The sequence below is a fragment of the Acinonyx jubatus genome, chromosome X, assembly GCF_027475565.1.
Source record: "Acinonyx jubatus isolate Ajub_Pintada_27869175 chromosome X, VMU_Ajub_asm_v1.0, whole genome shotgun sequence".
NCBI lineage: Eukaryota > Metazoa > Chordata > Mammalia > Carnivora > Felidae > Acinonyx > Acinonyx jubatus.
Genome location: NC_069389.1, coordinates 23,050,994 through 23,123,082, shown reverse-complemented (window position 1 = coordinate 23,123,082; position 72,089 = coordinate 23,050,994). Strand labels below are relative to the sequence as shown.

Here is a 72,089-nt window from a genome sequence, read left to right as displayed (position 1 = left end):
GTTGTTCATAATTTGTGGATGACATATATCTGCACATATATAAGAAATTAAGCTACTCTCCTTAGCAATATGTGTATATATATATATATATATATATACATATGTGTATATATATATGTATATATATATGTATATATATATGTATACATATATGTATATATATATGTATATATATATATATATGTATATATATATGTATATATATATATATCCCCAGATATATATATCTGGGGATAAAGTACTTGGATTAAATGAAAAGAGCTAGATTTTACTTTTTTTAATGTTTATTTTTGAGAGAGAGACAGAGCACGAGTTGGGGAGGGGCAGAGAGAGAGGGAGACACAGAATCTGAAGCAGGCTCCAGGCTCTCAGCTGTCAGCACAGAGCCCGATGCAGGGCTCGAACCCACGAACTGTGAGATCATGACCTGAGCCGAAATTGGATGCTTAACCGACTGAGCCATCCAGGTTCCCCACAAAGCTAGATTTCACCTTACAGTGTCTTGTTACTTTCTATATAACCTTGAAGAAGGCCTTTTTTTCCTTCTATGTCTCAGTTTCCTCATTTCCCCTTGTATCCTTCTGGTCTCTGCTACAGTGATGCTGCAAAGCAATGACTAAATCAACCACTAAATCTCACTAAATCTCTTAAAACAACAAACATTTTTCTTGCTGACAGATTTGCAGGTCAGTCAGGGTGGCTTGGTTTCAGGCTGTGGGTTGGATCTAGGTCTTGTCTCCACATCTTTCATTTGGTGAGGATCAGTTACTTTTGTGACACCTGCCCAGAAAGACAAGAGGCTGAGCCAAACCACACCAACACGGTTAAAACCCTCCACTCACGCCACATCTGCTAACTCTTCATCATCCAAAGTTAATTATGTGGTGAAGCTCAAGGTCAATGGGGCAGAGATGTTAAATCCAACTAATCTAGCAACAAACAGTACTAAGTTGCACAGCAAAGGGAATGTGTGCAGAATGAAACTGTCCCAACCAACTTTATTTTAAGGCACTGCATATTTGCATATTTACATGTAGCTTTAGAAATGATGTGCATATGTGAGGATCCTTTAGTAGAGCTATGGTATGTTATGTACAGGCTAATGAAAAAAATTCCCATTAGAAAAATATATTTGTGGAGCGCCTGGGTGGCTCAGTCGGTTGAATGTCTGCCTTCCGCTCAGGTCATGATCTCATGTTTTGTGGGTTTGAGCCCCACATTGGGCTCTCTGCTCTCAGAGCAGAGCCTTCTTTGATCCTCTGTCTCCCTCTCTCTGTGCCCCTGTCCTACTCACACACACACACACACACACACACACACACTCTCTCTCTCTCTCTCTCTCTCTCTCTCTCCTACACATAAATAAACTTTAAAAAAAGAAAAGAAAAATATGTTTGCATTAAGAAGATTAAGTTTTACATATTTTGAGGCTCTGATAGCGTTAATCATTTCTTCAACATTATCAGATTATTGAATTTCATGAAACAGAAATCTTACAGAAACCAAGGGATTGTATGAATATACATACGATTTTTAATTTAGTTTTACATATTTCCTTTGCTAAATAGGGCATGCAGTTTACTGGACAGTGCATAAAGCAAAGCTCTCCCTATTGGTACCAAGTTGGCAGGCAATTTGGTTTTAATCCTATCTAGAGATTGCTCGTGCATTCCCGTACATTTCAACTCTGATCCTCTAATGGTCATCTGTTATGCTGTGATTACATGGATGAACTGTGAAGAGATCATCTGACTAAATTGTCAAGTTAAGGGCAAGTATCTGCACAAAGGAAAAATACTACAAATCAGTATAAAAGAGGCTGTGATTTACAATGAAGTTTGATGCTTTAAAAATAATAGAAATACTCCACTTTAAAAATTCTCCCCATGAAAGTGTTTTAAGAAGTAATTCTCTACATTGTTGACAATCTCAACAGCATGGTTATATTCTAGATGGATTTTGAGACAAATATCTTTTGTTCCTATAGTTATACTAAAGCTAGAAAGTGCTAAGAGGTCACATCACACCTTCTATAGCAACTCATGGAGTTCAGTTTTGTGTACCATTCTTTTGTATTCTATTATCATAAAAACAACTGTCTATGACAAGCTTTTCCCAAGAATATTATATTTCTTGGTTCAAACACCATCACTTTCTTCAGTGTTTCTTTCTATGTAATAACAATAGAAGATAAATTTTGAGAGAGTCTCATTGGTTCTTCAGTAAAAGACACAAGAGATTGAGGGCATCTGAGTGGTTCAATCATTTAAGCGCCTGACTCTTAATTTTGGCTCAGGTCATAGTCTTATGATTCATGAGTTCAGCCCCACATCTGGCTCTGTCCTGGGTATGGAGCCTGCTTGAGATCCCCTCTCTCTCTCCCTCAGTCCCTCCTCCTCTCAAAGAAATAAGATCTTTATTTTTTCTTCAGTTTATTTATTTATTTAGAGAGAGAGAGTGAGAGATGTGGGACGGGAAGAGAGAGAGGGACAGAGAGAATCCCAAGCAGTCTTCTCACCTTCAGCACAGAGCCTGATGTGGGGCTCAGACTCACAAACCATGAGATCATGACCTGAGCCAAAATCAAGAATGAGATGCTTAACCAACTGATCCATTCAGGTGCCCCTAAAATAAAATCTTTAAAAGATACAAGAGTATGAGCCAAATCCAAGGTGGGCAATATTCTCTCTATTGGTATATAGGACCTGCAACCCCACTCCCTTCTGATAGCTTTGTGGAAGAATGAAATACCTTTTCCACTCATGCTTTATCCAGAATGTAAACAAAGTTGCATGCTTCTAAGCATTACCTTACTTTTGATATCCCAGCATTCAGTTCCCATGTGTAAGATCTCACGGACAAAACCTGAATTTCTCTCAGAATCTTACGGGCAGTTAATTCCACTGTGCCTCTCATCCTATTCTCATTCTTAGCTAACATTTAGTGAGAGTTTTTAGATTAGCTAAGTGCTTTCCATGCATCATGCCATGTGTACTGTCTACTAATTAACTGACCTCTGCTTAATTGTCTTTAGCTGAAAATTGGAAATCATCATAGTACCCATCTCCTGCGGTTATTTTAAAAATTGAATAAACTGATGAATGTAAAGTGCTTAGAAAAAAGGTGCCTAGAATATAGTAGGCAATCAGGAAATAAAAGTATTTTCATTTACTTATTGAAAAGGTATATAATAAGCATCTAATGCATGCCAAGCACTGTTCTAGGGACTGGGAATTTAAAAAATTTTGGAACTAGCATTTTTTATGTCTACACAAAACTTCAAAAATCTAACAGCTTTATGCCTGTGTTGTTAGCCACATCCCTGAAACAAAAGAGTCAAATGTGGCCATAGGATTCTCAGAAAAGAGAGCTGAGAGTCAAGACTCAGGTTTAAGTTTCTAGGCTTCTTCTCGTTTTGTGATACTGGGCAAGTGACTTCATCTTTCTGTTTCTCCACTTGTAAAATGAAAAGACTGTGTTCTCAGCTTTGTTCATTCATTCCATAAACAATTACTGACCACATACCATGTGTCATGTCCCTTTGTTATGTGTACTCAAGAGGAGGGCACAGGGATAGTATATGAAAGTGAGATATTTGTACTGCCCTGGGGGCAGGAGGAATCAGGAAGGCTTCACTTTTTTGTTGTTGTTAGTAGTAGCTTTTTTTTTAACTGAGCTCAATGTGTATTTTTTTTTTTATTTTTTAGACTCTTTGTTTTTAATTTAAATTTTAGTCAGTTAACATACAGTGCAATATGGTATCAGAAGTAGAATTCAGTGATTCATCACTTACATACAACACCCAGGTAGGTGTGTGGGTGTGTGTGTGTGTGTGTGTGTGTGTGTTTGTGTATGGCACCTCTTCTATATCCATTCATCAGTCAATAGATATTTGGGCTCTGTCCATAGTTTAGCTATTGTTGATAATGCTGCTATAAAGGGTGCATGTAGGCCTTTGAATCTGTATTTTTGTTTCCTTTGGGTAAATACCTAATAGTGCAATTGCTGGATCATAGGGCAGATCTATTTTTAGTTTCTTGAGGAACCTCCATACTGTTCTCTAGAATGGCTACACCAGCTTGCATTCCTACCAACAGTGCAAGAGGGTTCCCCTTACTGTGTATCCTAGCCAACACCTGTTGTTTCTTGTATTTTTATTTTAGCCATTCTGACAGGTGTGAGGTGATATCTCATTGTTTTGATTTGTATTGCCTTGATGATGAGTGATGTTGAGCATCTTTCCATGTGTTGGCCATCTGGATGTCTTGGGAATTTAATTTTGAGCAAGAGAGACAAGAATCCTATTCTCATGGAATTGACATTTCAATGAAAGATGACCAACAATAAGCAGAGAAGCAAAAGATAGGTACTAGCAATAAAACTCTTTTATAAATGAGGAAATTAAAATTGAATTGAATTTATGTTGCCCAGGATTACAAAGCTAAAAGGTGATAGAGCCTGGATTAGGATCCAGGATTATGGTACCCCAAAGCCCAAACTTTAAACCTGCCATCATCTCCATGCTGTTATACTTGTTATGATCGCTGAAACATTTTCTCCCTGCAGGCTTCCTCTTTTACCCTTTTCTACTCCATCCTTTGAAATCAGTATACCACATCTTTTCCTTTAGTGTAACTTGATTCTCCTTGGAAGTGAATATATCAGTTACTACAGTGATTCTAAAACTTAACTACATTTTGGAATCATGTGGAGATCATTCATACAATACAAATATCTTCATTGCCCCACAGAGATTCTAATTGAATTATTCTGGGTTGTGGACCAAGTGATGCAGCTTTTTAGAATGATGGCTGCTAGTGCTCTAAAAAGGTTATCATCAAGTTGCCTACTCTTTCACTTTAATTTCTCTCTTTGGACAATTTCCTAAGTTCTTTGGAAATTTCGATTATTAAGGATCCCTTGAACCAAGTGGATTTTTCTGTCTTCCAGGTTATCACTTGCAACTCTTTCTAAACACCTAGGTATCCAAAGTACATGCGGGTACTTGATGATGGTGTTGGCTTCCCTCTAGATGGCTATATTGGATAGTCTCTTGATCTCTTTATTTTACTCAAATCTCTTCGTTACATTAAAAAACTTCTCCTAGCATTTTCCTCCAGTGAGCACCTATTATTCTGGCCCTCTTGAACCTAGTTTCTGAGAAGTGTCTCTGCCTTGTGTCCACACTTATCTGTGAGTCATCTTCAATAATTGCATTTCTACTCAATTTGTATCTGCATGTGCTACCAGAAAAAAGAATGCACACCTCGGGGGATGTTGTCACAATGCAATTTTATTTTGGTCTCACCTTTACCATTTTATTCAGTGGAATAATATAATACTGCCTCTCAGTAGTATTCAACACAAATTCATGTTGGCTCTTTCTTATACCTAGTCCACAGGACACATTTATACTTTTTGTGCTTCCAAAGGTTGTAGGCTGATCCTACTGCAACTGTCTAAATCCTGTGGTTACTTTAAGCTTTCTCAAGCAGGAGTCAAGCACAAATTCTCCATATCTGAGCATCACAGACATAGACTGAGGGTCCATATGGAACTTCCCATTACTAGAGGGGACAAAAGAGGGGAAGGTGATGAATAACAAATCTCCAAAGAAATCTCTTCCTTCTCTTTTATTTGACTCACTTTAATAATGGAATGGAATACATTCCACATTTATAATGAAATACATTATCACATTAGTTCCTTCATTGCTTCACCTGAATCCACTAAGATCATTCTTAGCATCACTGTAAGTGATACAACCAGACATCATGTGCTTTATGATGTGATGTAATGAGGTATCCCTGCTTAAAAAAATTGACCCTAAATCAAATCAACCTCTAGATTTAATTTAGAGTTTATAGCTCATACATGGCTTAAATGGTACTACTAGGAAGGATGGAACTAAAAAAAAAAATGTAAAAAGCCTTATGTGACAAATGACCTAATTTCTCCAGAAAATCAAGTGTAAGGGAAAAAAGAGGTGGGGATGTGCAGCTCTTAGAGAATAAAAGAAACTTAAAGGACAAAAGAACCAAACATGATAAGCAGATCTTGTATGGAACCTAATTAAAAAGAAAAAGCAAAACAAACAAACTGTAACAGTCATCTTTGAGAGAATGAGAGCATTTGAATATTGTCTGGTTATTAGATAGCATTAAGAAATCACTGTAAATTTTGACAGGTATGAAAAAAACATGTTAAAAATCAATATCTCTTTGTCATTTAGGCATGTATAATAAAGTTTTACATATAAAATGACAATGTCTAGTACTCATTTTAAAACTTCTACCTTCTAACATGCTGGAGATAAAAAAAAGTGGGCAATTACTATTCCGGGGACTGGGTTTAATATACTAGTTTATTTAACTTTGTGTATGTGTGAAAACTTTTGGAAATTTATATCATTTTTTCCATTTAATTTAGTTTTTCTGTTATTGTTGAATTTGTTTATTCTTTCACAGTTCACGGATCTGTGTATTTAAAACTGTCCCCAAGTGAATGTGCACATTGTTCAGATATAATTACTTCTGTGGGGAATGATTCCCAACTGAGTGTTTAGCATTATTTCTTTGCCAGTTCAGGTCTCACATATTTATCTGAAATTAGATATAAAATATTATAAATATTTAAATATTATAAAAAATTATATTAAATCTTCAGCATGGAAGGAAGATCTCTGTATGTGTGACTAGGAAAACTTCATTATCGTTGGGGTTACCCTGGTACTGTTGTTTTTCAGTATTAATTGATACCAATATTGCACAAACCATAAATATATACATAAACTTTTTAGTAGGGTTTAAACATGAAACACTTTGGTCTTTCTCTTTAGAATAAGTCCCCTAAAAGGAACTACTCATTTTCTGTTATTCCATCCCTGCAAAGATTTCTAAAGCCTAATCAGAATGTTACAGCCCACTTGGCTTTTGACTGTATATCTTAGCTTTACCTCACAAAGTTACCAGATTTTATGGAGAGTAGACGATGTCTATATTCCCATGGTAACAGGATAACTTCTTGGAAAGACAAGAGATATTGAAAGTTCAAGATCCTAATCTATAATAGTGTTCCTCTAAAGCAGTGTTTAGCAAATTTGCCTCACCATAAGATTTACCTTGGATATTATTATTAAAAATTATTTGAAATGTAAGGTCTGAGCTACTCTCCTGGAGATCCCTAAAGATTTTGGATCAGTAGGTTCTGGATGGGCCCCTAAACGTGTTTTTTTATTATGAAATTTATTGTCAAATTGGTTTCCATACAACACCCCGTGCTCATCCCAACAGGTGCCCTCCTCAATACCCATCACCCACCCACCCCTCCCTCCCACCCCCCATAAACCCTCAGTTTGTTCTCAGTTTTTAGGAGTCTCTTATGTTTTGGCTCCCTCCCTCTCTAACCTAAACGTGTTTTTAACAAGCTCCTCAGATGATTCTCATGAGAATCCACCTTTGAGAAACACTGCTCTAAATTAATGCATTTCAGTTTAACTAGTATGGAACATGCAGGCATCTTTTTACTGCCACCAGTGAGCTATGGTCCTGGGAGGTGGCTTGTGCACAAAGTCTACAAAATATCTAACTGCAAAGAAATAGCTAGAATCCTTATATCCCTGCTTAGGTTTGCACATCATGACAGACTCAGGTTTTAGTTTTCAACTCTTCATATTACAATCACCTGGGAAGCTTAAAAAATGCCAGTGCAGAAGGCCAAGCCCTAGAGGGCATGTAACAGGACCTAGGTTTTATTTTATTTTATTTTATTTTATTTTATTTTATTTTATTTTTTTATTATTTTATTTTATTTTATTATTTTATTGTTTTATTTTTATTTTATTTTATTTTACTTTATTTTATTTCATTTTTTAAGGCTTCCTCTGTGGTTCTAAAATGAAAACAGATTTGAGAAATACTAAGGTTGAGTTGTGTAACAGGCCGTTGCAATTTTAGCAAATATTACTCTTCTTAAAGAGAATGGGGTTAGCAGGATCTGTCTGTCCCATAAGATCTGAAAGAGAATAGATCAGATTTCTGTGAACCTTTGTAAAACCTTTGAGCATTAAGAGACTCCATTTTATGACTGAGATAACATCCCGTTTTAAAACAGGAATGGCAATGAATCATTGAACTAAGTAAGGACATACAATTGAGCACCTGACTTCTATGTGCATTTTAAACAAAAGTTGGACAGTCTGCAAAAAAGACTCTCCTAGCAACTAACATGATATACCTAGAAAACCAATGAACTGTAATTTGTACTATTATCTCCCAATCATAATTCTTAGTAGACAACTGATGTGAGGGATCTTATACTTTTTCTTTTTTCCGACAAAAACCCCTAACGTTTTTCCTCTGACAGGACATAGTTTGGGTTGCCTCCCGAATCTGTGCTACCCCAATTGCAATTCTAAGACCCCAAATGAATGCTTATGTTTTCAGTTCTCTTTTCTCAGTTGACATTTCAATCCCATCCTTCTCTCGATGTTATGTACATTTTTATTTGTGTTGCATGGGAGTGGATGGGGTGGTTCGGACTTAATTTCTTCTTGGTCACCTTTGACTATAATTTTCCCTTTGCTAATATTTTTGTTCTCTATGCTCAGCCTTAAAATTTGCCTTTTTGTGTGTCTAGGCATCTAAATTAAATGTTCAGACTCATTCCTCACTTCTCTCAATAAAACTTTATTACACTGAAACAGACTATACTAAGAGGAGGTCAAAGGATTGGTCTGATGCCTAACGATATAGAAAAATCTTTAACTGAATGGTCTTAAAACAGCTATTCTCTAGCATTATTCAGGTATCTCAACTCTTCTTTGATCTTGAGAGTGGAAGACCAAGCAAGCATAGGAAACCAAATCTGGAATTTCCCTGTTCCTTTAAATATAATGAAGATTAACTCAAAACACCATTCCATAGTATGTAGAAAGTCTAACTTCTATTTCAGTGAAACAGCTCAAGTTCAGTGTTCTCATGTTCAGTTCTGACCCTAAACTCCATTTCCCTACATTGGTCCAGGTGATGATGATCTAAAGTCATACTAGATGCCCCCAAAGGGTACAGAAATACTGATTTGAAGGAGCCACATGAACCTTTATAGCAGCATTTATCAATAATAGCCAAATTATGGAAGGAGCCCAAATGTCCATCAACTGATGAATGGATAAAAAAGGTGTAGTATATATATACAATGGAATATTACTCAGTCATCAAAAAGAATGAAATCTTGCCATTTGCAATGATATGGATGGAGCAAGAGTGTATTATATTAAGTGAAATAAATCAGAGACAGACAAATACCATATTATTTTACTCATATGTGGGATTTAAGAAACCAAACAGATGAACATAGGAGAAGGGGAAAAATAGAGGGAAGCAATCCATGAGAGACTCTTAACTGTAGAGAAAAAACTGACGGTTGCTGGAGGGGAGGTGGGCAGAGAATGGGCTAAATGGGTGAATGGTATTAAGGAGGCACTTGCTATGTTAAGCACTGGGTGTTATATGTAAGTGATGAATCACTAAATTCTACTCCTGAAGCCAGTGTTACACTATATATTAACTAACTAGAATTACAGTAAAAATAAAAAAAAATAAAGTTATTCATGCTTTCCCTATTCTTCACCATGTTTGCTTAGATATAGAACCTAGTTTATTTCCTTCATCCACACAAAAGACTGTTATGTATCAAAATTTATTGAAATATGGGACATATAGGGGATTTCCAGAGATGCAATGTAAAAGTAAAAGCAAATAATGGAATATCTGTTCTTTAGAAAAGTCTCTCCATTATTTCTACAACTCAAGCTTCAGCCTCCCAACATTTTGTTTTCAATAGAATACTGTACACATTGGCCCTGTGGTGAATAAGTTGTAACCATATATACTTTATAAAATCTCTATCATCTGTCTATCTAAATTGAAAACATGTGCTCTGTAGAAAGTTTACTTTAAAATTTTAAAACTCTTAAGGAGGACACTTGTTATGATGAGCCCTGTATGTTAACTAACTAGAATTTAAATAAGAATTTTAAAAAATAAAAGAAACAAATTTTAAAACTCCAAACACTTTCTAAAATCTACAGATTCTAAAGACTAGAATGCCTTTTGTCTACTGAATACATGGGTGCATATATATATATATATATATATATATATATATATATATATGTATATATATATATAATTTGAGAATGTTATACAAAAATTCATGTATATGAACAATATGAAAACAAATTCTTCAGTGTTAAAAAATGTACAAAAATTGCATAGACAAAATTAACTACAGACCGCAAGATGGGAGAGTTCACATAGTAGAAACTCAAAGAGAGAATAAACATGAAAAGGTGTGCAAACTCACTAGTTACTGAGGAAATGTGAAATAAACCCCAATAAGATGAAAAAAGCACAGTGAAATACTATTTCAATGCCCATTATGCTTAGAAAAAAATAATATTACTAAGTTCCATCAAAGATGTGAAAAGCATAATTGAGTTGACATTAACTTCTCTTTAAACTGAGGACCTCAAAAATCTCTCCATTGATTAATTCCAAGTCAGAGTAAGGAGACTCCTGGATTCAGTAGGCTCTCTAAACTTTATTTACTACATAGAAATGATCATATTTCATAATTGTCTTGGGTTTTTGTCCTCTTCATTATTGTCAGTCTTCCTCTCAAGAATATAAACTCCCTGCAGTTAAGAATTGTATCTATTTTGATCACAAAGGTGTTCCTATCACTTAGCAGAGAAACTTTAGCAGACAAAACACTTATCAGAGAAAATGTTACTGATCAATAATATTTTTAATACATAAGTAATTTGTGTGTGTGTTCTTTTTTAAATTTTATTTGCTTAAATTCAACTTAGTTAAATAGTGTACTGTTGGTTTCAGGAGTAGAGCCCAGTGATTCATCTCTTACATATGACACTCAGTGCTCATCCCACCCATTGCCCTTCTTAATGCCCATCACCCATTTAGCCCATCCCCCACCCACTTCCCCTCTAGCAACCCTCATTTTGTTTTCTGTATTTAAGAGTCTCTTAAAGTTTTCCTGCCTCTCCATTTTTATCTTATTTTTCCTTCCCTTCCCCTATGTACATCTGTTTTGTTTGTTAAATTCTACATACGAATGAAATCATATGTTATTTGTCTTTCTCTGACTGACTTATTTCACTTTAGCATAATACACTCTAGTTCTATCCATGTTGCAAATGACAAGATTTCATTCTTTTTCATCCCCAAATAGTAATCCACTGTATCCGTATGTTTGTGTGTGTGTGTGTGTGTGTGTGTGTGTGTGTGTGTGTGTATGTGTATATATATGCCACATCTTCTTTATCCATTCATCAGTTGTTGGACCTTTGGGGTCTTTCCAAACTTTGGCTATTGTTCATAATGCTGCTATAAACATTGGGGTGCATATGCCCGTTCGAATCAGCATTTTTGTATCCTTAGGATATTTACCTAGTGGTACAATTGCTGGGTTGTAGGATAGTTCTATTTTTTATTTTTTAAGGAAACTCCACGTTGTTTTCTAGAGTGGCTATGCCAGTTTACACATTTTTAATACATAAATAATTAATAATTTTGACCTGAGTGTATTATTTGAAGGGAAAAGAGAATATGTTGAGGTCTGAGGAAATAGCATTACATTTATCTTTTAACAGGTAGACTACAGTTTTTAACCAACAATTTTGCTCAATACAGTTCAGTTCAGTTAGTCAAATCTCTGATTTTTTCAACACCATAACTTTTTAACTGTTTGAGTAACCACATATCTCACTCCTAAAAATTCTTTCTGACCTCATATAAGAAACCACCAACTTTAGGTCTCCCAGTAAAAATGTGTTTTGCATTCATTGGCAACCAGGAGTCTTCCCTCCACCCCCATGACTTGTTAGCCTCATTTGGAGACAAAATGAAAAAGAGTATCTAACACATGTACCTTGTATACATTACTCTTGCTAACTTGATTAGCTAATCTGGACACCCACTAAGTGTTGTATTCTTGGCCTTATTACCCTTGTGATCCCTTCAAGCTTTACTCCTGCACCATGCCTGAAAAGAAAAGATGAGTCTTCAGAAAGTATTCTCTTTAAGGCCTTTGCTATTAGCTGTGTTTTTACATCACTACATCCCAGGAGCAGTACCTGGGTCATTTCAAGTGTTTAATAAATGTTTTTTGAATGAATGAATGCATTAATTTAACACATCAAGAGCTGAGTAGTCTCTGAAGCATTCCAAGACCAAGTCATACTTGGATATAGTTGTTTCTCTAGCACCTTTCTTTTTATACTTAAAATAGCATATACCAATCCAAAGTCCCATCAGGGTCATGTCATGTCATTGTAAAATGACAATTTAATGTTTAATTTATAGTTTCTTTTTCTTAGAGTCGATTAACACCATTTAGAATACCTGGTTGTCTTTCATTAGGGCTTTGCAGCTTCCCTCTTGGAATTTGTTAAACTAATATTTTGAATGGTGAAATTTGATGGTTTTCTTTTCTCACAGGCGATTTATTCATGTTTTGCATTTGATTAGGAGTCTCATTTTGAATGATTTTTCCCCTTCTTTTTCTCTGTATCTTTCTAGAGTGTTTGCAGTTGCCATCTCAGAGCCTCATCAGCAAGCTTCCATTATATTGATGATTTCAATGTTCCTGCCTCAACAGAAATGGTGGGTAACACAGATCTAGTCACAGAACCAAAGAAAATGTTGCCACTTTCTAGTGTTAAATTTGTATACATATAACTTGAAGTTTTTATTTCAGTTTATTTTATTTTATTTTGAGAGAAAGAGAGTACTGGCGTGAGTGGGGGGGAGAGGGGCAGAGGGGGAGAGAGAGAATCTTAAGCAGGCACAGAGTTTGACATGGGGCTCAATCCCATGACCTGGGATCATGATCTGAGCTGAAATCAAGAGTCAGACATTCAACTGACTGAGCCACCCAGGCGACCCACATAAAACTTTCAAAGCCTTAGACTCACAGCTTACTACCTAACATAAAATATCTTCAGCATGCAGAAAATTGGAAAGAATTTTACAATGAGTATTTACATACCCAGTACCAACATTTGACAGTTACCATTTGCTACACTTGTTTTATCACACATCTCTTTATTCATACTTCTACCCATCCATCAAGTTATCTTATTTTTTGTAGGCATTTATATCATAAATTACACATATCAGTATACTTCAGTCCTAAACATTTTAGCATGCAAATTATAAGCTAGAGTTCACTATCTATTTACAGTTTTTTTTAAATTGAAGTAATATTTACTTACAATGATATATACACATTTTAAGCATGCAGTTTGATGAGTTTTAACAGATAACTTAAACTCCTATCACAATACAGCATTATCATCACCCGAGAAATGTTTCCATATGCCCCTTTCCAGTCATTCTCCACCTGTATCCCTCCTTTCATAGGTAACCACCATTGTGACTTTTTTCTACCATAAATTAGTTTGTATCTGCTTGTTCCAGCACTTCCTTTGAATTCTATCCTATGCTATGTACTCTTTTGTGTAAGGCTTCTTTCACTCAGCAGCATGTTTTTGACAGTTACCATGTTAGTCTGTGCAAGAAACTTAGTACTTTGTAATACTAAATAGTATTTCATTATATGATTTTACCATACTTTATTCGATCTCTTATTGATAGAACTTTGATCAGCACTTGAGCTATGTTTCTAGTTTTGGCTTTTATGAATAGAGCTCTCTATATATTCTTGTGTAAGGCTTTGTGTAAACATATATGCTTGCATATAACTTAGGTAAAAATCTAGGAGTATAGTTCTTGGTTGCAGCATAATATATCTTTAGTTTCATATAAAACTGCCTGACCTTTTAACCCAATGTACTAGTATAATTTTATGATTCTACCCAACAATATATGAGAGTTCTAATTCTTCCATATCTTTGACAAATTAGTTGTGATCAGTATTAATGTAAAGAGTCTGGTGGGTTTAGCGGTACCACATTGTCATGTTAATTTCATTTCCCAGATGACAAATGATTTTGAACTTTTTTCATTTGCTTTTTGGTCATTCCTGGGATAAATACCATTTGTTAGGAATTCTTTTTTTAAGGAGTTGATTTCAACTTGGTAATATATTTCTGATGATTCCCAAAACAATATTCATTAAGGATATACATATATACATATATATATATATATATATATATGTATATATGTATATATGGCCTTTGTTAGGTTATTCATCTAGGTAGAGCATATTTTGACACAATTATCTCATGAAATATGAATGCATAATCACCAGTGCTTGCCTCCAAGCCTATAGACTAGCAGGTACATGGCTTAAATATTTCTGTTTTGTCTTTGGTTCATGAAGATACTTATTTTAAGCCTGCTATTTTTTTCTTTCTATTATTGTATTATCTATTTTTCTATGCATTTGGAATATTGCAGATGCATTAAATATTTTCTTTCTGTGATGTCTTGACCAGAATTGACATCTTTACCATTGTATCATCAATTTTTCACCCTACTTTTTCTTGATCTGTTTCTTATAAGATTTAAGGGTTCTTTTAATGGCAGGGCACAGCACAAAGACACTTGGATAATTCTAATCGGCAGAACTTTTTGTTACTTAGAGTTGTAAATGAGAGAAGACTGTCAGGCAGGGCTACACAGAGCGTTGCCCCAAGGGACAGGGTAACAACAGCAAAGTGGAGCTATAGGGGGTAGTTTATGTCTAGCAAGAGGGTGAGGTTAGTGAGATTTCTCAGGCTCCCTATGGATTGGCTAATTTGAATAATTTCACAGTTTCTGGGGTATAGGGGCTTCCCCTAGTTGTCTGGTACCTTGGCTATAAGGTGACTGGGGCTTGTACATAGTGATCTAAAGTTCGAGAACCAAAAAGAGAAGTGGTTGGTGTGTGGCTTTAGTCAGCTGCTCAGGAAGGAAGGAGAACTAACTGGCCTCTAGCCAGGGCCCCAAAACTGACTATAGTTACCATTAAAAAACAAAACCAAACCTGTATTAACAGGCAAATTAGATATGCATATGCCAGTACACCATTCTTGGTTGATTTCCTAAACCCTTTTATGACATAATTTGAAGACTAAGTATGCAAGTCACTGAACTTAGATTTGAGATATAAAATAAAAACTGAAAGTAGGCAAATTGGACTCCCTCAATTTTTAAAACTTCTGTCCATCAAAGGACACAATCAGCACAGTGAAAAGTCAACCTGCAGAAGAGGAGAAAATATTTGCAAATTATGTCTGCTAAGGGGTTAATACTCAGAATGTATAATGAGCTGTAAGTCAAAAACAAAAAACAAACAACCTGATTAAAAATGGCAAAGGAGTTGAATAAACATTTCTCTAAAAGAAGGTATGCAAATAGCCAACAAACACATGAAACCGTGCTCAACATCACTAATTATTAGGCAAATACAAAACAAAATCACAATGAGATACCATTTCATACCTATAAGTAAATAAATAAGTAAGTAAGTAAATAAATAAATAAATAAGTAAAAATTGTTGAGGATGTGGAGAAATTATAATCTTTGTACACTGTTGGTAGGAATATAAAATGGTGTATCTGCTATGGAAAGTAGTATGGTAGTTCCTCAAAGAAATAAAAATAATACTGTTATATGATAAGCAGTCCTACTTCTGGGTATATACCCCAAATAATTGAAAGGTATATCTCAATACCCATGTTCATAGAGACACAGTAGCCAAAAGGTAAAAGCAACTCAAATGTCCCTTGATGGATGAATGGATAAACAATGGAATATTATTAAGACTTAAAAAGTAAGGAAATTCTGATACATGCTATAATGTGGAAGAATTTTGAGGAATTATGATAAGTGAAGTAAGCCAGTCCAAAAAGACAAATACTGTATGATTTTATTTATATAAATATCTAGTATAGTCAAATTTATAGAGACAAAAAGTAGAATGGGAGTCGCTGGGGTAAGGGGTAAATTGTTATTTACTGTGTATGTAGTTTCACTTTTTCAAGATGAAAAGAGGCCTGGAGGTCTGTTGCACAGCAATGTACATATAGTTAACACTGCTGTAGAGTATACTTAAGATGGTTAAGATGATACATTTTATTTTACCAGAATTTAAAAATTATTTAAAACCTGGCATCATCTTTATTGTCAGGAATGAATTATCATTAAGATAGTTATATGGTGACTATTACATATTATATACAACTATACCATTACTGGTTATACAACATACTATAAAAGAATGAATTTGATAAAACGTTAATAGTTGTATTAAATATTTGTGCTCCTGTTATTGGGAGTTATTAAGGAAAAATCTTAATTAAAGGTTAAATAATTTTAAAGCATAATGTAAAGATAAAATTAGCTGTTCCTTTACTGTAAGCATTCTCTGATACCAGTGATTCTGAAAAAAAAAATCCTCGTAAAAAATTATCCAGTGAAACAGCTCTGAAGACTGTTGCCAATTAAATGTTAAATGTCTTCCTAAATTTATTTTGTTTAGGATTGGAATAATCTTTGGGAAGGAAGTGAGATATTTATTATTTTTAGAAAGTTCTAATGTGAAAATGCATGCTTGTTATATTGCAGAAAAAGCATACTCCCTGGTAAAAGGCTTGTTTTACTAAAAGCCTTCTGTCATCAGTAAGAAATGACAATATGTATATGGGAAATTAAAAGAAAGCAGAAGAGAAATGTTAAGGTGATATTCATAAATCTCAGTCTTAAAAAGAAGTCCAACATTTCCTCTCAGCCATAAAAAAGAATGAAATCTTGCCACTTGCAACAATATGGATGGATCCAGAGAGTATAATGCTAAGCAAAATAAGTCAGTCAGAGAAAGACAGATACCATATGATTTCACTCATATGTGGAATTTAAGAAATAAAACAAATGAACAAAGAAATAAAGAGACAAACAAAAAAACAGACTGAACTATAGAGAACAAACTGAATGTTACCAGAGGGGAGGTGGGTGGGAATGCATGAAATACGTGAAGGAGATTCAGAGTACACTTACCATGATAAACACTGAGTGATGTGTAGAATTGTTGAATCATTACATTACACAACTGAAACTAATATAGCACTGTATGTTAATTATACTGGAATTAAATGTTTTAAAAAATACCAACATTCCTAAAAGGTTAACTAGTTTTCAAAATCACATTGAAATTGGTAAATTTTAAATGGCTTTTGTTCTACCTCAGTTTAAATTGTGATGGTTGCATATGTAATAACACAATTTCTTTACACATGGCCAGTGCTGTTACCTTGGTCCTACTCCGTTTGCTTATATCTTCCTCTCGAGACAAGGGGGTTTTGATTAAATTTGGTATCCATGGAATTCTTACTTACATTTTTGCCAAATTGGGATAAAGAATTATTATGTAAATAGAGAATAAAAACATTTGTAAATATCAATATTATAAAATATATTAGGTAATTTAAAGAATGAGTTGATTCAGTGAAAAAAAGAAAACATAGTCATTCGAATATATTTACCAATAAAATTCTAGAACAGTGGTTCCCACCTGGGATCAATTTTGCTCCCAGAGGACGTTTAGAAATGTCTGGAGACATTTTTGGCTGTCATAACTGGCATCTAGTAGGCAGAAACTAGGTTGTTGCTAAACATCCTACAGTGCACAAGACAGTCTCCCAACAACAAATAATTATCCAGCCCAAATAGTGCCTTGTTCTAGAGGAGCTTCCTATTACCATGTTAAAAGACCAACATTTGTAGTTCACATTAAAGCTACTATAACATAACTTGGAAACTAACTTCGGAGCCTATGGAGCTGCTTGTGGATGAGTTCAACCTGTAGACTCAAAATAAGAAATAATGTACAATTTCTTTCACTGGCCAAATCACAAGGAGGCCCAGTTTGTGATCTGGACCATTACCAACACAGTGGACCTGCCAGAATAAGTCATTATGAACCCATGTTTAGCTCACTGGGTCTTCCAGAGATGTCCTTCCAATGTCATACTCAACAGCCAAATGCAGCAGATTTCAGAGAACTGACTCAAATATTTAAAAGCCTTTGAAGATGGTGCCATCTGCTTGGTAGCCAGCAAGATAAGTATTTCTCTCTGGAGATCCATGATGGCTGCCTGGGTATTTATAGGCTTGCCATAAAGATCTGTGGGTTTTCCCTCCAGAAGACCAAGTCTCCTAGCCTGGTCATTATAGCCAGTGGAAACTGTGGATGAGATATTTTCATCTTCATACATCATTGCTATTAAAAAAAAAGCCCTTGGTTCTGGAACAGGGCTTACTCATGACTATTCTCACAGTGTTCTGTGGATCAGGCCTGGGGGTAGCAACATTTCAACAGATATACAGTCAACCTGTGACTCTATGCAGAATGGAGGGACTGTTTTATGCTACCATGTCAAGACCATGGCAGTGTGCTCATCCTGGGCTTCGGTCACCTCCCCCTTGTGAAGTCTAGCAGGAACAACCTACTTTGTTGGGTGCAGCCCAGCATCAGCCAGGATGCAGCTCAGCATCAGCTGTATGCACTGAAAGAAAAGTGAGGGGCTTTGACATGGAAAGACAGTGACCTGTGATTTTTAAAGTTTTTTGTTTGTTTTGTTTTGTTTTTTGAGAGAGAAAGAGAGAGGTGGGGAGGACCAGAGAGAAAGGGAGAGAGAGAATCCCAAGCAGGTTCAGCACTGTCAGCACAGAGCCTGACATGGAACTCAATCTCACAAACCAGGAGATGATGACCTGAGCTGAAATTAAGACTTGGACGTTTAACTGACTGAGCCACCCAGGTGCCCTAGTGACCTGTAGTTTTTAAAGAGCTTGACTTCCATTTACTAAGCATGTGGAATTATTGTAGCAAGATATATAGAATGGAAATGAATGTGTCATGTGTTTTGAATCTTCCATTAAATAATATGTCTTTTCCAGGAAAGAGCAATTAAATTATTTCTCTATGTCAACATGCACCTCTTTGGCACATAGTTAATCCTGAGACTATCTCCTAAACCTGAATTTTTAGACCCTAAAACATTCATTTGTTCACCAAAGAACTGTATATTTAAACACGAACCATTTCCATGATCTTGGGAAGGTCAAGATCAGCTCTCTGGGTTTCAGTTTTATCATGTCTAAAGTGGGGAAAAGGAAGGAAGATAAGAATCCTGTGCTCTTATTATGTATTTTTTTTTACTTATCTCACTGTAATTCCCATAGCAAATGATAGTGATTTTTAAGCATATTTTATTATGTAGATTATAAGCTCTCAAAGAATTGGGATTGACATCTGGTAATTTTTGCTTTCTTCAACATCTGTCACAGTGTCTGGCAAAAATATGGCAAAGCCAAGTAAACAACATCACCTCACAATGAGACTTCCAGGATATTTGCATAATTATCAAAAGCTTTAAAAAAACCAAAGAATGAATGAAATGAAAAGTGGAATTTCCATCTTAGCCAAGTGTTGGTTTAAGAGTAGGCAGAGCAGGACATAGGAGAGCTAGCCTGGAATGACTGCACGTTGCTGCAAATGTTTTGTTTCCTCATTTCAGTGATTTACTTCCTTGGGTCTGTGACTCCAATATTGATTCCTATTCTTCTTCCATTGCTTCTCCAGTTCTGGATATGTCTGTTAAACACTGAACATTTTTAATAATCGTCCCTGCACCCACTGTTCTACGTATGACATCCTATTCAGTCGTTGTTTCATCTTTGCCATTATGCTGTCTGGATCTGTCCTGGAGCTACACACCAAATCCAGCTATCTGCAGGCACCTTAAATATAACATATATGAATACTGTACTGTTCTCTCCCCAACAAAATTTTTGTTTCCTTCTAGATAATTTTACGTCTTATTTAGTTGTACCCCAGCCATCTAATTATTCCAGGTAGATATCAGAGATTCATCTTTAAATCTCTTTTTCTTTCAACCCTGGCATCAAATTTGTTATAATAGTCTTTCAGTATTACCCTCTAAGTATTTTTGCTAAGCTCTCTTCTATTAATTCTCATAACAACATCATCATTTCAAGTTTTAACCTAATACCTCAGTAATAGAACAACTTTGTAAGTATGCTTGTTGGGCCAGTAATCAGTCAGCAGTGGCTCCCCAGTCAAACTGTTTAAACCTTCCCTGCAAAAACCCACCAACATGATTCATTGAAAAGGCAATACTTCAAATATTAGAATGATTAAAATGCTTCCATGGGTCCTAGTTACTTGCAGAATGGATTCCACATTTTCTAAAAGACTTATACAAGGATCTCTGTGACCTGACTTTATTTCCTATAGCTGACCATTTCCTGCCTCAAATTTCAAGCTGCAGTAACCCAGAATGGCACTTCTTTCCTTCATATACTACATATTTTTGCTTTTCAAAAACTTTTCCTATAATTCACTAATGGCCAAGACTATCTTCTGATTTCTAGCAAGTCTCTTTCCTGTTTCCATTCCCATGGCCAATTTGTACTCATACCATGAGTGTCCAATAATACCACGTAAACATTTTTATTATTAGATTTACTATATATTTTTTATTATTTATCTTTCTATCATCAGTGCTTATTGGAATGAAATATAATTTCTATTCAGTGCATCTTGATTACATAAATATTCAATAAATGGAAGGAAGGAAGGGAGGAAGGAAGGAAGGAAGTTTTTTCATAGGCCATTTTGACATTTAAAAATATTTTTCATTCTGGAATTCTACCATTTGGAAGAGGTTGGAAGATACTCTAACAATGGATTGATATTTCACTTTTTGTACCACAAATATCTCATGCCTTGATATGCCAGATTTCCTCATCCATCAAACCAGATAGTTTGATACAAGCATCATATATGGCACTTCTCTCTCCACTTTTAATAATTTGTAATTCAAAATACTGAGTTCTAAGATCAGGACTTTCCCAACTATTGATTTCCTCTGGTCTCTTGATCGAAAAGGAGTAATGCCTTTTATGGCAGGTAGATTTGCTTCTTAAATTTATCGTCTAGCTGTATTCTACTTTAACTTATAAATTAGGCACCATGCTTTCAAAAAGAGATTTTCTAGTCCTCCCAGCTCATAGCCAGGTCTTCTTTTATTCAAGAAGTAATGCAGTGGTCCTCAACAGCCAGAGAGAGGGAAAGTTTAACACTCAGAGCTTTTATTTCATGTTCCAAGCTTCCATTGTTACAAAATATGCGGTCTCACAGCTTATTTATTGCCAACTACATCCTTTATTATGCATTCTTCTATCTTCATAGATGAGTATAAGTAAAACAGCAGAGAAAAAGAATGTAAACAGTATGACAGAGATAATTTAAATGGAAAAATGAAATAAGGAATTCTGAGAGTGAAAATGAGACATAAATATCATTTCTATATTTTGATGAATCCAATTATACATTCTATTTTTATACTAGGTATATTAAACTATAATATAAACCTTCTTTAAATCTATAAAAGCAATAAAATTTAAACATCAAGGTTAACAATCTCATTATATACTATATTTACCTATCCTCAAGATTGCTTCATAGATGACCAAAGGAAATGAATTCCTATCAACCATGAAAATTTCTGGTCTGCAGCCACTTCTGAGAGATTCCACAGTCTAGTAACTATTTATTTGAGACACCCAAGAAATTAAGTTTCACTAACTGAAGAAATTACACTTTCTCCTTCTCTGGATTTCTGCTCCATAATTTCCATTAAACTTCTTTTAAAGATTTTTTTTATTTGAGTATAGTTGACACACAATGTTATATTAGTTTCAGGTATACAACATAGTGATTCAACTTCTCTATATATTATGCTATGCTCACCACATGTGTACCTACCTTCTGTCTCCATTAAACTTATTATTCAAATGATTTCTCATTTATCCATATTTCAAAAGACTATAATATAATGCTGATAATTAAAAATCCTGAGTATTGCAAACTCTTCTACTTAAAATTTTTTATAGCAGCCTTTAGAAATAAAATCATTAAGACGGTTTGTTTTGTTTTGACTAGTTAACAGTTCCACAGAGAAGGTAGAAGTAGCAATGAAATTACCACAAGATAAAGAGCATAATGGGTATGCTCTTAAATTAGGTAATGAAAATTTCTTGTGAAAATTTCTTAAATTAGGTAATGGTGAACTCTACCACATTTAATGATCTTACCATCTGGTTTTTGAGAATTAAGGGGAATCAGAAATTAATACACTCTTCTGATTTGAAATTAAGTATTCTTTACAACAGTCAAGAATGAAATCTTTTAGTTCACATCACCATCTTGTCTCAATACTTGTTTTTATGAAGACATGCATTCTCCTTTGTCTCTAACCATAATAAAACCCACTTGTACTCTAGAAATCAATTTGGATCTCAACATTACAAATGAAGTGAAGTGGTTTCTTCTTACATAAAGCCTGCATCTCTATCATTTGCCATTCATCCATCTATCCATTTATTAATGTAGTTAACATGTGAGTATTATTTGGCACCTTCTGTATAACAGGCAATGGACAGGAGAGGGCAAATTTTTGTTTCAAAGGGCCAGATAGTAAATACCTAGGCTCTGCAAGTCATGTAATGTTCGTCACAGCTATGTCACAGCTATTCAACTTTGTCATTGTAGTATAAAATCAGCCAAAGATAATATACCAGTGAATGGGAATGGCTGTGTGCCAGTAAAATTTTACTAACCAAGGCAGGTGGTGGGGTGGATTTGTCCAATGGGAGATAGTTTGCTGAGCCCTGGATGATATGAAAGACACTTAATGATATATAGTAAGCAAATATAATGCTAGTAATCAAACTGATTAAAGGAAAATTTTAGAGAATAAGGAAAATGCAAAGCTTTTAGAAGTTGGTTAAAAGTCCTAGACATCTGGTGGGTGCCTGGGTGGCTCAATCTGTTAAGTGTCTGACTCTTGATTTCAGTTCAGGTCATGATCCTAGGGTTGTGGGACCCAGCCCTGCACTGGGCTTCATGGTGAGTGTGGAGCCTGCTTAAGATTCTCTTTCTCTCTCTCTCTCTCTCTCTCTCTCTCTCTCTCTCTCTCTCTCTCTCCCCCACTCTAACCTTTCCACCTCCTTGCTCTGTCTCTAAAATAAAAAAAAAAATAAAAAATCCTAGACATCTGGATATAGGGCTATTAAGACAATATATTAATATTTCAGCCAGAATCAAAGACAGAGAGAGAGAGATGGAAAAAGGGAGGAAGGGACGGAGAAGGGAAGAAGGTAGAGACAGAGATAGGGATAGTTGGTTAATATAAGAATATCATGGTTTTCTTCAAAACTTCAAATTTGCATATTATTTACTTTATTAAGAGCAAAATGTTATTTATCTTTGTCTTAGAAAAAATTAACATACAATACAATATGCAGTAATAAGTATTATTTAGCCAAAATAGTACCTCTCAGAAAGAATATATATATGTGTATACGTGTATATGTGTGTGTGTGTATATATAGTTATAGTTATATTTATATATGAATGATTGGAAAAGTGACTATCTAAAATAATTTTTAAAATGGTAATTTTGTGAGGGGAAGAATGTGTTAACTAACCTTATTGTGGGCATCATATTGAAATATGTAAATTAAAAAAATATATATATATATATAAAATCATCACATTGTACAACTTAAGCTTACACAATGTTATATGTAAATTATATCTCAATAAAGCTGGAAAATGTAATTTTGGAGGTAGTATTTTCTGTATGAGAAATAGTTTGTTCTTAAATCACTTTTTATATGAGGGTTTTCAGGAATACTTTTTAGATCAAAAGCCTCCAACTGTATATCAGAAAATAAATACATAAAATTTTATTTGAAATAGTTTTTAAAAATATTCAAGTAACTCCAAAACCTTTACAGATGAACAACACAGAATTATAAGGTTTGATGCGTATTTAAACATTGTGATAATATAATATGCCTATTGGGAATAGAAAAGAGCAAAGTTAAAATATCATTCATTTTTTTCTATCATCATTGTGAACAAATGTTGGTCAGCAGTGAACTACTTAAAAATATGAAAGTGATGTTATGAAACATCACTTACTGTAGAATTTCCAAAGAGCATCTCTTGTTGAATGTGAAAATTAATTAGAAACAGTCAGGTCATGCTTACTAAATACCTGAAGAATCTCAATTGGGAAAATTATCCACTTCAAACTTAAATACTGGGGTTAGGTTTTAGGGGTAAGATTTGAATGGTCATTTTTCCATTCTTCCAGTAATTGTTAATATTTGCTAGCTATCCTTCTTAGGGTAATATTTCCTCAACACATAATTTCCTTTTACTTTATTAAATACAATATATAAAGCGTCTAAAATATATTAGGCATGCAGTCCACTTTAGTTATATTTAAATAGGATAATCTCATTTTCCTTATTGTGTCTCATTTGAATTCTTTGTTTTCCACAATTATGGCATATTTTTTTTATTTAAAAGTTGCTTCAGAACATCAATGGAAACACACACCAACTCTATTGGCCACGTACTTTTTGAACACTCTTTAAAACTGATATGATGTGTTTAGATTATGCCACCTTTATCTGTAAAACATTTTGTTTTGAAGTATATGGGGGATTTCTATAATAACATATATATCATGACATATATGAAGAAAAATTCATGATCACAACTTGTAAAATGATCCACTGTGCTATGGCTTAAATTTAATAAGTTATATTTTTTAAAGCAGCAAATAATACCTTTTAGAAAAATTTTTCAGGAATATGTTGAGGAGGAAAAGGAATTTACCTATAAGTAAGTACATAAGAAACAAAGCTGACCGTGGAGTACTTAATCTTGGTCATGTGCTAAGCTAGAGGCTAGAGGCACAGCAATGGAGTAGAAAGCTGTGAGCATCCAAGCTCTTGTGGAGTTCACAGGCTACTACTAGAGCAGGTAGTTTTTTAAATAGATAATTATGCAAATAATTAAATGGCTGCAATTGTGATAAATGCTTTTAAATGCAGAGTGTTATGAGCAAGTAAAACTAAGAGATTTGTCTTTTTCTAGAGATGAAGGAGAATTTAGAATTTATACTGGTGGGTGTAAGAGAACAGTATGAGGTTAAAATGAAATCGTTGAGACAAGGAAACCCTGCATATCTGCTCCATGCAAATTCTCTTTGAGATGACCAGCTTGTATAGGAACTCATCTGTCCTACTCTGTGAGCTTCTGATTCAAAACTTTAGTAATGTACTCTATGCATTATGTTATATTCCATGCCAAAAAAAAGAAAACAAAAGAAAAGAAAGAAAAGGAAAGGAAAGGAAAAGAAAAGAAGAGAAGAGAAAAGAAAAGAAAAGAAAAGAAAAGAAAAGAAAAGAAAAGAAAAGAAAAGAAAAGAAAAGGAAAAAGAAAAAAAAATCATTCAGTTTTTGGTTATAGATGTTGCCATTCTTTAACTTTTAGTGTGGTGCAGAGTTCTCTGCAATTTTACTTCCCTCCCCAAGTTTATTGTGAGCTTCTGAATTTGATTCACTACAATATACCTATGCACTCAGAAAGTGTTCTTAGAACATCTGAAAATGAATAAGTCTTGTCCTAATTTGGTGGAGTTGACAGTTAAATGAAATTACCCTTACTGCTTCCCACTTTCTTCTTTCCATTAATCACCATTTGGTTTCTTGAAGTTGTGAACCTTAAAACAAAACACAATATAACTAAAAGGCACACTATTCTAAACCTCAGAGTGATAAAATGTATAATCAGATTATTTGATGGAAGCATGATATTGCTTAATGGAATAGTCCATTTTTTTTTACTGGAATTCAAATCAGAAATGATTCTTCCTAGCATTTTAAGCTTTAGTCCACTGGTATGGACCAAGATAACTTTAATGTTCTCCTCACCTTGACTAAGCTTTCCACAGCCTTCTTCTTTATTATAGGCCCCTGATTTCCTTTTTGTAGGGCTTTTACTTGAGGAAACTTGCAATCATAAATTTTTTCTCTGCTTCTTTGAGATGTAAATCTTTTATAACCCAGGAATGTCTTTCTTAAGGACCTGGGAACCTTCCCTTTGAAATGTAATCATCAAAAAAGCACCCCTGTGTCCCAGACTCTCTGTGACAGTTGGAAACTAACATAGATAACCACCAGTTAGCAAATACAGATTCCCTAATCACATTGACCCACTGCCTTCAACTGTCCTCCAGGTTGTTTTTTTTTTTTAGTAGCTCACTCCAGTCTTTAAAATCTTCTTGGCTTTTGTTTCAGTGTAGCTGAGTTCAGTCTCTCTCCCCTATTGCAATAGTCTCTCTCTCATATTACAATAGTCTTGAATGCACACACACACACACACACACACACACACACACACACACACACACATCCTATTCAACTACTCTCATGCGCTTTTCCTTTTACAGCCCAATGAATGCTATTTCTCCCTAATTTTACATGGAATAGGATTAGATATCACAGCTATGCCAAAGACCACAGTTAGGGTTAAACCAAACATGTCAGAGGGATGCAATAATTTTTTAGAGGAAAACTGCACAGACTTTATAATTTGTCTATTCTTAGAAAGCCCAGTAAGGTTTATACCATCAGAACTATGAAATAGAGATACATCCTAGTGCAAATTGCATGAAGTGAGCCCAAAGGGCTTCTGACACTCAGAAGAGGAAACCAACTGCTTAACTATTATCCTAATTCATTGAGAAAGAAGTAGAAATTGATGTTCAAAACCTATAACACATCTGTTACAGGCACATATATAATATATATGTGCATATTAAATTTTATACAGTTTAAATTCTAGAGTTTGTCCTCAGTCATCTCAAGAAAACTTTATTCTTATTTTATTTATGGTTATTCTGAATTTCTTAACCTCTCTAGATTTTGTGGTAGGTACATGATTGATCATTAAAAGTAAAAATATACTTCAGTATAGATAACATTTCCCACCTCCACTTCCCCCCACATGTGAGCTATCACTCTGTCTACTACATATTTCACTTTCATTGTGGTTCATACGTTGAGTCTCTAGCAATAGAACTTTCTACAGTGATGGAAATGTTCCAGTAAAGTAACCTCTAGCCACATTTGGTTGTTGAGCACTCAGAATCTGACAAGTGTGACCAAGGAGCTGAATTTTTAACTTTATTCTGTGACAAATTTAATTTCAATGTGAACAGTTACATGTGGCTAGTAACTACCATATTGAACAGTGCACCAGATCATATCAATCATAAATCTATATCTCATTGCCAATGGGTCAGAGCTTGCTAGAAGGTTATTCATACAAAGCTTTTTACAAAATTTTCATGGTGGAAAATGAGATCCATGCCTACCTAGGTCAGAGTTTCTCAATCTCTGTGCTATTAACACTTTGAATCAGATAATTCTTTGTTGTATGTACACTGTATGGGGAGTGTCTTGTGCATACAGAGGATGTTTAGCAACAAGCCTGGCCTCTACTGCTAAATGGCAGAAGCACCTCTACTCTAGTTATGACCACCAAAAGTATCTTCAGATGATGCACATTGCCCAATGACTTCTGGGGCTTTGAGGAGCATCCAGATAAGTACTGTCTTTAAGCCTGATCATTCCTGATGGAATTCTGGCCACTTCTTCAGGCAATCTGCCTCCAAGATCACCTGGCTCAATTACGGAGGCTCATTGATATGTCCCTTGGGCTGGATATCTGAATATATGTGAAATAAGAGATGGAGAGAAAATCGTACAGGAAAAAAAGGAAGAGAACTAACTCTATTACAGACACAAAAAAAGATTAATTTTTAAATTATATACTTTGAGTTCTCACACTTTTGCCTTTGCAAAATGACCTCACCAGTATTTCCTAGTGTGTTTGATTACTTGAAATTACCTAATGTGTTTGATTACTTGAAACTTAAAGAGTTTTTAACTTCATATTATTTTAAGAAGTATTTAAGAAGTATTTAAATAGCATTCTTAAATCTCACCTCTGTGAAACAAGAATAGAAATAAAGATCTCTTTTAAATCTATCAAGGGTCAGAATTATACTTCCTACCTCAAATGAAAGCATATTAGCTCAGTACAGGTGAAGAGGTGACATATATGGCAGCAACTAGCGAGGAGAAAGAGGACATCATGTATGGATACAGATATCCTAGAAGCAGTAGTTACATATAAACAGTCTTAGAAAGAAGAGTCTGGACCCAGAAGGTGTGAGTTCTAGTTTCTAGTTCAGCATATTCAAACTGTGTGAACTTCAGCAGTAATATTCCTTCATCCTGAATGTTCTCATTTAATTGTACTGAGGCATACCTATCCAGGTACTTCATCTTTGATTTAGCATTGAGAATAGAATGAAATGCTATCAGTGATTGTTTGTGGCAGTATTGTGAACACAGCTAGATAAATATCTCTTTATAATCTTGCCCATGTAGTCTGGACTATAGTAACTTATATTTATGATGAAGGCCTACAACAATATAATAACTACTTTCCAGAATACATAGTACGTATTAATTTTTAGTCAGATATTTCTCACTTATCTGAATATTTCTACTCTAGTTTACCAAATCAGAATTGAGTGCATAGACTGCAATTTATCAATGTGCTAGTGTCTTTATTTTTATTTTAAACTAAAATATAAAGTATCTTCAGTAGTTTTTCTTAATACAACATTTGACAGTTTTTTTTTTAAACAAATCAGCATGTGTTTACTAGTCACTCAAACAAATATTTCATTGCATTTATTCCCACTGAATGTACCAAGAGGCCTCTGTAGTCTGTTAGGAGCTCATCTTAGATGTATAGCTACATATGATAATAAGGAGAATTTAATTCAATTTAACAATTACCAAAATGCCTTTTATTTGCAAGCTATTATTAATAAAACGGTATAAAACATGCCACAATTCTATTTAAAGACTTTAAATTCTTTTTTTTTTTTTGAGAGGGAGAGAGATAGAGAGAGAGAACAGGGGAGAGGGGCAGAGGGAGAGAATCTTAAGCAGGCTCCACACTCAGCATGGCGCCCAAAGTGGGGCTTGATCTCATGACCCTGAGATCATTAATTGAGCCGAAATCAAGCATCAGATGCTCAACTGACAGAACCATCCAGGTGCCCTGACTTTTAAATTATTTATATAATATTTATAAATATGTTTTATATTTGAAATTAGTTGTTCCTCCATTTCTGGAACAAAATATGAGGGAGTAAAATACCTGTAACTTAAGCCAAAAGAAGGTTTTTACTCTATGGCAAGTTGAGGGATACCATTTTGAAAATTGTAATGCTCTTAAATAGAAACAAGAATGCTCAATATGTTAAGAGGCTTGATTGTAGTGATCATTTCACTATATTATGTGCATCAAAACAACATGTTGTATACCTTAAATATACACATTTTTTATTTAAACAAACTCAAAAGACCAAGAATACTGATTCTTGGAGAGGGGGTAAGGATTGTGAAAAATATGATGAGTTTAAATAAAATCAAGAATTCAAGTTTTGAGGGAGGAGGTAAGGATTTGTACATTATAGAGCTAATTGTTAAAGTAGTAAAACATGCTATTTGAAATAAAAGACATTTCTTGAATCTTTAAAGGGAAGGCTACTTTTAAGAAAATGTGGAAAAATGTTTATATAAATGCCATTTCAAAAATAGTACTAATTTTTTCATTGGTAATGTTGGCCTCATATATAAGGTGGGAATCACCATGAATCATTTTTTGAAATGAGTGGACATTTACTGAGCCAAAGAGTTGGCCTAATTATTTTCCCCATTTATTTGAATAAAAAATTTTGGCTTCATTAATAAGTACACTGCTATGATGCACACAGACTACTGAGGCTGTTAATAAACGTTGTAAGAAAATAAATTATTTCCCACAATGTTAACATTTATTAGTGTTACAAGAATTTAAACATCCTTATATGTAAATATTTTTAAAATTAGATTATTCATATTCAATAAAGTACTTCTATAATGGGATATAATCCCCAAACTCTGGATTTTATTTAATTAAGATTAATTTTATTTCAATGCTGTTAGAAGACCCAAATATTTGTATCAATAAATGTTGATCAGCTGCAGGAAGTCATTGCATATATTGTAGGGACAGAAAATAGCCCTAAGATACAAATTTGCTTGAATTCTAGCCATTTTATTGAAGAGCTATAATCATAATGGTAAGGGGACTTGTCAGAGTTGAAGGGGGGATCAATTGGGAGTTTGTGCTTTTCAGTGACTAAAAGCCCAAAGGAAATCTTCAAATTCCAATCAAACAAATGACACAGATTCTATTTTGTTCCCCTCTTGTGGATGGAGGAGGAATTGTAGGATAAATAAATGACTGAGTTGCCACTTTCTGTCAGAGACTTTAGAGGTACTTTACATGCACTGCTTTATTTCAAGTTTATGTAGCAGGTGTGACCTGCTTCTTAAACTTCAAATCAAATCAAATGCTCAAGTGTCCAAATGTTTGTGTCAGCAGGAACTTAATTTCTGTTTCTTGAGTTGAGCAGCCCTTCTAATAAGTCTGTATCTTCAACTCCTTTACCCCTTTTTACATGGCACATATGACCTTGTGCTTGGTGGCCGTTCCTGCCAGTAAATCTTATCTAGAACAATCACAGAACATCACTGAGTTTCTCATAATGTTTGACCTTGAAAAGGAGGTTGAAAAAGTTTCAACCCTTTCCTCTTATGCAGCTCATTGGCTCTAAGGCACATTCATTTATCTCCTCCCCAATAAACAGGATCTACAACTAAAGGATATTGAGAGGGACCTTCTTTACTAGGCTAATTATACTGAAGCTATGTGTATCTCCGAAGGGTATGGGTGCCTTCTTTCTTCATGTTTGTATAACTGAGATGGGACATATAAGAAAAAAGGGGCAGTGAAGATGAAGACAAAGAAGAGAAGAAGAAAAAAGACAGAGAACTCAAAGATGAATTGTTTTATAGAAGAATTCTGCAGTTTTTTTTTTAATAAAGAATTGGGTACACTTTAAATGTAATATCCCTGCGAGGTCATTCAAGTTTTCTCCTACTTTCCAGTATTATTAAGGCTACTTATAAAGGTATACAGTGAGGAAAACTGTTATGTCCCATGGCATTAGGTACTGTGTCATTTTAGTAACAATATGAGTGATATCTAGTGAATTCTTCTCAAAATCATTTTATTTCTACGTCTCTAAAGTATATGCTGTTTTTGTTTGTATGTTATCAATTTAAAAATAGATGACAAATGATGTACAAGAGAGAGATAAAGGAAATGGAAATTTATTTTTTCTGTAATAATGGAAATACACAGAGCCACATCATAGCTAGAGCAAAAGTGAGACACTATATGAAAATTTAGAAAACAAATATTGCAAGAAAATGTGTATCAGTCATAATTAGAAAAAAAATACCCTTCTATTAAGGAGAAATTAGAGACCAATCCAGCAATTGGAATGGCTGATACAGTAAAGATGAGGAGGCAGAAAATTTAGAATTACTACCCCGGAGAGACCATAGTCAATTACACCATGCTCACCTGACTGATTTCCAAGAGAACACTTGGTCAGATGATTTGGAGGCTATTTGAAAAATGCAAAATCTCTTCACAGGAATACCCAGATTAGTGTTTTATTGAGTAACTGGGAAAAGGTATACCAGGGAATGTGAATCTTGTGGAGACATCTTCGTATTCTATCACAATGCCTACAGCCTAAAGGTCAAATTCTTTTTCTCCTAGAGGAACTCTTACAAATATGCCCAAAAAGAAATGCAGAAAAATCTGTATAAAAATGAACAAAATGAAAACAATATTAATGTAAATATCAACAAAGTAATGGATATATAACATGTGTTCTTTTTATAAAATGTGAAAGGTGAAATTAAGCCACATGATCCAATATAGATGAGTCTCAGAAATACAATGTTGAAATAATTCCCAGTTATAGCAGAATTTTTGAAGTATGGTATCATATACAATATACTATCTGCAAAACATATCATATATGTGTTAAGTATACCAAAGCAAATAACTCCTATGAATCACTAATAAAAACCTAATACAAGTAAAATATGGACAGGAATTTCACAGAACAGGAAACTTGAATATGACATAAAAACATATTCTCATTAGAAATTTATTTACTTTTTGTAAAGTTTACTTATTTTTTTTTGAGAGAAAGAGAGACAGTAAGCATGTTCAGGGCAGGGGCAGAGAGAGAGAGAGATTCCCAAGCGGGCTCTGAGCCCGATGCGAGGCTCAAACTCACAAACCATGAGATCGTGACCTGAGCCGAAGTCAGATGGTTAACTGACTGAGCCAACAAGGCATCCATATGTTCTCACTAGAAATTTAGAAAATGAAAATTAATACAACTAAATACTACTTCACTCCTCTCTGAGGGCCCAAAACTGTAAAATATGGAAGTCCTAGTATTGGTTAAGAACATTATTGAGTATGCATATCGATACAACTACTTTGGTTCAACATTTGAAAATCAGTATAACCCACCATCTGAACAGGCTAAAGAATAAATATCATCATATAAAATGACACATAAAAAGGATATGGTAAAATCCAACATCTTTCCTTGGCAAAAACTCTCAGCAGCCTGAAAATAAAGTGGAACTTCTTCAATTTGATAAAGAACATCTACACAGAACCTACAGCTAACATCATATTTATCATTGAAAGACAGTCTTTCCCCCCTCCTCATATCAGGAACAAGACAAGGATGCCCACTCTCACCAGTTTTATTCACCTTGTTACTGGGGATTCTGGTCACTGAAATAAGGCATGGTGATCATGATGATGATGAAAGACAAAAATGAAAGGTGTAAGATTGGTTGGAAAGGAAGAAATAAAGCTGTCACTATTTGCAGATGACATGCTTGTCTATATAGAAAATACCAAAGAATCTAAAAGAGAAAAAAACGTAGAACTAATAAATGAGATTAACAATGTTGTAGGATACAAAATTGACACAAAAATCAATTGCATATCTATATATTAACCATGATGATGTGGAAAATTAAATTAAAAACACAATACCATTTATAATTACAAAGAAAAGGAAATATTTAGGTAAAATTCTAACAAATATGTGTGCTGAAAATTCCTGTGAGAAGTCTGCATCCATCCTGGTCAACAGCCTCTGGACGCCAGGACAGACAAAACACCAGTTTCATTGTCACTTCTCTGATCTGTCCTTGTCACAGTCTTCTTCCCTCTGAGAATGTTACCAACCCCTGAATCTCTCTTCTCGTTTCCTTTTAGTTATTTTCTCTCATTTTCCTTTTTGATGGTAGGGGTGGGCTATCGGTGAGCACCTGTATACAATAGGGCTCACATTTGCATTTACCTAGAATTTGAAGGGATTTCTGATGCTCAAGAGAATCACGTTTTCATCCTTTTTTTTTTCCTGCTCAGCCTGCTAGATAAAAATGTGTCTTGACTGTTGTCCACAAATCTCCAGTATTTTCTCCACTTCATTTTTCAAAAAGAGCAACAGATAGTTAATACTCTTCCATCTGGGCTTCTTGGCTCCTGGCTTCCCAATACAGCCTCACTTCCTCTACCCCTCCTCCTGCCTTTCTCAACTGTCCTAAGGAAGGAGGTGTGTGTCTCATTTTGCTTCCTGTGCATGCTTTAAAGGATTGAGATGTAGTGTGTTCATGAAAATCTAGCAGACTCAGCTGAATGAAGGGAAGAGTATTTGTTTCATAATGGCCACAATCCCCTTGATAGGTGTTTGAATATTTTTTAGTGTAGTGTGTGTGTGTGTGTGTGTGTGTGTGTAACTTTATGAAAACTGTTCTCTTTTTGAGGTTTAGTAGTAACCACTTATAATAGGTGCTGCTACAGTTTTTATTTAGCATGATGGTGGCCAAGTGATCAGCATAGAAGACATTGAGGTGGTTCAGATGAGACAGAGTGGAGCAATGATCATTGTCTTTGCAAACACTTGCAATACCCTACAAAATACTGATGAGATAAATCAAGGAAGACTATAATAAATGGGGATACATTCTGTTTTCATGGACTGGAAGACTCAATGTAGTAAAGATGTCAATTCTCCCCAAATTGATCTATAGTTTTAATGTAATGACTATAAAAATCCCAGCAAGGTTTTTGTGTAAACTTAGAAAATCTTATTCTAAAATTTATGTGAGTAGGAGAAATCCTTAGAATAGCTAAAAAAAATGTAAAAGAATAAAGTGAGAAAAATATTTCTACTTAATATTAAGGCCTACTGTATAACTATAGTAATCAAGACACTACTGTATTAGCAGAGGAAAGGAATAGAAAATGCAGATGTAGGCCTACATAATATGCCCAAATGATTTTTACAAAGGTACAAAATAATTCAATGGAGGAACCATGATCTTTTCAAAGACAAAACAACAACAAAGAATCTTGACCTAAACATTACACCTTATAGAAAAATTAACTTAAAAACATTACATACTTAAATATTTAATGAAAACTATAAAACTTTATGTAAAAAAAGAGAGAGAAATAGAAAATCTGTGGAATGTAGGGCTAGACAAATAGTTTTCAGACTTTAGACCAAAAGCATGAGACATAAAAGGAAAGGTTGATAAATTGGATGTTATCAATCTTTGCTCTGTGAAAGAGCCTATTAAGAGAATGAAAAGACAAGCTATCCAACAGAGGATTATATCTGTAATATATAAGAACTGTCAAATTTTAACAGTAAAAAACAATTGATCCAATAAGAAAATAGGCAAAACATATGAAGTGACATTTCACTGAGGAGGGTATATGAATGACATATTATCACATAAAAGATGTTCCACCTCATTAACCATTAAGGGAATAAAAGTTAAAACCACAGTGAGATCACTACATAAATCTCAGAATGGCAAAATAAAAAATAATAACACCACCAAATGCTGACAAGCATGTAGACAAACTAGATCCCTCACACATTACTGGGGTAGATGTAAAATGTTGCATGCATTCTGGAAAACAGTTTGACAGTTTCTTATAAAACTAAACATGCAATTACTATACAACCCAGCAACTACACTCTTGGAAATATATCCCAGAGGAATGAAAACTTATGTTTACACCAAAACCTGTACACTAATTATCTGCTCATAGAGACTTTATTTGTAATAGCCAAAACCAGATGTCCTTTAATGGGTGAACGGTTAAACTAACTGGCAATCCATAATATAGAATATTATTAAGCATAAAAAGAATAAAATATTGATATGCAAAACAAGTGGATGATCTCCAGGGAATTAAGCTGATTGACAAAAACCAATTCCCAAAAGATTACAAATTCCGTGATTCCATTTATATGACATTCATGTGATGACAAAAGTATAGAAATGAAAATAAGACTGTTGTTTTCCATGAGGCGTGGAAAGAGGGTGGTAGCTATAAAGGATGACACAAGGGATCCTTGTGGTGATGAGATTATTCAGTATTTTGACTGTATTAATCTCAATATCCTGTTCGACAGAGTAAGTAATGTTCTACAAATGCTACCATTGGGAAAAACTCGGTAAAAGATACACAGGATCTCTCTGTATTGTTTCTTAGCTGCATGTGAACCTGTAGTTATCTCAAAATAAAAAATTTTAATTTAAAAAATTAATGTAATTAATGATTCAACTTCCAGGCTATAGAGACAGACCATCGGGTTCAAATCCTGTGTGTATATCGTGTCATCTTGTTAGGTAAGTTTATTTTCCCTGTACCTTAATTTTCTCATCTTTAAAATGGTAGTAATAGAGTTCATCTCAAGAGGAGTTACTTATACTCCTTCAATAAATTAATGCTTTTAAAGTACATAGAACAGTGATTCTCACAGATTTATGCTCAAAAACTGTCGGTTTTATTATGACTATTATAGTTATATGTATATACATGCTTATGAAAAATTTTCACATTCGCTTGGGATGGGTACATACCAATGCAATATAAGGGCTACCTTTGGAGGCAGAAATGAGAATTAGATGAAAGGTGAAACTTCAGTTGTGCATATTTTATATCTTTAAAAAATAATAGATGTAAAACAAATATGGCAGCTATCCAGTAGAAAAATGTGTTTTTGTTATTCTTTATCTTGATACAAGGTTATGTGATTGACATATTTAAATTTTATTTGTAAAACAGGTGAAAATATTTTATCTTTGTCTTATATATTTTATATATTTTAAACTATTTAATATCTTTTATATTTGTTTTATTTATTTATTTTTAATATAATTTATTGTTAAATTGGCTAACATATAGTGTGTAAAGTGTGCTCTTAACCAAGAGCACGGCGTAGATTCCCGTGGTTCATTGCCCACATACAACACCCAGTGCTCATCCCAACAAGTGCCCTCCTCAATGCCTATCACCCATTTTCCCCTCTCTCCCACCCCCACAGCCACCCTCAGTTTGTTCTCTGTATTTAAGACTCTCTTCTGGGGGCACTTGGGTGGCTCAGTTGGTTGAGCGTCAGACTTTGGATCAGGTCATGATCTCACGGTTCGTGAGTTCGAGCCCCACATCAGGCTCTGTGCTGACAGCTCAGAGCCTGGAGTCTGCTTCAGATTCTGTGTCCCCATCTCTCTCTTCCCCGCCCCGACTCATGCTCTGTCTCTCTCTGTCTCTCAAAAGTGAATAAAGATTTAAAAAAAATTTTTTATAAAGGCTCTCTTCTGGTTTGCCTCCCTCCCTCTCTATTTGTAACTATTTTTTCCCCTTCCCTTCCCCCATGGTCTTCTGTTAAGTTTCTCAAGATCCACATATGAGTGAAAACATATGATATCTGTCTTTCTCTGACTGACTTATTTCACTCAGCATAATGCCTTCCAGTTCCATTCATGTTGCTGCAAGTGGCATGATTTCATTCTTTCTCATTGCCAAGTAGTATTCCATTGTATATTTTATATTTGTTTTAGAATGACATAATGTGGGGCGCCTGGGTGGCTCAGTAGGTTGAGTGTGCAACTTCGGCTCAGGTTATGATCTCAGGGTTAGTGAATATGAGCCCCGTATCGGGCTCTTTGCTGACAGGTGGGAGCCTGGAGCCTGCTTTGGATTCTGTGTTCTCCTCTCTCTCTGCCCCTCCCCTGCTTGTGTTTCCTTTCTCTCTCTGTCTCTCTCTCTCTCTCTCAAATAAACACTAAAAAAATTAATTAGAAAAGAGAAAGACAATGTAATTGGGAAATAACACATTTTTGATGAACTCATCATATAATTAAGTCTTCAGCATTTTCTAGAAATAAGCTCTTTTCAGTGCACTGTTGATTTTTGATTACCTTATAACATGGAGTACACTAATCCATTTTTTAATTATTATTCTCAAGTTAGTTAACATACAGTGTAGTCTTGGCTTCAGGAGTAGAACCCAGTGATTCATCTCTTACATGTGATGCCCAGCACTCATCCCACGTGCCCTCCTTAATGCCCATCACCCATTTAATCCACCCCCCAACCCCCTCATCCCCATCAACACTCAGTTTGTTCTCTGTATTTAAGAGTCTCTTATTATCTTAGTTTTCCTTCCCTTCCCCTATGTTCAGGTTAAGTTTCTCAAATTCCACATATGAGTGAAAGCATATGATATCTATCTGAGTACACAAACCTAATTTTACTTTTTATTGGTGACCAAAGAAAATATTATAAGATTGATTTATTTTATTGTGCTATAAATCAATAATATTCCCTGACATTATTAAATTTTTCAGAGTTTACATTACATTCTGAATTCTCCCAATTGTAATGTTTTGTTGACATAGTTGTTGACATCTATGGTTTCTCCATTCTTACTCTCAGTTGGATGCTTCTTTCATTTCTCATTCATTGATACCTATAATGTTTTCCTTATTATAGAAAGATAGTTCGATAGAAAATAATTAGATCAACAATCCAGTTTAATATTTTTAGACATCATTCTAGGTGAATGGCCTCATTTTCCCTGCGTATATCTTCCCCACCCTGGAAAAGTATTTCACAGGATTAGTTACACTTTTTCTCTCACCTTGTAGACATTGATGTCACTAACCACCATGTTTAGGACCCTGATCAACATTATTAAAATTTGTTGCAAATCTGAGTTACTGTGTCCCATTTATTAAAATATATTTTTGTCTTTGATGTTTATTTTTTCAGATAATTGGATTAGAATTCAAATCTTAAATGAATGATAATATACTCATATTAGCTCATATCTAGTATGTTAATATATTAGTGATATCATTGTCCTTTTTGATACAATTCTTTCTTGTTCAAACAATATTTATGGAGTGTCTCATATAGGCTGGGCAATTTCTGCATAATGAATGCACAGAGTAATTGGCAGAAATCCTGAAATTCAAATGGGTATCATTTTGGACATTAAATATTGTAAGCTTTGCTTATTTTAAACTGATAACTAAAGAAATGGGAAATTACAGGTATATTTATTGTTTGACTTAAAATGCTATAATTGTTACTGCATATATCCTTAAAGATAAGGAAGTAAATTTTAGGTAATTATGTTCTGTTTAATGCAGAATACTATGAAGAAAGACTATGTGATAACACTCTATTTAAGATCAAATCTATTTAATATCTCTTGTCTGGGGTGCCTGGGTGGCTCAGTTGGATAAGTGTCCAACTTCGGCTCAGCTCATGATTTCACAGTTTGTGGGTTCAAGCCCTTATGTCGGGCTCTGTGCTGTCCACTCAGAACCTGTAGCCTGCTTTGGATTCTGTCTCTCTCTCTCTCTCTCTCTCTCTGCCCCTCCCCCACTTGTGCACACTCTCTCTTTCTCTCTCTCTCTCTCTCAAAATAAATAAACATTTAAAAAAGATCTTGTCTTAGTTACAAGAATCTCTCCTTTTGTTTATTAATAAGTAGTAAAAAGAAGCAAGATTTATAAATGTAACTGTATCCACAGAAATACTGCTTGTTTATTACGTTATTAAACATTTCTTATAGAATTGTAAATGATCACTTAGCATATAAAATAACCCACTGGCCTTGTATTAATTTGATCCAACACTATTTCTATTTCTGTCTAAATCTGTCTATTCTATCTCTCAACTTCTGCTATTCAAAAAGCCACAGTTCCTTGAGTCTTTTGTTCCATTTTCAGTCTTGGACTACAAGTAAATAAAGCATGCAACCAATAGATTTCTATTCAAAACCAATGTGAAGATTTGTTCTTACACACTGTCCTAGTCAGTGTGGGCTGCTTTAAAAAATTCCATCAACTGAGTTTCTTAAACAACAAACATTTGTTTCTCACAGTCCTAGAGAATAAAAGTCTGAGTTTGAAGTGCAAGCATCGTCAGGGTCTGGTGAAGGCCCTCTTCCAAGTTGCAGACTCCTGACTTCTCCTTTTATCATCACATGGTAGAAAGAAAGCTAGAGAGTTCACTGTGATCGCTTTCGTAAGGGCACTAGACCTGTTCATGAGTGTTCCACCCTCACAACCTAATTATCTACTGAAGGGCTCCACCTCTTAATACCATTACATTGGAGGTTAGGATTTCAACACATGAATTTTAGGGGAATGCAAACATTAAGTGCACTGTACATGCACAGTAGTGGGGGAAACACATGCTAAACATATTTTATTAGGATATGCTAAGTATTATAATAGAGGGATTTAAATAGTCATTTAAGTTAACAAAAGTAGTGCAGTTAATCAGACCTCCAAGAGGTATGGAAACTTACCTGGAGGAAGTGATTCTTGAGTTAGGTCTCAAAAGCTGATAATGAATTAGTCAGGAAAAAGGTCACAGAAGGGTTTGTAAGAAGACAAATCTTGGGAGAAATGATACAGAGGTATGTAGTTGCTGGGTGTCAAGGTCTAAAAATTGTTCAGTGTTTATATTGTACGAAATGAGTTCTGAGAAGTAGTAAGAAATACAGCTGGAAAACAAAATAAGAGATTTCAGGTTCCCTAAGACTTTTGTATGTCATGGCAAGTACTTTACTTTTATATTAACGAAGAAGAAGCGACATTGGAGTTTTTTAATAAAGTATAAAAGTGGAATGGTTAATTTGAATTCTGTGTAAATCATTTGGAAAGTGGGCTGGGGAATGGATTTGAAGAGCACCATACTAGAAGAAGAGACCATTGTAAGAACTAAATGCAAGCCAGAGTTAAGGAGGCCCCAACTAGAACAATAGTATTTAAAGATGCAGGGGTGGATTCCATAAATACTTGGGCAATTATATTGACAGAACTTGGTGATTAGATGAAGGTATTTTTTTTAATGTTTATTTATTTATTTTTTGGAGAGAGAGAGAGTGAGAGAGAAATAGAGCGCAAGTGGGGAAGGGGCACAGAGAGAGGGAGAGACAGAATACAAAGCAGGCTCCAGGCTCTGAGCTGTCAGCACAGAGCCTGATGTGGGGCTAGAGCTCATAAGCCGTGAGATCTTGGCCTCAGCCGAAGTTGGACGCTTAACCAACTGAGCCACCCAGGCATCCCAGAACTTGGTGATTAGTAAAGAGTAAGAGAGACAGAGAAGTTACATTGGTTATTCATTGCCAAATAGCAAATTGCCCCCAAAACTTAGTGACTAGAAACAACAATATACATTTATTATTCCACACAGTTTCGGTGGCTCAGGATTGTGGAGCAGCTTACCTTGGTGGTTCTGGCTCAGGTCTTCCCATGTGGTTGCAGTCATGATGTCAGCTAGTGCCGCACATCCTCTGGCCTGACTGTTGTTGAAGGATCTGCTTCTAAGATAGCTCACTCACATGGTTGTTTGCAGGAGGCCTAGTCCTTCCTGGCTATGGCAGGAAGACTAATTTCCTTGCCAGTGAACATCTCCATAGGGCCATAGGGTTACTTGAGTGTCCCCTGAAATGGCTGCTGGCTTTCCCTGCAATCATTTGTCCAAGAAATAGGAAAAGGTATCAGCTTCAAACCTCTTTATGATCTAGCCTGGAAGTCAAATAGTCATTTTGGAAATATTCTATTGGTTACATAGGTAGGAAATGGGCATGAATAACATGAAGCAAGACTCATTGCAGACAGAGTGGCCAATAATCCCACATTTTTGTCATCAGTATTTAGTTGGATTATGGTGACACCTACCAGATATAAAGTTAAAGAGGAGTAGTGTTATTGTGGTTTATTTGGTGTGTGTGTGTGTTTCCAGAAAGTAGAAGGTAATAAGTTCAATTTTGGAAATTTTCCAGCAAATGCTAGATAATATGCTTCTGCAGTCCAATTTTATGTTTAGTCATGGAGAAATAGATTTGAAAACTGCCAGCATATAAATGGTATTTTAAATCTTAAGATTATGAAGGTTTCTTCAGGTAAAGCATAAAAATAAGATGAAAGGAAATAACATTGTTTTAAAAAAATGAGCAAAGGGGTGGAAGGTCATGGAAGAGATAAAGCAAGATGATCAGAGAGGTAGAAATAATAGAGATTAGCACTGTAGAGACGAAGGAAATAAATAGTTTAAGAAAGTGAATAGTCAGCAGTGTCACAGCAGAAGTATATAATGAACTAAAATATGTCCATTGAGTGTAGCAGTATTCATGCCGCTAATAATGTTGCTAGAACGATTTCGAGTGTGGAAGCATGGGAGCAAGAATATATAACAGTTAAGTACAGGTAAATTAAATGAAACTGTGTCTAATTATGAACCAGTTATATTCCATTCTGGAAACAGAAACCCTTCAAAATATTTAAGACAGAGGGAATTTAATATTAGGAATGATTACATAGGTGATGGAATTGCTAAAAAGCCAAACAGGAGATGATGAGGCAACTCACAGATTAGCAGTTTCAAAAACTGCTGTGGTGCCTTTTGCTGAAGAGATGTTTCGAGGAGATGGGGTTACTGAAGCCCAGAATTCAGAGTCTCTTGGAGGAAGTTGGAATTAATCCTTGTAAGAACTAGAGCCAGAGAGCAGAAGCAGCTACTGCTGCAAATGCCCCATTAGCAGGCAGAGTGAGAAATACCCTTTATTCTCCCTCTTTCTGATAATGCCTCCCATCAGCAGACTACAGTTGAAGCCAGCTGACCCAGGAATCTGGGAGAAATATTTCTCCTGGGGTCAGCCCTGATGTGATAGAAAATGAAAAAAGGAGAGAAATGTATTTGAGAACAAACAGAGGAACAACTGACACTTTTTTAAACTTTCCAACCTTGTAAAGACAAACCAAATTAGAAGCCCCGCATGAGAAACTTTGTAGAACTTTAATGCATAATGGAAAATGAACTTCACTTAAAATATTTCAAAGACTGAGGCCTATGCTCTAGGTAAAATACCCATAAATTGAAGAGCTTTCATCTCAGCACTTTTAATGTAGAAAGATTCAGCCTGACTTGAAATAATTGGGCTTGACATTATCTCTCATAATGCAGGAAATCATCAAGAATTCCCCGCACAGAATACACTCATAAAAGATTTAGAATCCATTTTATTTCTAATTAAATATTTCCTTTTTTTGATTTAGTGAATTTTTAAAGGATATGGAATAGTAGTAAAATGAGATGTATTTAGAAATTCACCATAGCCATGAGATAGAATAGCATGTAAAATGTAATTTTAGTACTTAGGCTATTACAGATACTTGTCCTTCAAAATGTTAAATATTGTCAATTAAAACATATAGCAGTATACAATTATAGTGGGCGTTGTTGAAGTTCTCGCAACATCCATTCTCCTCTCTGAATCCTAACAGAATCTTGATTTACATCAAACATTCAATACTCTCGTTCCATGTGCCTCAGAGGAATTTGACCCCACAAATCTTGGTGTGAGAACCTGATTGGCTTAAGCTAATTAGCACGTATGAAACTGGACAGAAGTGAACAGTGACATAAATGGGTAGATGGGGGGAGGTGGAGATAAAAAGATCTCTTCAGAGTGCTGAAACACAAGAGTTCTTTCTTATCCTATGCAAATTGTCATATGCTGCTGTGGAGCCCAGAACTGCAGCTACCGGGCTACTAGTCTGAAGAGGAAGAAGAGTGTTGACTAATGTCAAGATTATTTTAGGAAAACGAAGCAAAAGTTATTGGCATGAACCAAACCTGAAGCCTGGCATAATTTCACTTCAGGCTACATGGGGAAATAAAACTATATTTTAGGCCACGTTTAGTTGTGTTTTCTTTCAGTGGCTGCCAAAACCATCCAAAGTCAATGTAAAAAGTGTGTGTGTGTGTGTGTGTGTGTGTGTGTGTGTGTATAAATATGTATATATAAATATCAATACATATTAGTTGCTAACTTTACAATATTTACACTTAATTCTTACATACATTCTATGTACATATATATGTATACATAATTTTAAGCATTTCAAATACTAATTAATAGATATTTTAAAAATCCCACACAATAACCTATATGCTACATCTATCATCTCATGTAACCATTATATCTGACATATCAATTTGGGGGGAATAATTTTAACTCAATAAAGTATTTGTAGTCTTTCATTTCACATTGTGATATCCAAAATCAAATGTTTCTTTACACATGAATTGATCAGTTCTGCCTCTTTGTTTATTGTCCTAACCATATACAAATGAGTCATCTTCTGCTTGCAGAACCATTAACAAAATAAAATTAATAAATCTTAGAATTTAACTTAAAATTCCAGTAAAATTCCAGTAGGATGATAGAAACTAGGGAAGAATTTCTCAATGCTTTTGGAATCACTAACTCTTTTTAAAAATATAATGCAAGACATTGAACCTCTCCCATGGAGAAAAACTTTACAATGCATTAAGACATACAAAAACTTGTATGCACTATACTGGATTCCCAGACTGAGTGATAGTAATCCCTTCAGTAGAGTATCATTTATTCAGTAGAGAGATACAATTTAAGAAATGGATATCAAAATAAAGCTAGAGTAGCAATACTTACATTAGACAAGGTAGATTTTAAACCAAAGACTGTAACAAGACATGAGGAAGGGCACTATATCATAATAAATGGGGCAATCCAACAAGTAGATCTAACAATGGGTAAATATGCCCTCAACATGGGATACCCAAATATATAAAATAATTAATAACAAACATAAAGGAACTCATTGATAATAGTAGAGTAATACGAGGTGCCTGAGTGGCTCAGTTGGGTTAAACATATGACTCTTGATTTCAGATCAAGTTGTGATCTCACTCACGGTCATGGGATCAAGCCCCCACCTCGGGCTCCATGCTGGGTGTGAGGCCTGCTTGGGGTTCTCTCTCTCCCTCTCCCTCTGCCCCTCCACTCCTCAGACTGTCTTGCTGAAAAATCTGCTATAAGGGTATATCTTATGTTGTGTTCTTATCAGAAAATAATTAATTAATTAATTAATTAATTAAAGGGTGGTAAGAAACTTTTGAAGGTGTTGGACAGGTTATGGCATAAGTCATAGTGATGATTTCATAGGCGTATAAATATCTCTAAACTTATCAAATGATATACATTAAATATGTACAACTTTTTATATGTCAACCATACCACAACAAGGTGATTTTTTAAAAAAACAATTCTTGGTTTAAGACATTGGCTTGGAGAAATTAAATGTTGGCTCAGAGATGAGTATACGCCCATTCATTCTACTGTGCCTCATTGTGTGACTTGAATATGTTTTGTTACTGGTCTTAATATTGGATTTATTTTATTTTTGGATATTCAAGGTTGGAATTTTTCCAAGATATTCATCTCATATATATTAATATGTGATTTCTTTAAAGAATGTGCGCTTAAATACCATGAGGGAAGGGAGAGTTAATTTGCATTCATCACACCTACAATAAATAGCTCAGATTACTTTAGGATATACTGCATCATGTATTTGTTCAAGTATTTGGTAATAAAATAAGACATTGTACTTAACTGCCTTTGTAGAGAGGATGGAGAAGGGAGGAATTTAGATATTCCTGGGAAAGGCTATATGAATAAAGATGTTATTATTTTTTAATACATAGAAATATTTAAAGGTGAATGTGTACTTTAAATGTTTTTTAAATGTTTATTTATTTTTGAGAGAAAGAGAGACAGAGTGTGAGCAGGGGAGGGGCAGAGACAGAGGGAGACACAGAAACCAAATTAGGCCCCATGCTCTGAGCTGTCAGCACATAGCCCGATGCATGAACCGTGAGATCACAACCCAAGCTGAAGTCTGGCGCTTAATACCAATGAATACCAATGAATGTGTGTTTTAAAGAGGAACACATCAGGGATGCCTGGGTGGCTCAGTCGGTTAAGTAGCCCACTTCCACTCAGGTCATGGTCTCATGGTTCAGTTCATGAGTTCAAGCCCCATGTCATGCTCTGAGCTGACACCTCAGAGTCTGGAGCCTTCTTCGGATTCTATGTCTCCCTCTCTCTTTGCCCCTCCCCTGCTTGCGCTCTCTCTCTGTCTCTCAAAACTGAATAAACGTTAAAAAAAATTAAAAAGAAATATTTAAAGATCAACACATCAGTTTTGCTGTGAATCTTAAATCACTGTAGTTTTGTTTATAATGTAGTAAGACATACGCATCAAATGGTTCATTCAACAATAGAACACGATGATCTGCAACTGTCCATAGAATGCAAGTCATGAAGAGAAATCTAAAAAGCATGGATTTTCTACATTTCCATGTTATATGAAAAAATTGTTTCTTACTTATAATATGGGATTAAATGTCAGATGAAAGCTTAAGTCAGTAATTTTATTCTTGGAGAAATAACTGTGGAAGCTAAGAAGATATGTTTTGAGTTTAGTTTCTGTGATTCTATGGACTTCCATTTTTAAAGGCTATTTGTCATGGAGTGGAGCAATTGATACTATTTTACTACTTGACTTTTTTTGACATTCATGGGACAAATATTTCAAATGGGACATTATATCTTGAGAGGATAGATAGCTGAAAAAAAAAAGAATGCAATCCTCTTCTCTTCTTTTCACAATAATCACCACTTGGCCCTTGATCTGACTTGAGACTCTTTATCCTTCTGTACAACACAGTGGGAGGAGGCTTATTCTACTGGAATTAAGTAGGCCAAGATGTCATGTGATAGTAATAATCACTTCTACCTCTCCTAATACGGAGTTTGTAGATACCAACTATTTGGTAAAGACAGATGTGTAATACATTTTCTGGATTTTTTCCCTCCATTTTTCTGCCAGTTAATGTATTATTTTTTCTTTAAAAGCTCTAAAAATTTCATGTCAGTGAACAGGAAAAGAATATTTTACAGCAAAATTTCAAAGAGTTTTTTTTTGTAAAGATGCACCCCTAGTGATGAAGTGTTTGTGCCGGGAATGATAAGGGTAGTTTCCCTATTGTTCACACAGCAGGCTGTCATCTTTTTCTTCTTAATAGGGAAAGGTCTTATCCTCCGCAATGCTGCATGAGTTTTTCAGTTACTTGGCAACAATAATAAAAAAAGACACAAGCAGTAAAGGACCCATCATCAACATCATGACAAATAGTGATGCCTCAGCTGGTTTTAATGGCCATATGGAGGCATTAAATTCCTTGCTTTCAAGAATTAAACCCAATGGATATGATCAGGTTGAGCCATGATATGGGCAGCAATGTGAAATATTTTAGCTATTGTGTGTGAATTAGTATATAGAAAAAAGTGAATAAATATGAGACATTCACTTGAATAAACAAAGTACCCCTGGAATGCACAAGACAGACACAGTGTTTTCTAATTTAAGTATCAGGATACATATTTTTTTGGCACATCCTTATGATCACTATGATTTAGCTGATATTACAAAGCTATCTACTGTGTATGATGATGTCTGTTGGTAAAGAATAAATAGAAATAAATACTCAATTAAGAAATACTGCCATTAATAAACAAACAGTAAAAACTAATTAGGATGTGCAGGAAACCCAGCCTAGGATACAAATACTAACAAATGAAACTACCTGTAGTAAAAATCAATAACATAACCATACTGAACATAAGGGGAAAAGATCTAACCCAAATAACTTTAGAATACAATCACTTGACTTGACTGGATGCAAAAAGATAAAACCAAAAGAACTAGTACAAATGCTCTTACATAGCCAGTAAATGTGTTTCTCACAGAAGTATTGATAAGATATTCTGAAACTAGTTTAAATGTATACTGGAATTGAACAAATAAGTAAATAGGTAATAAACAATAAAACTAAGATTTATTACTGTTGGAAAAAGAAATTACAAGTAAGGAAAGTGGGAAAATTAAAATGATTCCTATTGTGTTGAATTGGAATCTGAGACATCAGTATAAACTCATTACACACACAAACACATACACACACACACACACACACACAGATAAAAAGAGATATGTGTGTATACATGGGTTAATATACAAATATTTCCCAGCCCTGTCACTGAGAGAGCCTGGAAGCAATGACATTCCAGTAGACCTTAGCATACCTAGTACCAAGATCTTGGTTTCTAAGCATCATTCTTCTGTAAAAGGAACCAAGGATCCATGTCTGCAAGAATCTTTTAGGGCTTAGAGAAAATTAGGTTGAACTTGGAACATTTTGCAGAATCAGAGAAAAAAAGAAAGTTCTCAAAAGATATGTGGGTGGAAGCATTGCTGATAGAATACAACATTAGGAGACGGAGCTCCTTATGGCCAAAACTTTGAGAAAGAAAACAACAAAAGAAATAATGCTAAGTATTCAATTATAACCCAAAGAATGAAAACATTCAGGAGTCTATAATGGTATAAATAAATACTTGATTAAATACAAAGAAGAGATATGACAGTTACTCCTTTTAATGGAATTGCAATTAATAACTCTGTAAAGACAGGAAATAAAATCACTATTAGGCAGATACCATGGTGGTGATTATTGCATACTTGATCTACTAATGGGTAAAATCAGTGGGTTTGTGGAGAAAAATATTTTATAAAATATATTTTCACTATATTTCTTAACTACAGGGGAAAGTAGAGTAATTTGACAATGGAAATGCTCATCAGAGACCACCTTGACTAGATGATCAAGGTCAGTGTCACCAGTAATGCTGTAATAGGAACCCTGTGATATGGTGTGCTGAGAAAAACATGTCACGATTTCTACCATTTCTCTTTCCAAGGAAGTATTGCCATACTCTGATATTGAGAAGATACCAGATATGCCCAAATTGATGGACATTCAGCAAAATAACTGATCAATACTCTTTGGGACTGTCAATGTCATGAAAAACAAGGAAAGACTGAGGAACTATTGTGTTAGGACTTAAGGGAGAAATAACAGCTAAAGGCCATGTGGGACACTGATTAGGATCCTTAAAAAGGATAGTAATGGCAAAAATGGTGAAGTTTGAATGAAGGAGTGTATTTGGTTAATGCTATTAGGACCATGTCGATTTCCTGATTTTGGCAGTTGTGTGATGGTTATCTAAGATGTTAACATTGGAGGAGGCTGAGTGAGGGATGTATTGAAACTCTCTGTACTATGTAGCAGCTTTTCTATAAATCTAAAAGTAGTTTTAAATGAAATGTCTTTTTTTAATTATTGTTATAGGGGTCCCAGGGTGGTTCAGTCATTTAAGCACTGACTCCAGCTCGGATCACGACCGCATGGTTCATGTGTTCGAGCCCCACCTTGGGCTCTGTGCTGACAGCTCAGAGCCTAGAGCCTGCAGACTGCTTCAGATTCTGTGTCTCCCTCTCTCTGTCTCTGCCCCTCTCCCTCTTGTGCTCTTTCTCTTACATACAAAAATAAACATTTATTTAAAAATAAATAATAAAAATTGCCATTATAAGAAAATTCAGGAGAACTTCCATTTGCAGTTGCTGTAAACAACTTTTAAAATAGCAGAATATATAAAGGGACTGGAAAACATTCAGCACAAGATTACAATCTTCAAAAGTAGTAAAATGAGTCAGCTAGGCTTCCCCAATCATCCTGTGTCTCTGCTCAGAGGTGATGTCTAGACCGTGGTGCCAGGAGGATAAGCCAAACAGAGCACCATGATATCATTGAACTGAGGACATAGTAATCAGGGTTTGGAAATAGTAAGGATGCTAAAATTTGCGGGGCAAGTTGTTGGAGAGATAAAAGCTTGGTCAATGCTCCAGAAATCTGTGGAAGGGTACCCTTGGGTGTTTTACTGAACACTGAGTTGATCATGTGAAGGGCAGGATTCTGTGAGGCTGCGCAAAGAGCAGCTACAAGGGGAACTTTAAAAATACTGGAGAGTAGTGAGCTGAACAACTGTTGGAAGGCAAACATGGCTGGAAGACTTTTAAATATTGAATAGTCAGAGGCAAGAGTCCTCTTTGAACATTCAAAGTGATTCAGTAGTCTTAGACAAGTGTAAGCTGTAGAAATAGGACTAATGTCGTTCAAGAATAATGGCTAACATAGACCATCCTAACAAAGTTTGAAGATAGGCCTCAAAAGGTACAATATGATGGATAAATGAATTAAGTTCTTGCTTGAACTTTTGTTTTATTTATTTTAGAGAGAGAGAGAGAGGGAGGAAGAGAGGGTCAGAGATAGAGGGAGAGAGAGAATTCCAAGCATGCTCTGCGGTGTCAGTGCAGAGCCCGAGATAAGACTCATCCTCACGAACTGTGGGATCATGACCTGAGCTGAAATCAAGGGTCTGATGCTTGACCAAGTGATTCACTCAGGCACCCCTTGCCTGAGTTTTTTATTGAGGAAAATAACAAAATTTACGCCTTCAGAATTCAGCATCCATAATGCCCAGAGTACCATTAAAAACTACTAGGCATGTGATGAAGCAGGCAAATATGATCCATAAAGGAGAAAATGTAACTTATAATCAGGAGAAAAATCAGAGATCAATAAAATAGCAGACAAGGACTTTAAAACACCTATTATAAATGTGTCCAGGATTTAAAGGAAACATAAGCATATCAACTAAATACTTGAATAGAGAAATTGGAACTAGAAGAAGAAACAAGATCATTCCATAGATTCAAAATAATTCTCATTAAAATTACAGCTGACTTTCCTTATAAAAATCAACAAGCTGATTCCACAATTTATATGGAAAGTAAAAGTTAATACGTTAGCCAATTAATCTTGAAAAAGGAAAACAAAGTTAGTGTACCTATACTGTTTGGCTTCAATATTTATGATAAAGATCCAGTAGGCAACTCTGTGATTGTACTAAAGACAGGCAAATAGATTTGTGAAACAGAATAGAGGATGCAGAACTAGAATCATATTTGTCAAGTAATGTTCAACAAAAGTAGCAAATACATTTAATGGGGAAATGAAAACCTTTTCAACAAATGGTGTTGCGACAACTGGGTGAACATGAACGTTGGTCACAACCTAACTCCATACAAAAAATTAACTTGTATTGGATAATAAATGTAAAACCTCTAGCTAAAATTAAACGATTTTAATAAAAATTAATACCAAAGGGGAAAACCAAGAAACAGACAAACTGAGTACAGACTCTTAACTATATAGAACAAATTGATGACTACTAGAGGGAAGGTTGGGGAGAGGATGGGAGAAATAGATGACGGAGATTAAGGAGGGCACTTGTTGGGATGAGCACAGGGTGATGTATGAAAGTATTAAATTACTATATTGTACAACCGAAACTAATATAACACTGTATGTTAACTAACTTTTAAAAAGTTTAAAAACTTTAAGAAAGCTTCTAGAAGACCACATAGGAGAATATCTTTATGAGTTGGAAGTAGTCAAAAATTTTTTAGACAACAGTCAGAAAATATTAACAATGAAAGAAGAACAATGATATAAAAAATTCAACAAAAGTAAAATATCTGCTAAGCAAAAGATATCATTAAGAAAATCAATATGTAAGCAAGCCAGCAACATTTAAGTTATGGACAGTACATATATCTGACAAAGGACTTATATCCAGAATATGTAAACAACTTCAACAACTCAATAATAAAAACAACTAATAGAAATGGGTAAAAAACTTGTACAGGCACTTCACAAAGGAAGATAATTAAAGGGCCAATAAGCCTTTGAAAAATTATTCAAGCACATCAGGAACATTGAAATTAAAACCACAATAAGACAAAATCATCTACCCACTAGAATGGCTAAAAATAAAAGGATTGTTGCCGTAAAATGTTAGTGAAGATGTGAAGCACCCTAAACACATATGTTTGTTTGAGTGAAAAATATTGCAACCACTTTGGAAATTGTTCTAGTAGTCTCTCATAAAATTAAACATATACCCACCTTATGGCCCAGAAATTCCACTTCTAAAAATTTACTCAAGATAAATGCAAACATATCTAAAAAACAGACTTGTACGTGAATGTTCATAGCGCATCTGTTCCATCACGAAACTCGAAACAACCCTAATGACTGTCTTCATAAATGTGCCTACAAATTTTGGAATACTATATACCATGGAAGACGACTCAGTAAAGACAAATTACTCAATAAGGAAAGGAAAAAAAAACCCTCTTTTACATGCTACAACATGGATGAAGCTCAAAAACATACTAAGTGAAAGGAGTCAGACACAAAAGGGAACGTATTGTATAGTTCCACCTATATGAAAATTTTAAAGGGTCAGGTTCTGTTTCCCATCAAAATTAGCAGCAAGGACTTTATTTACCCTCATGCTAGAAACAACAACAAGAACAACAAAAACAAAAGAGATGAAAAACGTATGGAACAGTGGTTTGCAAGACCCTGCGCACCAGGTAATGAAGAAGAATGATCACTGAGATTTGGGAAACATAAGAAGTGAGCCCTATGGTTGTCCCAGCTTACTGCCTTAAAAGAATTTCCAGGAGTTAGTGCAAGGTGAGGAAACACAGGCAGAGCTTGCCATTTCCGTGAGTTGAAGAGATAGAGTTTGGAATTAGGGGAGGCCAAAGTGTCTAGAATTCACCATACAAAATATCCGGTAGAGGAGAGCTTCTGGAATTCTGGAGCTCACACAAGACTGGCAGTAGTTCCTGTTCCCATCAGTCAACGTGGAAAACTACAGAATTCAAGGGCCATCAGAGCACTCAGAAGTGTTTTGCCTCAATAATGAGGCAAGATTAGCTAGACACTAAATGCTACTTTGGTCCCAACTTAACAAAGTTTCCAAGCAGGACCCACAAGAGTCAGAAGAATCATAGCACCAAGATTTCCTATCAGTGCTTAGGGAACTCCAGAATTGTTTGAGTTTCAGGGCCCACAGCCCTGAGAAGGATGAAAGGGTGCTGAGTGGGTGGGACAATGGGCTTAATTAAAATCCCTTCTTCATCCACATTTTTCTGCCTTCAAATCATGGATTGGGTTTCTGGGGGAGGCTTAAATTAGAATCAGAGGTCCTATGTCTAAAATGTTTACAACCACTATATAACAGTTAGATACAGATTATGTCATGGAATCCTGGCCTTTAGGGACCCGTGTGTGCTCTCTTAACTTCATGGTCCCTCTCATATACTCTAGTCATTGCACTGTACCCAAGTGCTCCTGATGTTCCTCACTAGATGAGGTTGTTCTGTCTGGACCCATTGCCTGGCACCTGATTATTCTGATCAAATCCTTCTTCCTTAAAGTAAAGGGAAAAGGCTTATTGACATTTCAGAATTTTAAAGCATGCCCAGAGGAATTCTGGTACTCAAAGCATCACTGAAGAAATCCCGCTTTCTATGGATGAGAGATTAAGTTAATTTTCTGCTCAACCTACTTAGAAAACAAGGAAATTAAAATAACTGTGAGACAATATATTTTCATCCAAAAGTTTGGCCAAAATTTTAAAAGTTGGTAAAATAAATGTCTGTGAGAGTATAAATCATTTACATGCATTAAACGCGAGAGTATGAGTCAGCGCTGCTTTATTAGAATAGAATTTCAGCAATATTTATAAAAATTTATAATCACCACGTTTTTCTACTTTAATCCAATTTACACTTTGCTATGTTTTTCCTACAAGAAAACATGCATATTCGCCCAAGAATTCATGCTCACTGATGTGGATATCAGTTCTAGTAATCATAGCAGTGTATGGGAAACAGTTTATGTGTCCATCAGGAGCAGAATGGTTAAGTTAAATATGGCACATATGCACTTTAGAATACTTGGAGGAATTAAAAGAGTGAGGTGGATCTATATCTGTTCTCATGGAAAGATCCTGCATTCGTTTTAGCAAGTGACAAGGGCAGGAGGCAAAATAATATGTACACTGTTATTATCCATATTAAAAACTCACAACTTGTATTTATAACACATCAATACAAGGGAAAGTCTAGAATAAATTTTAAAATAACACACAAATTTTGGGCTTTTGTTACTTCTGAAAAGAGGGATGAATTTTGGAGGGATGTAGTAAGGAAGGGGAATTATTATTTATCCATGCTGTTAGAATTTGGGGACAATAAAAGTATGTGCACTGTTACCTAAGGCCAGCAACAGCAACAAAAACAAATTAAAGTAAAATTTTCCTCACGGGAAAACATAGAGGAGACAGTGGAACAATGTTGACTTTTTCTTATTAAGGATAGCCCAACTGCCATAGAACCATTTTCCACCTCCTAGAAGGACTCCTGGGTTTTAGGAATTCTATGTACATGTGTGTTTATACAGTGATTTCCACGAGCCTTTTCTCATCTACTACTGAAGGAGGAGGCTTTGGTTTTGACCGACAAGGAAAATTCATTTATTTTTGTATGTGATCAGTGACCAATCTCAAATAATTCAGCTCATTAAAGCTCTATTGCAGATATCAGGGTGGTTTCCAAAACCTCCTCTCTAACTTAAGGGTTATGTCCCAAGAAACAAGAAACAGTAGGCTGTGTGCCAAATCAGACTTTAGTCACCAGCAGACTTGAAAATACTTTCTGAATGTGGTGAAGCACCTGGGCGGGGTGGGGGTGGGGGAGTGGTGAAGGCAAGGAGGTGTCTAAAACCACACTGTCAGAATTACATGGAAGGGAAGTTGCTGTCAGAAGGGAGCCAGGGGGCCTGATGGGAGCTGTAGGGAGTTGGAATGCTCTAAATCAGGGGAGGGTGCAGCCTGAGAGCTGTCTGTTCCTCCAGGAGCAGGATGCAGCCTGCAGGGGAGGACCCAGAGGAGAGCTGGCCTGAAGGTCAGGTCCAGGTATGGACATGAGGGCCCACTGGGGAAGTCCCAGGGGAGGGAGCCGTCATGCAGGAAAGTGCCAGGAGTGGACATTTGTGCTGAGACCAGGGCAGAGCCAGCTGTCGGGGGGACCCTAGGGTGAGGGGCCAGGAGATCCTAGGGACATGAACCCCGGGGACAATGCCCAAATTGTGCCTGATTCTCATTTTTACCTTCCTTCTTTTGGGCTGCTTTTAGTAGTTTGGCCAAAGGGTCCTTCTTTCATTGCCTGAGAGACATCATGGGATAGTGAGAAGAGAAATTACAGGACAGAAGGTTGGCCTCAGGCTGGGAGGAGTGGCACTGTGTGGGCTCCAGAGTAATCAGACCAGAGCTTGATTCCCAGCTCTGTCACTCATTATTGTGTGAACTGAACACATTACCAAACCCTATGAGTCTTAGATTCTTCATCAAAGAAATGAGTTTTATAAGCGGTATCTTCTAGAACTGTTAGAATGTGTACAGTGTATGTGAAGCACATGGCACAGTGACTGGTGTACATTGAAACTTTAAAGAATGGCAATTATTGCTATGGCTTTTTTGATCCCAGATAATACCAAAGTTCCTGCTGAGATTTTTGTTTTTTTTTGTTTTGTTGCTTTAAACTAGGAGATGTCTGAGAATATGCAGTGCTGTAGGATACTGTGCACCAAGTCAGCCAAGAATTCTTAGAAAGAAAAATTACCCTAGTAAATCATCCCACTTAGAGGGTATGCTATTGAATTTGGATGTTGGGGAATCTTCCCCATCTGGATGCAACTCAAATCTCCTAAAATGTATGTTAAGAACCAACTCCTCCCCTCCCTCCCAGCTCCTCTTTGATCCAAATAACCCCTATTTTTATTCATTTAACCCCTACCAAAGTCAAACCCTCCCTTATAAGTGATTTGCTAAATTTTACTCAAGATAACCTAGTTAAATGCCCTTTGAACGGAACAGGCTCTGTTTCTCCCAGCCCATGGCAAAGAGGGACAGCATAGTGGCTTCTGGGCATCTAGTCTCAAGGAAGTATTACTCTTATTTATCAGAAACTCTCTGGTGATGATACAGATAAAATACCTAGTTTGTGTGCTATGTTCACCTGCATTGGATCCAGAGCACAGGGCACCTTCCATCACTACCTGGGTAAATATTTGTGTCTGGTTTATCCAGGATCCCAAAATAACTGCTAAAAGCAGTTACCCATTGGAGGCCTAGTTTCTCAACTCTGACACACACCACCCAAGGGTCTGGTCGCTGCTTACCACCCTCACATGCTTCTCCGACCCACCACCTTCACACCCTCCCCCATGGCCCACCACCCTCACATCTCCCACCCCACCACTTCAAACCCTCTGCCATCTCGTACCCTCCCCCCAACCGACCACCTTGCAACCTCTACCACCTCACACCTTCCCCCACCACCACCCTCATACCCTCCCCCAACCTGCCACCCTCGCACCCTCCCCTAACCCTGACCATCCTTGCACCCTCCTTTGACCTACCACCCATCTTATCTTACAATTACCTCCCATTGAAGGGTTTCAGGTTTCCCAAGGCCTCAAATTGTCTTGCTTCAGGATGTTTACATTTGACTGCTCTCATCTGGACCTCCCCTTCCTGTCCCACCTCATCCTTCTTTTTTGTCTATCTCACCATCTTCCTTTTATGGGCAATGACTCCATCTTCTTTTTCTTACCACCCCCCACACTACTATGGAGCCTTCCAAAGAGCAGATGCTCATTTAATGTTAGAAGAATAAAAAAAAAAGACAGTGAGCAATTTATTATGATTTATTTTCTCGTACATTCTTGAATGAAGAAATTTCAGGCATGTAACTTTTATTTTACAGAAGAGCAGAGTACATGGAATAAAGCAAACCAAAAATTTACCATCTTACTTTTTTCTCAATTTTTTGATTCCATCTATTTTGTTGCTAATTTTTTTCACATTTCCAAAAAAATGGCAATTGCAGTGCTATGTTTTCTTGTTCCAGATCACTAAATAAGATGGAAGGTTACCAATTTGTTTTAGAAAATAGCGAAACTCATACTCTTAAACCTCATAAACAGCATTGAATGTGTAATATATTGTGAAGCTAATTAAACTTTTCAAAAACAGAAGCATTTGATAACTTTCAACAAGAGATAAATTTGTAAGTTATTTATGTAGAATGTACGATATGCACTATGTCCCCTCTAGCTAGCACCACCTAAGCCCTCACACTACTTCAAACACAAAGTGAGGAAAGTGCTTCAGGTTTCAATACAGGTGGGAGAAGCTGCCAAAATTGGCCATGGAAGGCCCAGTGGCCATGGCACCAGTATGAACCAGAGCTGTAAATCTGGCTCGGGCTCGCTCTTCCTCATCTTGCAAAGCCTCTTCATACCAGGATGGGAAGGCACTGGGGACGGTATCATGGATCTTGGCCAAGAATTCAAGGACTTTCATCTTGCTGGTCTCGGCATAGGCTCTTGGACCCCACAGGAACTCACGGCATGGAGGATTGCTGTTGGACACCTGGCGGTACAGGAGGTACCTTTCCTGCACCCAAACTTCAGTGATGAGCTTCTTGGGATCCCCATAGATGAAGTGTTTCTTATCAGCATATATCCCCATCACATTAAGCACTTCCCACATATCCTTTTCAGTGGCACAGTTGCCCTTCATGAAGATCACACAGAGGACAGTCATCAAGAGGCCGGTCTGGGGCATGATTTCCTCACCCCTCAGCCTGTCATCATTGGTGCGCTGCAATTTGCTGATAAGGGCATAGTGGTGCCTGGTAGGGTCGACTTCCTTCAGATCAATGCCAAAGGCCAGCACCATTAGCTCAGAGGCTTTCCTGAGAATCTCAGGGAAATGCACCTTGTGCTTTTTGATGACATGCTTAATCATGTCTTCCTTTGTTATGGGCTCCCTCATGTTATACTTGCGCAGCAGGAATTGCACCAATAGAATCGCCTTGTCATCTAGAGGGGTTCTATGGTAACGACCAGTGTTGGGTTGTGCCTGAGAGGTGCTTGGTTTTTCCTCATCTTGGCTCTTGGCACTTTTATCAGATTTTGTATGTGAAACACCTGCAGAAGTAGTAGTAGTGGATGGGGCTTTCCGAAACCCCTGGGTTTTTCTACCTGACCCAGCAGCTGAGGAGCTCTGGGCACTACCACCAGAAGGAGAAAAGGAGGAAGTGGAGGGCTCTTCTTCCTCTGCTGCAGTGGCCTGAGCATCCTGGGCACGCTGAGCCTCGATCCGGGCCTGATGGCGTTTCTCACGGGCACGAAGCTTACTCTTTTGCCCCCGAGGCATGGTGACACTGGTCAGGGACAGTAGGCATTAATGTGGGCAGGAGGGCAGGCAATGAGGGCACCTAGAGGAGGGAGAATGAGATAGTGTGTGCGCCTTCAGCAGGGACATTTCACCTTGGCTTTAACCAAAGCCACTTCTGCAGGCTTCCCTGACAACACTGCTCTAAGACCACACAGGGCTCCTTTTCTAATCAGTGTGTCCCCTGAGAACCCTGAAGAGGAAGTTAGAGTGTGCCTTAGACTACAGCTGCCGGCCCTGCCGGGATCAACTTGGTGGCCGAGAACAAGGGCTGGCAGGTTATAGTTTCTGTACGGTCCCCTCTGTTCTGAGGTGGAGAATTCTCAGTTCACATTTAGGATCATCCTGTCAACTGTTGGCAGTGCCCAGGGCCTCCTCCCCTCTACAGCTCTGAAGCTAAACTCTTTACACCGATGGCCTTACCGCTGTGAGATTCTTGGGGAGCAAATGAGAAAGAGCCACTCATGCTGCAGCCTTCCAGAGCTGACAACAGGAGCAGAGTTTTGTGGGATCCCCACAGTCTTGGATGATTAGGGTTTTCAGTGCTCAGCCGTGTACCCATTCCCATCAGACCAAACCCCCCATCTCCCGGAGGTGACAGCCCCACCTGGGGCCTCCCAGGGTAGATTGCAAGGGCAGGGCCCTCTGCGGGGTTGGGAATACCCTCAGTCCTCACTCAGACTCCTCTCCTTGACTCCGAATAGAGCCTGGGATTCTTCACTCTTTTGATCTCAGTCCACCAGCCTCAGATCAAAGTCTTCATTCCCTGAGACCCTGAAACGGAATTGAAGGGGCGTTAACAGCCAGGCCTCGGGCCTCTGCGCGTGGGAGGGGGGGCGGGGTTCTGTGAGGTTTCCTTTGTTCTACGTATTCCCACAGTTCTAAGGAAGGATAGTCACCTTGACCCTAAGCATTGCCTATTTCCTCTGCAGACCTGAGGCTGCCCTCCTCAGACCTGCGACCCTGGAGGTAGAAGTCAGTCAGTACCTCATGCTGACAAGCTCTGCTCTCTGCTTTCCAGGAGTGAAAGCAGGGGTAGGGCTGTGTGCAGGCTTCTCAGCTCTGGGGTGTGTTGTCCAGTCTATCCTGAGGGTGGAGGCAGGGAGTAGGGTGTCCTCTTGAGAAATACCAACTTTCTGAAAGGTCTGAGCAGCTTCCCTACTGCAAACCTTGCAGAACATTGCCAAGTCCCCAGCCAGATCTGAGCTGGGGAAACTGCAGTGTAAGATAGGGTAGTAGGACGGGTGGTGGGCTGTAAGAGGAGAAATACAGAGGCCCATGGTGGTTTTTTGCCACCCAGACTTAGACGTGGGAACCTTGTACTGTAAAAGATCTACTTTCAAAGGAAGAGACTGAGCTGCATGATTTTGTGAGACTCAGATCTGTTGACATTGTCTAACATTGCTCAGTCCAGTGCAGTAACTTTTATTTTATTTTTGAGCCTCATCTGTAGTAAGAAATACATTTACATCTTTAACAAGTCTGTGTGTATCTATGTGGTTTTTTTTCATGAAAGCTTACCTACCCTTCTTAAGTGGGAGTCCTTCTTTCTATTCCTTTTTATTTGATTATAATATTACAAAACAAAAAAGTCTGGTACCTACCCTCTAAAGAGGTTTCAGGTGGTTATTGCACAGTCTCTGAACTCATACGGTTTCAAGCAACCCCAAACGTTGATGCTGTCCTGATATTACTCCCATGGTCCTGGCCATTTAGCCTCTAACGAACAGCCTGAGCTCCCTTCACTAAAGCAGTAGAAATTCATTGTCCCAAGGCACTGTGAAAGAATCAAAGGCTGCACTTAAAACCTGTCCTCTGACCAATCTTGTTTTGTAGGCTACAGGACAGTTCCAACTTCAGGGCCTGCCCCCACCTGCCCACATACAGCTTCTGGTTCAACACAAACTTAGTCTCTTTCAGGGATTTCTCATCTACGGTGTTTTGCTCTTGCTAATACTGTTCTTTCATTCTCCCTTTTATAGTTTCTCTAGGGTTGATTTTAGGAAACAGCAGCCTGAGTCTCGTATTATTTTGGAAGCTGTATGTGAGGCAGTGTATTAGCATGCTCCAGCTGCGGTAATGGAATGCCACAGGCTGGGTGTCTTAATAACAAAATTTATTTTCTCAAAGTTCTAAAGGCTAGTAGCCCCAGATACAGGTGAGGGCAGGTTCAGTTTCTGATAAGAGCTCACTTCCTGGCTTTGCATTTGGGCACCTTCTTGCTGTGTCCTCACATGGACTCTTCTCTAAATGCACAGAGAGTGATCACTTGTGTCTCTTCCTCTTCTAATATCAGCCCTATTAGATTAGTGCCTCACCTTTTTAAAGCTTTTTTAACCTTATTAGCCTCCCTAAAGTATCTCCAAAGATAGTCACCTTGGGGATTAAGGCTTCAATATCTGAATTAGAGGTTGAGGAAATGGCACAACTCAGTATATAGCAGTCCATATTTAAATCTGTAATTAATTTTAGGAGAATGACATCTTTACAAAATTATTTTTCCCATGAATAAACATGGTGTATTCCTCTATTTGTGACTTCTTTCTCTAAGTGTATCACTAAATATTTATAGTTGCCTCCAAAAAGATTGTGTACATTTTTATTAGGTGTATTTTTGGATAAATTTTGGATATTGCTGCTGTTGTTATTGGGATATTTTCTATTAATTATCCTAATTAGTTATTGATTTTATGTGGCTAGGCTGCCAATTTTGGTAATCTTATATGCAACAGCTTTGGAGTATCTTATTCATTTGAATATTTTGTACACTGGTTCCTTTGGATTTTCCAATTAAGGATCATATTGTCACCATTTATTATCTCAATCATATCAATATTCCTTTTTCTTGTTTATTTTGCTACTCTCATTCCTGTAGTTATATATTCCCATCCACCTTTAAATAGAAGGTATGGTACCATAACATCTGTGTCTTTGTCCTATCTTTGATGGGAATGCTTCCAACGTTTCACATTTATGTAAGTTTGCTGTACATTTTAGGAAGTGGAAATTCTCTTCAAATGTTATTTTGCTAAAACTTTCTTTACCATCAATTGGTGCTAAATATTTTTAAAAGGCTTTTTATCCACCTCTAGACATGACCAAATGTGTTTTGTTATCTAATCTATTAATGTAGAGAAATTCCAGCTGGAAATTTTTTCTAATATTTTAATATCTTTATAGTTACTGAACTTAGCCTGTTTATTCACTGCTATATTGGATATGCTATAAATTTATTTAGGATAGATGCCTCTCTGTGACAGAGCTTGGTTCAAGAGATTTTTTCTTTGGGTATCCCTATGTGGTCTTTGTATCAAGATCAGCAAACCTGTTAAAATGAGTTTAGTAATTTACTGTATTTTTGTATGATTTGGAAGAGTTTATGTAAGATGGCATTAGTTTTTCCCTAACTATTTGGTGCAACTAGATTCCAAATCTGACTGGTCCTGGAATATTTTGAGGGGGCTGGAATGTAGACTACAGTTTCAATTTGTGTTATTTGACTGAAGTTCTCTGTTTCTGCTTGGAAAAATTTAGTTAATTATGTTTCTCCAGGAACTAATCCATTTAACCTGGATTTTAAAGTTTAAACACATGTTTTATTTATTGTTGTAAAAAAAAGAACATATAACATTTGATCTACTGTCTTAACAAAATTTTAAGTGTGTGTAATCCCACTCTTGGATATTTATGCAGAGGAATTAAATTCAAGATCTTGAAGAGGTATTTGCACCCCCATATTCATTGCAGTATTATTCATGATAGCCAAAAAGGGAAGCAACCTAAGGGTTTATCAGCAGATGAATGGGTAAAGAAAATGTGGTATAAATACATATTTATAATAAACATTTTCACTAAAGAAATTATTAAGGGTATAAAACAGTACAGAGAAGAGTACAATGAACAGTTGTATATTCCATAAATTTTTTTGAAGAACTGGCTTTAGTTGGCTTTACTATTTTCTATTTACTTATTTCTACATTTATGCATATTATTTTTTAACTTCTACTTCTTTAGCATTTTTTATTAAATAATATTGACATACATGATTGTATGTCTTTCAGGTGTACAACATAGTGACTTGATATTTATACACATTACAGAATGGTCATCACAATAAATCTAGTTATCATCTGTCAACATACACAGTTGTTACAATATTATTGACTATATTCCTTATGCCATACATTAAATCCCCATGGCTTATTTGTTTTGTCACTGGAAGACTGTACCTCTTAATCACCTTCACCTACTTTACCCATCCCATCCACCCCTCTCCCCTCTGACAACCATCAGTTTATCTGTATCTATGGATCTGTTTGGGTTTTGCTTGGGTTTTTTTTTTTTTTTTTGCTTGTTTGTTTGTTTTGTTTTTTAAGCCCCACATATAATTGGAATCATATGATATTTGTCTTTATCTGACTTATTTCACTTAGAGTAATACCCTCTAGGTCCATCCATGTGTCACAAATGGCAAGATTCTATTCTTTTTTATGGATATGTATATATCACATCTTCCTTACCCATTCATTTATCAATGGACACTTAGGTTTCTTCTATATCTTGGCTATTGTAAATAATGCTGTGATGACATAGGAATGCATGTTTTTTTCAATTAGGGTAGTCATTTTCTTTGGATAAATACCTAGAAGTGGGATTGCTGGATCATATGGTAGTTTAATTTTTGGACAAACCTCCATACTGTTTTTCATAGTGGCTGCACCATTTTCCCATCAACAGTGCATGAGGGTTCTCTCTTCTCCACATTGTCACCAACAGTTGCTATTCCTAGTCTTTTTGATTCTAGCTATTCTCACAGGTGTAAATTGATATCTCATTGTGGTTTTGATTTACGTTCCCCTAATGATTAATGCTGTTGAATGCCTTTTGGCAGTCTTTATGTCTTCTTTGGAAAAATGTCTATTCAGGTATTCTGCCCTTTTTTAATAGGATTGTTTTTTTTGTTGTTGTTTTATTTTGTTTTGTTTTGTTTTGTTTTGCCATTGAGTTATAGGTGTTCTTTATATATTTTTGATGTTGACCCCTTATGAGAGAGATCATTTACAAATATCTTCTCCTATCCAGTAGGTTGCCTTTTCATTTCTTTTTGCTGTGCATACACTTTTGATTCAATGTTGTCCCATTTGTTTATTTTTGTTTTTGTTGTCCTTGCCTAAGGAAACAGATCCAAAAAAAATAACCCAAGACTATGGTCAAAGAGCTTATTGCCTATGTTTTCTTTTAGGAATTTTTTGGTTTCACTTCTTACATTTGAGTCTTTAATCCATTTTACATTTATTTTTCTATATGGTGTGAGAAAGTGGTCCAGTTTCATTCTTTTGCATGTCCAGTTTTACAACACCATTTATTGAAGAGGCTTTCCTTTCCCCATGGTATATTCTTGACTCCTTTGTCATAGATTCATTGACCACATGAATGTGGATTTATTTCTGGGCTCTCTATTCTGTTCCATTGATCTATGTGTCTGTTTTTTTTTTTTTTTTTTTTTTTTTTGTCAGTTCCATACTGTTTTAAATACTACAGCCTTGAAGTACAAGTTGAAATCTAGGCATGTATAACTTACAGGTTTGCTCTTCTTTCTCAAGATTGTTGGATATTTGGGGTCTTTTATGGTTCCATACAAATTTTAGATTTATTTGTTCTAGTTCTCTGAAAAATGCTATCGGTATTGGTATAAAGATAGCATTGAATCTGTAGATTACTTTGAGTAATATGGACATTTTAAGTATATTAATTCTTATAATCCACGATCACAGTATATCTTTCCATTTATTCATATCAGCTTCAGTTTTCTTCATCAATGTATTATAGTTTTCAGAATACAGGTCTTTCACCTCTTTGGTTAAATATAGTCCTATGTATTTTATTCTTTCTGATGCAATTATAAATGGGATTGTTTTCTTGATTTCTCTAGCTTATTGTTGGTGCATGGAAATTCAAAAATTTCTTTATATTGATTTTGTATCCTACAACTTTACTGAATTAATTTATTCATTCTGAAGTTTTTTGGCTGAGTTTTCAGGGTTTTCTGTATGTAGCATCATGTCATCTATAAATAGTGACAGTTTTACTTCTTCCTTTCCAATTTGGATGCCTTTTTTCCCCTAGCTGCTATGATTAACATTATAATACTATGTTACATAAAAGCAATGAGAGTGAGCATCTTTGTCTTGTTCCTGATCTTACAGAAGTTTTCAGTTTTTCACCACCTGAGTACGGTGTTACCTGTGAATTCGTTACATATGGCCTTTATTATGTTAAGGTACATTCCCTCTATACCTATTTTGTTGAGAGTTTTTACCATAAATGGTTATTGAATTTTGTCAAATGCTTTTTTTTGCATCTATCAAGATGATCATATGATTTTTATCTTTCATTTTGTTAATATGGCATATTCTTTAGGTTTAATATGCTATTTATTCTCTATATTTTTGAATTGCTTAGGTGTTATGAGTATTTCTTACTTCCCAATAGATCTATTTAAGACTATAATCATCCCTCTTAATGCCATATGGGTTTCTCTCACAGGTATTGTTACAGAGTTTTATGTGTATTCTTTAAAAATTTGCAACTTGAATATATTTTTCTGTGCCATGTGCTAGAAAAGTAATTATAATTGGCCACATATAACATTCAAGCCTTGTCCAGAGACACAGAAAATGCTCTATATATTTAACCTAGAAGGAATTTAATGTGATATATTGGTTACTCAAAGGATGAAAAAGTCACATAAGGAAGGGACACAAAACCTAATATTCAGCAATTTGAGAATGCCACTCCCAACTTTAGGCTCCTGGAGCTTAGGAGTTTGTATCAAAAGGATCTATAACTATAGTGGGCCAATATGATGGGGACTAGAGCCAAGGAGAAGATGCAGTCATTGAAGGAGAAGCCACCTGATACAGAAAAGGAGAAGGAAAAAAACTCGAATTGCTCCTGCCCTTCAGGGCTGAAACCTCTTTTTAGTTTTGTTTTTGTTTTTGTTTTTTGTGTTTTGTGTTTCTTTGGCCTGAAATGTGATGGCAGCCAAATACTGGAGAGGCTAGGATTTACAGAATCAACCCTTGTATAATAGAGAATAGAGCAGAGGAAGGGTGAGGAACAGTTCTGAGGGCAAATATACCTAGGACTACCATACCACATTGGCATTAACAGATTAAATGAGAAAAATCCTATCTAAATTGATACAGAAAAATATTTTATTAAAGTCAGCATTCATTTGTGATAAAGAAGGTATGTTATCAGGTTAGATAAAGGATATCTACAACAAACAAAACACAAAACACAAACAGAAAATGACATACCTAATGTAGAAATGTTAATAGCTTTTATTTAGAAACTGAAAAGTAGACAGGGATACCCACTATCACCATTTCTATCCAACATTTTAATAAACATTTTTCATAATACAGCAATGGGAATCATGAGATATAAAGGGGATAGGGATTGTAAGATAGGAAACACAGCTTTTATAATTGGCACATAATTAGACTGTGTATTATGAGAATCCAGAAGAATTAAAGGTAAGATATTCAGTCACCTAAGAAACTTTGTCATTACAAGAAATGCTAGAAAGAAATACAAGAAAGTCAATCAGGCTGAAATTAAAGGACACTGTACAGTAATTAGAAGCCATATGAAAAAATAAAGATCACCAGTAAACACAGGTAAATATAAAAACCATCATTATTGTATTCTTGGTATTATATATATGGTAATTACTCTTTTTGTTTCCTATATAATTTAAAAGACAAGTACATAAAATAAAATAAAAATTATAAGTCTTTCTTAATGAGCACACAAATATAATCAATATCCCTTATGAATATAGATGCAAAAATCTTGAACAAAATAATAGTAAATGAAAACAAACAGCACATGAAAAGGATTGACTGGGTTTTATCCTGGAAATTCAAGTCTAGTTCAACATAAGAAGATAAGTCAATGTAATATGCCACATTATAAGAACACAGGGAAAATAATGGTCATCTCAGCTGCAAAAGCATTTGACAGAATTTTATACCCTTTCATAATAAAAACCCTCAGCAAACTAGGAATGTAAGGGAACTTCTTTAACATTATAAATGGAATTTATGAACCCCCGTAGTTAACATCACATTCAATGGAGAAACAATGAAAGATTTACCACTAAATAAGGAACAAGGCAAAGATGTTGGCTTTATCAGTGATATTCAACATTGTACTAGAAGTCCTGGCCAGAGCAATTAGGAAAGAAAAAGAAAAGAAATAAAAGGCATCTAAATTGGGAAAGAGTTAGCAAAAATATCTCTATTTGTAGAAAACATTATTCAATATATGTAGAAAACCCCCAAATTTCCAAAAAAACAAAAGAAAGAAAACTCACTAGAGCTAACACATGAATTCAGCAAAGTTTCAAATCAACACACAAAAATAAGTTCACAAGCAATAAAGCTGAAAAAGAAATTAGGGAAATGATTCCATTTACAATAGCATCAGTAAGAACATAATACAGGAATAAGCTTAACCAAAAATAGGAAAGAATCTACACTGAAAAATATGAACTATCCTAAAAAAAAAATAAAAGAGGACCTAAATAAGTAGAAAAACACTCCATGTTCATGGATTGGAACCCTTAAATATTGTTGAGATAGTAATACTTCCCAAAGTGATGTATACATTCAATGCAATTTTTGCAGAAATGTAAAAGCCAGCCATCACATTTATGTGGAATTGCAAGGGATACCAACCAGTCAATACAATATTGGAAAAGTAAAACAAAACTGGATAACTCACATTTCTTTATTTGAAAATGTATTAGAAAGCTACAGTAATCAAAACAGTGTGTACAGTCATAAGGATAGACATATAGAACAGTGTAATAGAATTGCGATCCTGGAAATTAATACAAACATCTGTTTATAGTTTATTTTCCATAAGGGTGTCAAAAATATTGAATGTGGAAAAAATAGTGTTTTTTTTCAACAAATGGTGCCAAGACAACTGTATAACTACATGCAAAAAAATAAAATGGGACCCGTACCTTATTTTTATATAAAAATTAACTCAAAATGGATCAATGACCTATATGTAAGATTTAAAACTATAAAACTATTAGAAAAAACATAGTGGTAAATAATCATGATGTCAGATTGGCAGTGGAGTCTGAGATTTGACACTAAAGTATAAGAACTGAAAGAAAAAAATACATCAGATAGACTCATAAACATTAAAAAAAAAGAAAGAAAACTTCTATGCAGATAATGTCATAGAACAGTATCAAGAATGTGAAAAGGTAACCTGCAGAATGAAAGAAAACATTTGTAAATCATATATCTGATAAGGGTTTACTATCTGAAGTATGTAAAGAACTCTTTAAACTCAACAACAAAAAGAGAAACAACCCAATTAAAATATGGGCAACAGATTTGAATGGACAATTCTCCAAAGAGGATATACAAAAGGCTAGGAAGTCCATTATTGGTATTTAAAACCACAATGAGTACCATTTCGTACTCACTAGAATGGCTTTGATATTTTAAAAAGGAAAATAAAATAACAAGTGTTGAAGAGGATGAGAAAAAATAGGATTCCTAATACATTTCTGGTGGAAATTTAAAATGTATAACTGGTGTGAAAAACAGTTTGGCACTTCTTTGAACAGTTAAACTTAGAAATACCACATGACCCAGCAATTCCACTCTTAGGTATATATTCAAGAGAGATGATGACATATGTCTGCATGGAAACTTATACACAAATACTGATAACACCATTCTTCATAATAGCTAAAAGGTAGAAATAAATGAAATGTCCATCAATAGATGAACAAACAGATTATGATATATACATACAATGGAAAATTATTCACCCATAAAAAAGGAACAAAGTATTGATACATGCCACAATGTGGATGAACCTCAAAAACATTATGTTAAGTGAAAGAAGTCAGACACAAAAGATCACATATTGTGTGAATTCTATTATATGATGTATCCAGAATAGATAAATTCATAAAGACAAAAAGTGTGTTAGCAGCTACCAAGGGGTAAGGAAGGGAACAGTGGGAAGTTCTTATTTAATGGCTACAGAGTATTTTACTGGGGTAAGGAAAATTTTGAAACTAAAAAGTGGTCGTGGTTACACAACATTTTGAATACACTAAATTCCACTGATTTTTATACTTTAAAATGGCTAATTATGTGATGTAAATTTTATCTCAATTAAAAATACAGTGTGATTCAGGCTAGAAAAGTATAATATTGTCCAGTGTGTTTCTTAATGTATATATTGGAAATAAGTAAGCCAACTGTCTCATAAGATGGGGAGGATTAAAGGACCTATTAGTAGTAAAGTTTCTATATCCCACACGAAGTGATTAAAGGTTGATACTAGAAGCATGAGGTATTACATATTAATATTGTAATCCTTTAAGTATCCATTGAAAACTTTGAAAGAAATATACCTAAACCACTATTTATTTAATTTAAATTAATTTTGATATTTACATTAAAAGTATTTAAATTGATAAGTGATCCACAGAATGGCAGGAAAAAGGAAACAGAAGAGTGTAAAACAGAGAAAATAAACAGAAAACAAAGATAAAATGGCAGATATATCAATAATTATATTAAATCTAAATGATAATATCGCACCAACTAAAAGATTTGGTTAGTAGAATGGATAAAAAATATATGACCTAGTCACATGCTGTCTGCAAAAATCTCACTTCAAATTTTATGATACACATAAGTTAAAAGTAAAAGGATGGGAAAAGATATGTTATTCAAACCGAAATCAAACCAAAACAGAATTGGCTCCATTAATAGCAGAAATGAAGAATTCAGAATAAAGAAATTTCCAGGGGGATATTAAATAATAATAAAAGAGACAATTCACCAAGAAGACATAATAATCTTAAATGTGCATGTACCTAAAAGTATAATTTCAAAATATCTAAAAAACTGACAGAACTGAAAGGAGAAATAGCCATGATTATATTTAGGGCCTTCAATGCCTCTATCAGTAATCAAAGGAACCACTAGAAGAAAATCATCAAGGGTATGGAACTGAACAGCACTATCAGACAATAGGATCCAGTTAACATTTACAAAAAATTTGACCTCACTGCAGCAGAATACATATGGTTTTTTATGCATACGTGGAATGTTCACCAGGAACAACCAAGTGCTGAGTCATGAAGCATGCCCTAAAATGTAAAATAACTTAAATTGTATAAATTATGTTCTCTGCACTCATTGGAATTACTCTAGAAATCAATACCAGAAACATAACAGGAAAACTTCCAAACAATGCAAAATTAAGCAATGTACTTCTAAATCATATGTAAGCCCTTGAGGATTTCTCAATAAAAATTTTAAAATATATAATTGAATGGAAATGGAAATAAATCATCTTAAAATCAATAGAATGCAGATAAATGAATGCTTTAAGGAAAATGTGTATCAGTAAATATTTGTGTTAGAAAAAAATGTATCTCAAAACAATAATCCAAGCTTCCCTCTCAGGAAACAGGAAAAGGAGGCAGATGTTAGGAAATATGTCATAGTAAGGTCAGAAATCAATGCAAATGAAAACAGAAGAACAATAGAGAAAATTAATAAAAATCAAACACTGGTTCTTTCTTTTTTAAAAAGTTTATTTATTTTCTTAGAGAGCATGCGCGTGAGCTGGTGAAGGGCAGAGAGAGAGGTAGAGAGAGAATCCCAAGCAGTCTCTATGCTGTAGGTGCAGAGCCCAACGGGGTACTCAATCTTATAAAACTGAAATCATGACCTGAGCTGAAATCCAGAGTCAGACACTTAACCGACTGAGCCTCCCAGGTGCCCCAGACACTGGTTCTTTCAAAAGACAACATAAAAATGATAAAACATCTAACATGACTGACAAGGAAAAGGCTGTGAGTAAACAAACAATATCAGAAAAGAAAGGGGGGATTTTACCACAAACCCAAGAGACATTAAAAGGATTATAAAATAATATTATAAACCTCTCTTCAAACATAAAGTTGATAACTCAGAAAGAAATGATCTAATTCCTTGAAAGCTACAAACTGTCTGAACTCTTCCAAGTTAAAATAGCCTGAAAAATACTTTAAATATTAAATAAATAGAATTCAAAATCACCTACTTGTATCATTTGAAGCAAAAAAAAAATTGACAAAATTCAGCACTCACTCATCATAAAACCTTACAACATACTAAGAATAGAAAGGAACTTTCTCAGGGTGACTCTCTCAAGGTGGTGAAGAGGGTCTATTAAAAAAAAAAAACAAAAAAAAAAAAAACACCTTACAGTTCATATTAGACTTAATGGTGGAAGATGCTTTTCCATTAAGTTTGGGAATAAAGCAAGTATGTCCACCCTCATCACTTCTGTTTGACATAGTGCTGGGAGTCCTAGCCAGTGCAATAATACAGGAAAAAGAAATAAAAATCATGCACATTTTAAACAGTGAAATAAAATGTTCCTATTTGCAGATTACTGATTTTTTTTAAAGTAATACCAAGGAATCTAAGGGTAAAAAAAGAAAGCAAATAATCCTCCCAAATCCCTTAATAAGTTATCTTAGCAAGGTTTCAGGACACAAGCAAGATCACAGAATAAAATCATATTTTTACATGCTAGCAATAAATAATTGAAACCCGAAATTTAAAAAACACAGTACATTTACAATAGCTGAAAAATGCAAAAGGCTAATGGAAGAAATCAAAGATTTAAAGAAATAGAAGTACTATATCCATATATCAAAAGAATCAACACAGTAAAGATGGCAATTCTCTTCAAAGTGATCTGCAAGTTTAACAAATCTATAAAAATCTCCACTGGCTGTTTTATCGATACACATAACCTGATTCTAAAATTTATATGGAAAAACAAAGGAACTAGTATAGCTAAAAGTTTGGATAAAGAAGATGTGTGTGTGTGTGTGTATACACATACACACAAAATAGAATATTAACCATCAAAAAGAATGAAGTCTTTTCATTTGCAATGATGTGGATGGAGCTAGAGTATATTATGCTAAGTGAAATAAGTCAGAGAAAGACAAATACCAGATGATTTCACTAATATATGGTATTTCAGAAATAAAACAGATGAACATAGGGGAAAAAAGAGAGAGAGGCAAACCAGGAAATAGACTCTTAAGTATAGAGAACAAACTGAAGGTTGTTGGAGGGGAAGGAGCAGGGGATGGGCTAAATGTGTGATGGGCATTAAGGAGGGAACTTGTTTTGAGCACTGGGTGTTATATGTAAGTGATGAATTACTAAATTCGACTCCTAAAACCAGTATTACACTATATGTTAAGTGATTAGAATTTACATAAAAATTTGAAGAAAATAAAGTTCATATGGAAAAACAAAGGAACTAGAATAGCTAAAAGAATTTTTAAAAAGGTTAATAGAGTTGTAGGAATTATACCACTGGATGGTAAGACTAAATGTATAACTACATTAATCAAGACTGTAGTATTGACAGAGGGATAGACACATAGATAAATTGAACAAAATACAGTCTGGGAATAGAACCATACCGGAATAGCCAACTGATTTTGGTAACATAGCAAAAGCAGTTCAGTAAAGAAATGGTTGTTTATTCAACAAATGATGTTAGAACAATTAGACTTCTATAGGATTAAAAAAAAAAGTGAACTTTGGCCTAAACCTCATACCTTATTCAAAAATTATTTAAAATGGGTCATAGTTCTAAATATAAAACTTAGACAAAACACAGGAGACTATCTTGCTGACCTAGAAGACCTGTCCCCCAAATCAGGGTATATAAGAACAATAATGGATAAATTGAACTCGATCAAAATTTAAAAGTTTGGTCTGGGAATGGCATTGCTAAGGGAATAAGACAAGCCACAGTCTAGAAGAAAATATTTGCAAGTCACATATCCAACAAAGGATTTGTACAGGTAAAAACTCCTTAAACTCAACATTAAGCAAGAAAAAGTCAAATTTTTAAAAAAGGCATAGAATTTGAACACAAGCATCACCAAAGAGGCAAATAAGCAGATTAAAAGATAGATGTTCAACATCCACTGCGTGTTACATGTAAGTGATGAATCACTAAATTCTACTCCCGAAACTAGTATTACACTATATGTTAACTAATTGGAATTTAAATAAAAATTTGAAAAAAAGGTATCCAACATCATTATCCTTTAGGTAAATGTAAATTAGTGGGAATGTAAAATGTTGCAGGCTCGCTGGAAAACAAACTAGCAGTTTTCCATAAAATTAAACATGTATATGATTCACCAGGCTCTTCCTGAGTACTTACCCTAGAGAAATGAAAACTGTTCATAGCAGCTGCATCTGTAATAGGCACAAAACTGGAAACAAGCCAAATACCCTTCAACAGGTGAATGGATAAACAGACTGTGATATACACTCATACAGTAGAATACAACTCAGCAATAAAAAGGAATAGATTATTGATACAAGCAACAACTTGGATGGGCATCAAGGGCATGTTGCTGAGTGAAAATAGCAATATTCAAAGGTTACTGAATAAATCAATTTACATAAACTTCTCAAAATGATAAAATTATGTAATGGAGAAAAAAAGTGGTTTCCAGCCCTAGGGTTGCGGGGAGGGCATGATTATATACAGGCCTACCAGGGCATTTCTTTGGAGTTTTGGAACAGTCTGTATTGTGACTGTGGTCATGGTTAGAAAAATTTATACATATGGCAAAATTTCCTAAACTATACACCAAACAAAACAAAACAAAACAACGTGAAACAAAACAATGCAATAACCACAAAATCACTC

At 35.4% G+C, this 72,089-nt stretch overlaps 1 protein-coding gene across 1 annotated transcript; it reads right to left on the bottom strand.

Moving 5' to 3' along the window:
* Window positions 1-55,766: 55,766 nt before the first annotated feature.
* LOC106984613 (melanoma-associated antigen B10-like) lies at window positions 55,767-57,299 on the bottom strand. Its single transcript, XM_053201928.1, has one exon. The coding sequence runs from the start codon at window positions 57,264-57,266 to the stop codon at window positions 56,220-56,222; it is 1,047 nt and encodes a 348-aa protein (XP_053057903.1). The 5' UTR covers window positions 57,267-57,299; the 3' UTR covers window positions 55,767-56,219.
* Window positions 57,300-72,089: the final 14,790 nt, after the last annotated feature.

Excerpts from the sequence above, each read along its gene's own strand:
- LOC106984613 (XM_053201928.1), bottom strand. The coding sequence starts at position 57,266 with ATGCCTCGGGGGCAAAAGAGTAAGCTTCGTGCCCGTGAGAAACGCCAT.